General features: G+C 49.0%; 2 protein-coding genes across 2 annotated transcripts; both read right to left on the bottom strand.

The window, feature by feature from the left end:
- Nucleotides 1–358: 358 nt before the first annotated feature.
- FABP3 (fatty acid binding protein 3) lies at nucleotides 359–16029 on the bottom strand. Its single transcript, XM_056845783.1, has 4 exons — nucleotides 15948–16029; nucleotides 5621–5793; nucleotides 643–744; nucleotides 359–428 (listed from the first exon to the last, which is right to left on the bottom strand). The coding sequence occupies exons 1-4, from the start codon at nucleotides 16018–16020 to the stop codon at nucleotides 375–377; spliced, it is 402 nt and encodes a 133-aa protein (XP_056701761.1). The 5' UTR covers nucleotides 16021–16029; the 3' UTR covers nucleotides 359–374.
- A 17968-nt stretch (nucleotides 16030–33997) lies between these two features.
- On the bottom strand, nucleotides 33998–34598 carry LOC130474244 (cAMP-dependent protein kinase inhibitor beta-like). Its single transcript, XM_056845784.1, has 2 exons — nucleotides 34446–34598; nucleotides 33998–34107 (listed from the first exon to the last, which is right to left on the bottom strand). The coding sequence occupies exons 1-2, from the start codon at nucleotides 34588–34590 to the stop codon at nucleotides 34025–34027; spliced, it is 228 nt and encodes a 75-aa protein (XP_056701762.1). The 5' UTR covers nucleotides 34591–34598; the 3' UTR covers nucleotides 33998–34024.
- Nucleotides 34599–56499: the final 21901 nt, after the last annotated feature.

Below are 56499 nucleotides of genomic sequence, written 5' to 3'. Positions count from 1 at the left end.
GCTGGGAGATTATACAAATCAGGTAGATAAACCCCCGCGATCCACCCCATCATCCCGTCCACGGTCCCAAAAGCGACACCCATGAAAAGGACGCAAACAACGGATGCCGTCACGTAACAACTTCAATTTATTGTTTTCCACACTGTTTGTTTCTCCCCCCACCGCCCCGTATTAATTATTTTTTAAAAAGCAAGGAAAACCTCCAGATCCGTTTGATGGGTAGTCGTGAGGAGAGTCAGATACTGAATGGGTTCAAAAGTCCAATAACTATACAAAACACTGGACAAAAAAAAATGAGAGAGAAACAATCCACAGGCAATTTTGGCAATGAGGTTGGCGTCGAACGACTGGCGGGCGAAAGCAGGCGGAAGCCCTCATTCCGCTTTGTGATAAGTTCGAGTGCAGACTACGTTGCCCATGGTCAGAGTCTGGAAAAGAGGCCGACAGAAAACGATTTCAGAATCCCCATTTCACTCACGTTGCCTGTTTGCCAGGCGTGTTTTTGGTATACCTGAGGTGGCCCGATTAAAAAGGCCTTAACTAAAAACTCCCCCCTCCCCAAGCAGTTTTCTTCTCAAATGTTTAACTTTTTTGCTTAGGCCACATGTTTCGGTAAACAGGGATGTACTTTGACCTTCTTACCAAAATTAGTTTTCCATCCTTCAGTTCCCGGACTAGCGATGTCTCTTTTCCATCCCATTTCTGCACATGGATGAGTTTTCCTCCATCTAATGTCACAAGGGACTAGAGAAAGAGAAGAATTGGTTTTTATACCCTGCTTTTTTCTACCTTAAGGAGGCTCAAAGCGGCTTACCATCACAATCCCTTCTCCCCCCCCAACACACAACAAGCACCTTGTGAGGTAGGTGGGGCTGAGGGAGTTCGGAGAGAACTGTGACTGGCCCAAGGTCACGCAGAAGGAGGAGAAGAAAAAGTGGTTTTTATCTGCCAGCTTTCTCCACCACTTAAGGTAGACTCAAACCGGCTTACAATCACCTTCCCCTCCCCACAACAGACACCCTGTGAGGTAAGTGGGGCTGAGAGAGCTCTAAGAGCTGTGACTACCCCTAGGTCACCCAGCTGGCTTCATGTGTAGGAATGGGGAAACAAATCCAGTTCATCAGATTAGCGTCCGCCACTCATGTGAGGAGTGGGGAATCAAACCTAGTTCTCCAGGTCAGAGTCCACCGCTCTTAACCACTACACCACGCTGGCTCTCCACCACACCACTACACCAGTAGGCTTCATGTGGAAGAGCCGGGAATCAAACCTGGTTCTCCAGATGTGAGTCCGCCACTCTTAACCACTACACCACGCTGGCTCTCAATTGACATTCAGTCTATAGTCACAGGGCCAGTGGTTTATAAACAAAGAATCTAAACCAGCCTGGCAGGTAAGCCCACAGTCATTAGCTGTCCTGTCCATCCATCCTTTTTAATTTTTTTGGCCGTCAAGTCACAGCCAACTTATAGCGACACCATAGGGTTTTCAAGGCAAGCAGCGAACAGAGGTGGTTTTCCTTTGCCTGTCTTTGCGTAGCGTTCTTAGACTTCCTTGGCGACCTCCCATCCAAGTATTAATTTAGGGCTCAGCCTGCTCAGCTTCTGGGAACATTGGGGTAGCCGGCTCAGGGCCCATCCCCACTTACCACAGTCATTCAATGGCACTTTGGTGCCTGAAAGAAAAAGAACCAGCTCCCTGTTCCCACCTGGTCCTTGGAAGGCAATTTATACTTGCTCCCAGGCACGTCAACCTGAGTTCAGTTTGTTCTTTGAGGAAGGTGAACAAATACCTCTGACCTGAAGGTCCAGGAAGTGGCTGCTCATGAGAGCAGCGATAAATCCATTCCTTGGAAAATATTTGGATTTCAAGATAGCATGTTGCCCTTTGCAATGCCCAGCATCCATTGTAGATTTTTAGCTTAACGAAAGCATTAAAAGATTAGACTTTGCACTTTTCGTCCTAACATAGGAATGGAGAACCTCCCAAGTGCTTCTCCGGAACCCACTCCATCCTTATGGTCTGCCTTTATTAAAAACCTGAACTGTTTTAAATCTGTAAAGCAAGGTGGCAATTGCACGTTCTTCTTAGCTCACCTGTAGAAATTGTTCCTCTTATTTTGATGCACCACCTGCACACCGCCCCCCCCCCCAACAACCTCTCTTTTCACAGATTTGGAAACAGAGTTCAAGCAAATTGTTGCCAAACTAGGATGAAGCAGAAGCAGATAGCTCTGTCCTTTTTGTGGTCTTTGCGTGCTCTTACAAGTGGGTGTGGCAGCTGCCCTGAGTTTATTCCGGGAATATTCTAAAGCTCTAGCACAAGAAAGGAGCCCCGTGGCGCAGAGTGTTAAGCTGCAGTAGCGCAATCCAAGCTCTGCTCGTGACCTGAGTTCAATCCCGACGGAAGTTGGTTTCAGGTAGCCGGCTCAAGGCTGACTCTGCCTTCCATCCTTCTGAGGTCGGTAAAATGAGTACCCAGTTTGCTGGGGGTAAAGTGTAGACAGCTGGGGAAGGCAATGGCAAACCACCCCGTAAACCTAGTCTGCCCAATAAATGTCGTGATGTGATGTCACCCTATGGGTCAGTAATGACCCGGTGCGTGCATAGGCAACTACCTTTACCAGTTCCCATGAACTGATGCCCCTTGAGAGGATGCATCATTTCACAGAGTCACTGTAATTGGATGCTTTAGTCTAGAACTGGATGAAGTGGGAGCCATTCTTGAAACGGAGCGGGCTCTGGTAGATGCCAGGCAAGGTAATCTTATGCAAGAGGGACAGCCAGAAGTTGAAGAAGAAGAGGAGTTGGTTTTTACATGCCGACTTTCTCTACCACTTAAGGAAGAATCAAACCAGTTTACAATCCCCTTCCCCTCCCCACAACAGACACCCTGTGAATTAGGTGGGGCTGAGAGAGTGTGACTAGCCCAAGGTCACCCAGCAGGCTTCATGTAGAGGAGTGGGGAAACCAACCCGATTTGCCAGATTAACCTCCGCCGCTCATGTGGAGGAGTGGGGAATCAAACCCGGTTCTCCAGAGCAGAGTCCACCGCTCGAAACCACCACGCTTAACCACTACACTGTGGTGGCTCCCTAGAGCCAGCTAGAGGACCATAACTGAGGGGACATACTGGGCAGGAAGAAGCGGGTGGGTGATAAACTTGAACCACAACCCAGACTGCTTAGCGAGCTGGACTTTTTTACCGCGGCTCTCTTGCCTCTGGATTGGCAACGGGTCTCTGTAGCTGGTACCCCTGGGAGCTGAACTGAACCACGAGGGTGACCTTTATTGGCTAGGCCCAGCGGACGGGGAATGCTCTGCCATTCCTTGGCAGCTTTGCAACCAGACCCACTCTAGGCAGCAGGTCATGTTGCTCGTGCGGTTGTTTACCCTCTGGCCGGCCGCCAGGCAAATGATATCCTTCTGAAGGGCAATTGCCCAGCTCGTCCTTAGCACGCCGCTGCAATTCATGCAGAAACACCCATCCTCCCTGCGGAAAGTGGACGAGGTGCTTCCCTTTGCTCCCGAGCCTTTGATAGGACCGGCAGAGGTGTTTTAAATAGGTTTTTAATCGCTGGGCTTCGGACCAATCTAAATAAATGTATGTGTTGGTGAACAAAAGGTACGTCTGTGAGAATAAGGCGGGAAGTATTGGATAGTTCAGTAAAATGAGATCTGCTAGTGTTATTTTGCCAGACCCAAAATGCCTTCGGAAGATAAACTAACAAGACCTTCTTGAGGGCCTGAATCTGCTCTGTACTAAGTCAGGCTACATTTTCATCTTCCTCTCCATTCTGTCGGGCAGAGAAAGCTCTTTTCCAATGCCCGCCACCCGAACTTTACTTAAGAAATATGGGTGCCCTTCAGCCTCAACCCTGCCATTTGACTGACTGAAGTTTGCAGCTCTTCTTGTAATGTTTTTATGGGCAACATCAAGTTATTCTTGAGAGGCTGAATCCCCATGGATAGTCCTCCTTCCCCAGGGGTCACAGCTATACACTGATTGAAATATGAATTATTCTTATAATCTTTTATCTAATAAATTATCACAGTGTTTCTGTGTAGCATTCTGTCGTTTCGAACCACCCAGTACCATAACTTCCTTCCTGCAAGATCATAAAAAATAGAGCTACCAAAGTGGAATTGGCCTACATTCGGATAACAGTAGAGGCAGGTAATCTTACTTTCAAGAATTCCTATCCTGTGTTTTCCATATTGTAAAAGAGCGCTGCCCCTTGTCCACATGAGGAGCTGGCTGAAATGTTGAGAAATTACCTGGCACTTTGCCATCAATTTCTCTCTCTCCCCCCCCCACACTCCAGGCTGGTGTGGTCTGCTGTTGATTTTTAATATCTTTTTAATGCTTTTATTGTTTGGTCTGATGTCAGTAAACTGATATGCAGCTCTGCATTTAAATCATGGGCTTCCCACATTCCATGTGGGGGGAGGGATATCCCCAAGTGGAAACAGCCTTATTTATATAGGGCAGACCTGTTCCAAATTAAAATCTAATACAGTGAATGAATTCATTCCCATGAGGCAGCCAAAACTGATATCTGTCTGTCTACCTACCTGTCTATCATCTATCTATCAGTTATCATCTACCTACCCTAATCTACCTTAATCTAATCTTATCTATCTCTTAGTTAGAGGAAATGCAGTTAAGGTCTTGTATGTTCCAAAGCAGTGGGTTTATTGTATTTTTTGCATGATCCATAAAAAGTGTTCTCTTGATCGTGTTTCCATGTTAAAGTAGCCAAGCCTTGCAAATGAGAATCCAGCAAATTGTACCCATTCTTTTCTTTGCTCAGCAAAATTTCTTCTCTGTGCTTCTCTGTCATGCTTTCCTCTCTACATTTCACTCTGTCCCCAGCGTTCCTTTCTGTACTCCCCAGAACACATAAAAGAAGCCATCCCTTACCACTATGTTTCAAGAGTGGTTGGAAGAAAGTCCTCAGGATTTATAATATACCTGCCTCCCCCACCCCCAGTCTTTGTCAAGTATCATGGTTAAAGGCAAAGTTTGGTTACCAGAAATGCAGGTGTGAGCCAGGAAGGATTAGGATCCCAATTCACCAGGGGCAGAACTAATTCTGCATGCCTGAATTCGTAAACTACGGGCAACCAGAGGTATTGTTCAACGGCAATTCTTGGCACATGAAGGTGAGTGCGTGGGGAAGCTAAATGCCATGATGAGCCATTTTTTCTAAACCACATGATGTCAGAATATACCCCTGGCGTTCAAGTGTAGAAGAGAACTTGCCTGCTACCATTTTTAATTCACTGCAAGCATCCAAGCCAGCAGCAAATTTCCTGAACGCCATGTTCGTGGGAAGTGCTGTTGACTTACGGTGACCCTGTAGGGTTTCCCAGGAAAGAGATGAATAGGAGCGGCTTGCCAAACGCCGGCCTCTGCGTGCAACCCTGGACTTCCTTGGTGGTCTCCCATCCAAGTACTAACCGGGACCAATCTTGCTTCGCTTCCGAGATCTGACGAGATAGGGCTAGCCTGGGCCATCCAGTTCAGGGCGAGCCTGAACTAGGCACTCGCGTTGCCTTGCCCAACCTGCACCTCCTGATTGGCACACCGAGAGACGCTCGATGGGCCGAGCCTTTACCTTGACGTGCCTGTCGTCTGCAGTGGTCTCATCAAATTCTTCTCCCAGTTTGAAGGAGATCTCGGTGTTCTTGAAAGTGCTCTGGGTCTTGAGAGTTATCTTGTCACCGTCGACTTCGATAATAGTGGTAGGTTTGGTCAGGTTTGCGATCTGTCTTGTGGCGAAGCCCACACCTGCAGGGAGGGTCAAGGGAACCAGAAACCAACCGTTTAAAGACTTAAAACATTTTTTTGTGTGTGTGTGGGGGGGACATCTATTATTAATTCTTCCAAACTTCAGGGAAGTCCCATTTTATACCTGCAGAAGGCTGGTGCCTAGATCAGGGATGTTGAACTCAATTGTTACGAGAGCTAGATATAGGGTTGCCATCCTCCAGGTACTAGCTGAAGATCTCCAGCAGTTACAACTGATCTCCAGCCGACAGAGATCAGTTCACCTGGAGAAAATGGCTGCTTTGGCAATTGGACTCCATGGCATTGAAGTCCCTCCCCTCCTCAAACCCGCCCTCCTCAGGCTTTGCCCCCAAAACCTCTCGCCGGTGGCAAAGAGGGACCTGGCAATCCTAGCTAGATATGACATCAATGTCACTTGGTCGGGCTGGGCCATGCTGACCAGCCCAGATTGAGAGTGGGGTGTTTTTTTTGCCTTGGCTGGCTCGCGGGCCGGATAAGAGCTCTCAAGGGGCCAAGATCCTTTCCCCACCCATCAATAACTGCCTCCTTAAGTGAGTTGCTGCCAATTACAATTGAGTTCATAAAGACAGGCACTGAACATAAAATAAGACCCCCGTCCCAAACTCTTAGGCTTCCAAACTAGAAGAAGAAGACAGGAATGCGAGTGGAGGGTAGATCAGTTTGGCAGTGCCAGGATGGAGGGGAGCGGCTAACAGGCATTAACCTGCAATGGAAGTTAGGCGAATCTTTCCCATGCTGGTGTGCCTGCCGGGTGGGAAGGCATGCTGGTGAGAATATCCTTTGGGTGTCCTTCCAGCCCTTCTGCATTCTCGAGGCAGCAGGAACTTAAAGCCGAGTTTCTAACAGCAGCTCATGGCTGGGGCCCCCCTGCTTTCCTCTTGCCACGGGAGAGGGCTAGAGAAAGAATCCACCCCTCCCCACTGCCCTTTCTCACCTGGAAGCCTTTGAAGACCCACCAGTTCTGCCTGCATTAAAGCAATATAAAGAAATGCGGAAAAGCCCTTAGACTCACATAAACACATGAAGCTGCCTTATACTGAATCAGACCCTCTGTCCATCAAATTCAGTATTGTCTACTCAGACCAGCAGCGGCTCTCCAGGGTCTCCGGCAGAGGTCTTTCACATTACCTCCTTGCCTAGTCCCTTTAACTCAGTGGTTCCCAAAGTAGGCGGTACCACCCCCTGGGTTGTGGGTGGGATTCCCTCGGGGGGGGGCACTAAGAGGCCAGGGGGCAGCAGGGGGGGCGCTAGAGGTGGGCCCCTTCAACTGTGTTGTTCACTAATTTTCAATACATCAAGCTATGGCGCCATTCTGGCAAATTTGGTGGAAACTATCAGAATTTTTTTCCAGACTTCGAAGAGCTGGTACCCCTGGATCAAGTTCTCCAGTTCTGTTGAATAAATTTCAAGTAAAAAAATGTAATTTGATTTTGAATAGATGTGCAATTTACAGTTACTGTTTTGAAATTCTATTATCTTCTTTTGTGAGTCATGCAAACCCCTATTTTGAATAATGTTTTTTATAGGGTAGGGTAGGGGGGCACTGGGGTTGAGTTTGTGGAACCAAGGGGGCGATGGCCTGAAAGGTTTGGGAACCCCTGTTTTCACTGGAGATGCCGGGGATTGAACCTGGGACCTTCTGCATGCCAAGCCGATGCTCTACTACTGAGCCATAGCCCCTGCCCAAACATGAAGCTGCCTTATACTGAATCAGACCCTTGGTCCATCAAAGTCAGTATTGTCTGCTCAGACTGGCAGCGGCTCTCCAGGGTCTCAGGCGGAGGTCTTTCACATCACCTCCTTGCCTAGTCCCTTTAACTGGAGATGCCGGGGACTGAACTTGGGACCTTCTGCATGCCAAACAGATGCTCTACCACTGAGCTGCAGCCCGTGGCTGATCCATTAAAAAAAATAACAGAACAGAAATTTCCCCACTTTCTAAACACAATGTGCCTGATCTCTTGTTGCAGATAGCCACTTCTGCTCCACTCTGCTTCTGCTGATCTCCAGCCACGCAAGCAGTCCAGAAAAGTCTAATCCTGCCCCAATAACAGTAATTCCCAAATGGAAAGCATTGGGCTATCCTTAAAAGCCAATAACGAAGAAATACGTGTTTTAAATACAAAAATGCTGCGGCCATTAAGGTGCCGGTTATTTAGGGGAGCTTCCAGGACAGAACAGGAGAGAAAAAGGGGTGGTAGGAACTGGTGGAGAGGAACGGCTCAGCCGCAAGGAGCCCTAGTAATATAAAACAACAGACACCAATAAATGAATTAAGGCCATTTGGTTATGCTCTGGCCCTTCTGGATTTCCTCTCTGTGAAATTGAAAACAGAACATGGGAGGGAGGGGGGTTTGACTGCTTTGATTAACCAAAGGCTTAATTCGAGAGCTTTAAGCAATAGCACGAACTAATATCTCCAGCTTTCAGGGCGGTTGACCTGATGGTTTAATGCAGACAGTGGGTTCCGGGCCCCAAAGTTGGTCGCGGAGTCTCTGCAAGGGGTGGCAGGCCGACAATCTGTAATGGCCCCCCCTCCTGCCCTTTGCATCCTTCTCTTTCTCTCCTCGTCCTCCGTGCCAATTTCTCGTATTCTCCCTTCCCCCCTTTGTGACAATGTATAGCATCTGCTGACCCTAGAAGCTAAAATGACTAAACTGAGGCTATCGGACTCTGGTCACATTATGAGAAGACAATCATGGGAAAGACCATCATGCTAGGAAAAGTTGAGGGCAGCAGGAAAAGAGGAAGACCCAACAAGAGATGGATTGACTCTAGAAAGGAAGCCACAGCCTCAGTTTGCAAGACCTGAGCAAGGCTGATAAAGACAGGACGTTTTGGAGGACACTGATTCATAGGGTCACCATGAGTCAGAAATGACTTGAGGGCACTTAACACACACATAACATTTGCTGTATGGGTACAGATTCTATATCCAGGTAGTCACATTATGGCTGTCAGAGCAAAAGCAAACAGATTAATCCTCCACTTTCAAGAACTGGATTCAAACCCACAGAAGTGCTTAAGCGAGGTTTTAAGGAAGTGTTTTAACTTGTTTAAGGCACTGTAGGGCTCTTCTTCTTAGTATATGGGTATGAATGAGTGTATTGAGAGCAGAGGAGAAAGAACATGGGTAATTTTGTTAGTCACTCTAGCAATTTTTGAACACGTGAAGCTGCCTTATACTGAATCTGACCCTTGGTCTATCCAAGTCAGGATTGTCTACTCAGTCCAGCAGCGGCTTTCCAGGGTCTCAGGCAGAAGTCTTTCACATTACCTGCTTACCTAGTCCCTTGAACTGGAGATGCCATGGATTGAACCTGGGACCTTCTGTATGCCAAGCAGATGCTCTGCCACTGAGCCACAGCCCCTCCCCTGTGTGTTTTGAGGCGCTCTTGCTAGACACAGACCACTTGGCAAGCCCCGTCCCTTTTGATCTGAAATTTTATTGCAATTTATATATGTAATTTTGTAAAAAAAAAAGGGGGGGGCATAAATTGAGCGAGTGAATATTGAAGCATGGTTGTACAGAAACTGCCTTTTTAGAGAGACGGGGAAGAATTAGGCAGACATCGAACCGAATGTCTGAAAGTTAAACCCTCCATGAAAGGCGGGTGCACAGTTTGACTCTATTATGAGGCTAGCTTTATGGAAAAGTTTAACAGTTGCGTTGGGGGGGGGGGAGTTTCCTGCTATCCGTTGTTCCGGCCAAAACACACTACAACCCCTCCCTGCATCTAGCAGGGGTCAGCAGCGTGTCAGAAAACTTCTCTGAATGGGGCGGATCAACTAAAAATTGCAGTCTGCTTGGTGGGGAAGGGGGGCTCGGTTAAAAAAAAGAGCCATAAGAACATAAAGGCCCTGCTGGACCAGACCAAGGCCCATCAAGTCCAGCAGTCTGTTCACACAGTGGCCAACCAGGTGCCTCTAGGAAGCCACAAACAAGACGATTGCAGCAGCATTTATCCTTCCTGTGTTCCACCGCACCCAATATAATAGGCATGCTCCTCTGATACTAGAGAGAATAGGTATGCAGCATGACTAGTATCCATTCTAACTATTAGCCATGAATACCCCTCTCCTCCATGAATATGTCTACTCCCCTCTTAAAGCCCTCCAAGCTGGCAGCCCAGTCTTCCCCCATCTGAATCAAATCTGGCATGTGGTGTAGTGGTTAGGAGCGGTGGATTCTAACCTGGAGAACCGGGTTCGATTCCCCACTCCTCCGCATGAAGCCTCCTGGGTGACCTTGGGCCAGTCACAGTTCTTTCAAAACTCAGCCCCACCTACCTTCCAAGGTGCCTGTTGTGGGGAAGGGAAGGTGATTGTAAGCCGGGTTGAGTCTCACATGAACACATGAAGCTGCCTTATACTGAATCAGACCCCTGATCCATCCAAGTCAGAATTGTCTGCTCAGACTGGAAGTGGCTCTCCAGGGTCTCAGGCAGAGGTCTTTCACATCACCTACCTGCCTAGTCCCTTTAACTGGAGACGCCGGGGATTGAACTTGGGACCTTCTGCATGCCAAGCAAATGCTCTACCACCGAGCCACAGCCCCTTCCCACAAAGGTCTCCTTAAAAAGGTAGGATGTCCTTAAAATAGAGAAAATCAGGGTATAAAAACCAACTCTTCTTCTACCTTCCTATTTTCACAGCAAGGGTGGAACTTGGGCTGGGTCCCCACTGCTTGAGAAGGTGGAAAAGTCAAGCCTGCTCAGGAAGACTCCGAGAGGGTTTGCAGAGCAGATTTTTTCCAGCCAAGTGGCTCCATACTAAGCATGCTTCTAGAAGGCCTGGATATTTGCACAGGGTGGGCTGCAGATAAGAGTCCTCCAGGCACACGGACGTGGGGCGATTACGGCAGGGGAGTGGGGGAAGGCCTCTCAGCTGCATTCCTTTGGCCTGAGCTTTCCCTAAACTGGTTGTGAGTTCCCTTGTAGCACTTGAAGCAATTATGGGGTGGGGGGGAGCCATCGGTGCCCTCAGACACAGAAACACTGGGGCTGACGCCAGCTTAAAGGTCACCTTGAACACATGAACAAAGGAAGCTGCCTTGTACTGAATAAGACCCTTGGTCCATCAAAATCAGTATTGTCTACTCAGGCCGGCAGCAGCTCTCCAGGGTCTCAGGCTGAGGTCTTTCCCATCACCTACTTGCCTGATTCCTTTAACTGGAGATGCCGGGGATTGAACCTGGGACCTTCTGCATGCCAAGCAGATGCTCTACCACTGAGCCACGGCCCCCTCCCTAATATTAGAAGACATGAAGCAGTCTTATACTGAATCCCTTGGTCCATCAAAGTCAGTATTGTCTACTCAAGCCAGCAGCGGCTCTCCAGGGTCTCAGGCGGAGGTCTTTCACATCACCTACTTGCCTGGTTCCTTTAAATGGAGATGCCGGGGATTGAACCTGGGACCTTCTGCATGCCAAGCAGATGCTCTACAAACAGCCATGGCCCCTCCCTGCGCAAAAAAGTATGGAAAAAAATGTTCAACTTAATTTCATAAATATACAAACTTAGTATTGTCGGAGGCTTTCACGGTCAGAGTTCATTGGTTCTTGTAGGTTATCCGGGCTGTGTGACCGTGGTCTTGGTATTTTCTTTCCTGACGTTTCGCTAAACTTAGATTTGTTTTTATTGAGATTGTGCTTGATTATGGGGATGGAATCTATGCCATCTCCTTTTCCCTTGAACAGAGGGCACTTCCTTAAGAGGAAAATGGTTTCAGAGAGTTCTCCTAACTCCATTGCAGACCCCACACTACATGCCTTGCCTTACCCTCACCCTTAGTAGTCTCTTGGGGATTTGGACAGGAATGGAGAGACAGGAAAGATCTATTCTGCACCTTCCACAACCCTTAAAACCAGTAGCTGGCCTAGAAGAATGTGTGTGTGTGTGTGTGTGTGTTAAGCGCCATCAAGTCACTTCCGACTTACGGCCACCCTATGAATCAATGTCCTCCAAATCGCTCAACGTTAATAGTCTCGCTCAAGTCTCTCGAAGTGAGGGCCGTGGCTTCCTTGATGGAGTCAGTCCACCTCATGTTGGGTCTTCCTCTTTTCCCGCTGCCTTCCAACTTTTCCTAGCATTAGTGTCTTTTCCTGGAAGAACAGTGTGAGAGAAACAGCCTCTGTGAGGACGGGATGGGGAAGGGCGAGCCCAGCCTTCCTGACCCCTCCCCGAAAGGTGGCACGTCCCGTTGCATCTGGGTGGGGCACTAAGAAAGCTGGCCTAGACTTAGCAGGCTGGGTTTGGCCCTTGGGCATCTAGCTGCTGGTGAAAAGCTATAGTTAGGGTAAGCAGGAAATTCAATATTGTGAGAAAGGCTTTAGTTCTTCAGCTGCTGACAAAGTTATATTCTCTGTGGGCTTAGAGGCATCCCTTGCTGTGACTTGTCCTGTGAATTAGATTGCAGCAGATTGTCAAAGAGGTTAGGTTTGCCATCCCCCCCAGGACGTTTGGGCCTTTAGGACAAGTAGGATTCCAAAAGTCTGTTCTGCAGTCTGCTTCTTGCCTAAAGACTGTTCTGTGCATTTGTCTAGGGTGCTCAATAGTTGCTTGGTGCCATTTTTAATGGCTTGTTTTAGCATTGGTAATATAAGTTGTTGTGCTTATTTATTTCTTGGTATGACACTTCTCTGGAGCTGCTAGAGGCAGCTCACAACTAAAATGGAACAAAGCAGTAAATATATATATATATTCAAAACTCCTATCAATAAGAATAAAAGTAACATACATCACAACATACCAATAAAACCAGCCATTAAAAAACAACGAGCCAGAGTATAGAAGGGCTTAACACAGAGAAGAAGAGGAAGAGCTGGTTTTTATATGCCGACTTTCTCTACCACTTAAGGGACACTCAAACCGGCTTACAATCACCTTTCCTTTCCCTCCCCACAACAGACACCCTGTGAGGTAGGTGGGGCTGAGAGAGTTCAGAGAGGACTGTGATTAGCCCAAGTTCACCCATCTGGCTTCATGTGTAGGAGTGGGGAAACAAACCCAGTTCACCAGATTAGCCTCCACTGCTCATATGGAGGTGTGGGGAATCAAACCTGGTTCTCCAGATCAGAGTCCACCGCTCCAAGCCTCCGCTCTTAACCACCACACCACGCTGGCAGTCGAAAACAGTCTAGAGATGGTAGGCTGGTAGCTGACTCCAAGACTGCTAAAAAAGATGGAAGCTTAGTGAAAAGCCTGGGTAAAAATAAATGTTTCTTCCCAGTGCCTGAAGGAGAATAAAGTAGGCAACCAGGTCAGCCTCGAGGGGAAAGGTGTTCCAAAGGCCAGCTGTGTGGTCACCATTGGCCTTGTCTCAGCCGTTGGGCTGGACAATATGAGAGGAAACCCAGTTTTCCTTTATGGGATTAATTTTTTTCTTGTAAGCCACCCTAGCAGGTCTTGGGAGAGGCGGCATATGTGTGTGTGTTATGTGCCGTCAACTCACTTCCGACTTATGGCGACCCTATGAATGACGAAATTGAAATTGTTCAAGACTTTCTATTCCTTGGCTCCACCATCAACCAAAAGGGAGACTGCAGCCAAGAAATCAGAAGGAGATTGAGACTGGGAAGGGTAGCCATGAAAGGGCTAGAAAATATTTTGAAGTGTAAGGATGTGTCAGTGGCCACCAAGACTAGATTAATTCATGCTATCATATTCCCTATTATTATGTATGGGTGTGAAAGCTGGACAGTGAAGAAAGCTGATAGGAAGAAAATAGATTCCTTTGAAATGTGGTGTTGGAGGAGAGTGTTACGGATTCCATGGACTGCCAAAAAAACAAATCAATGGGTTATAGATCAAATCAAGCCTGAACTGACCCTAGAAGCTAAAATGACTAAACTGAGGCTGTCGTATTTTGGTCTCGTCATGAGACGACAAGAGTCACTGGAAAAGACAGTCATGCTAGGAAATGTTGAGGGCAGCAGGAAAAGAGGAAGACCCAACAAGAGATGGATTGACTCTATAAAGGAAGCCACAGCCTTCAATGTGCAAGATCTGAGCAAGGCTGTCAAGAATAGGATATTTTGGAGGACTTTCATTCATAGGGTCGCCATGAGTCGGAAGCGACTTGACAGCACTTAACACACACACACACACGAATCAACGTCCTCCAAAACATCCTACCCTTAACAGCCTTGCTCAGGTCTTGCAAACTGAGGGCTGTGGCTTCCTTTATAGAGTCAATCCATCCCTTGTTGGGTCTTCCTCTTTCCCTGCTGCCTTCAGCGTTTCCTAGCACCATTGTCTTTTCCAGTGACTCTTGTCGCTGACACACCCAAACCCCCTCACCACGTTAAGGTGAGGGGCAGCATATAAAATACCCTAAACAAATGGTATGTAACCAGTGAATCCATAACACGCGATACAACCGCGATACAATTAATTAGCAATTGAAGAAGCCGAGGGGCCAGAATCTAAAATCCATCCATGAGGAGGCTAATAGTAATTATTATTAATAAGAATAATAATCTCATCTGTGAAAGGGGAGAGAGAGAGAGGCGCCAGCGTGCTTCCACCCAGAGCAGCGGCAAACCTCGGGCGTTTCCTCTCCAGCACTTAAGCCAAGGCGCCGCCACAGCCAAAGGGCGGGGAGCCGGCTCTCTTGGCTAAGGGACTCGCCACCATCCAGCCAGCGGTTGCCAGCCTCCAGGCGGGGCCTGGAACTCTCCCGGAACCCCCGCTGATCTTTCCTCCTGGAAAAAAATGGCTGCTTTCGACAACGGACTCTCTGGCATCATACCCCATGGAGGTCCCTCCCCTCCCCTCCCCTCCCGGCTCCACCCCCCAAATCTCCAGGAATTTTCCAACCCAGAGTTGGCGACCCTAAAGAGGCGATTCAGCTGCGCCTTCCCCGAAGGCGGCTCAGGAAAGCTCATCCCCTGCCAGACAATTTTGCTAGCCTTTACGATGCTCTTGGATTCCTTGCTCCTTTCTACTGCTGCAGACAGACTAACGTGGCCACCCAGGGCGATCCACCTTCCCTGGGTCATCCCTCAATGGCCCTGGCTGGATACAATGCGGCTGCAGAGGACATGGCGCCGGCTGGCAGGGAGAGGCGTTTACCACCCCCACCCCCCAAATCACGGATGCCAGCTTCGCCCACGGCAGGCAGGTTCCTCATGGCATCTCCCGAGAATCCAACAGCCCCCCTTCCCCCTCGGTCCCATTTTTGGGCTGCGCAAAAGGCCCCCCTCTCCTCCACGTGGCTGGCAGCCGAGAAGCCTCCCTGATGGTCCCCTGGGCCACCAGGAAAACGCCCCGGGCTCGGCCCAGGCCAGCGTCACCCAGGCAGGCAGGCTTAGGCCGGGATGTCCCGAGGGCGTTTAGACCGCCCTTGGTGGAAGCCATGGCCGAGAAAGGTCGGCCATTGACATTGCAATGTCAATTGCCTCGCAGGCTCGACCTTCCTCAGCCACCAAGCAAAGCGAGATCTATCTTTAGGCCATTTATTGCCTGGGAGGCGTCGCCTGGGATCCGCCGCTCTCTGGATGCACATTTCCCCCATCCAGATTCTCAGAACTCAACAGCTAACGCCATTTATGCACGGGGAGATTTTGCCTGGGATCCGCCGCTCTCTGGATGCACGTTGTCCCATCCGGATTCTCAAAACTCAACAAGAAGCCCCCCCCCTTGCAGGGTTTTGAGGATTAGGATGGGAAAAACGTGCATCCAGAGAGCGGCGAATCCAAGGCAAAACCTCCCAGGCATCAATGGCCTGTGCCAATCGCCTTGCAAACTCGACCTTCCTCGGGGATCGCCAAGCAAAGCGAGGTCTACCTCTCTGTCAATTTCCTTGCCAGCTCGACCCTTCCCTGCGATCGCCAAGCCAAGCAAAGGGAAGCAAGATCAGTCTGTCTGTCTGTCTGTCTGTCTGTCGGGCCATTTATGCCTGGGAGGTTTTGCCTGGGATTCGCCGCTCTCTAGGTGCACATTTCCCCCATCCGAATTCCCAAAACTCTGCATGGGGGCTTATTGTTGAGTTTTGAGGATTGGGGTGGGGGAAAATGTGCATCTAGAGAGGGGCCAATCCAAGGCAAAACTTCCCAGGCATAAATGGCATCTATCCATCCATCCATCCATCCATCCATCCTCCCCCCTTCTCCGCATGGGTCTCCGCCTTACCGACGGCCTTCATGTAGTCATCGAAATTGGAGCTGTCCATCAGGTTCCAGACGCCAGCGAAAGCTTCGGCCATGGCGAGTCCGGGGAAACGTGCGAGCAGCAGCAGCAGCAAAGGCAAGGAAAGGCAAGGGGGAAAAAAGGTCTCTGTTCCCTGCCTCCCGCTTCAGTGCGCGCTGGCTGGCTGGCTGGCTGGCTGGCTGGCTCTCCGGCTCTCCTCCTCCCGGCAGGGCGGCCCCTTTTCAAGCGCTCCCTCGGATCACATGGGCAGCGGCGGGGATCCGGGCCAGGCGCTCGGCAGGTGGAGCCGGCGGGGGCAGCCCGGACGGGAGAGACCGCCTGCGGGCGTTTCTGCCGAGCGGACCCGCCTTTATGTCCCCCCCCCTCCTCCCCTCCCTCCGCAGGGCTGCAAAGCTACCAGACAGGCTAGGTGGTAAGAGAGCACTAAGCAGTACGGGGGGATTATTATTCCCATTGTGCTGATGGGGGATTATTATCCCCATTTTACAGTTGGGGGGATTATTATCCCCATTTTGCAGGTGGGGGATTATTATCCCCATTTTGCAGGTGGGGGATTATTATTCCCATTTTTGCAAACGGGGGGATTATTATTCCCATTTTGCAGGCAGGGGGATTATTATTCCCATTGTGCTGATGGGGGATTATTATCCCCATTTTACAGTTGGGGGGATTATTATCCCCATTTTGCAGGTGGGGGATTATTATCCCCATTTTGCAGGTGGGGGATTATTATTCCCATTTTTGCAAACGGGGGGATTATTATTCCCATTTTGCAGGCAGGGGGATTATTATTCCCATTGTGTTGATGGGGGATTATTATTCCCATTTTACAGATGGGGGGACTATTATTCTCATTTTGCAGATGGGGGATTATTATTCCCATTTTTCAGATGGGATTATTCCATTTTGCAGGTGGGGGGATTCTTATTCCCATTTTGCAAACGGGATTATTATTCCCATTTTGCAGATGGGGGATTATTATTCCAATTTTGCAGATGGGGGATTATTGTTCCCATTTTACAGATGGAGGATTATTATTCCGGTTTTGCAGCTGGGGGGATTATTATTCCCATTTTACAGATGGAGGGATTATTACTCCCATTTTGCAGACAGGGGATTATTATTCCAGTTTTGCAAACGGGGGATTATTATTCCCATTTTACATACGGGGGATTATTATTCCGGTTTTGCAGATAGGGGGATTATTATTCCAATTTTGCAAAAGGGGGGATTATTATTCCCATTTTACAGATGGGCCAGCTGAGGCCAAGAGAGAAAGGGCTGACAGGTTTGCTCAGAGTCGGGGTGGGATTCGAACCGGGGACCTCCCAGATCGCAGGTGTCCCAGAGCAGAGGTGGTTGTGCCATCCCTGCCACGCCTCTTTTCACCAAGGGCCAAGAGAGATGTAGGTCGCGAAGGCGAGACTGTATTTCCCACAGTGCAAACAAGGGAGATATGGCCATCTGCAAAAGGATCCCGCCCATGCAGTTCAAATGCCTGCCTTCCTCAAATGCCAGTTTGAACCCCTGGGCATCCATCTCCCGTACCTTCTGCCCTAGGCAGGTTCTTCCTGTGCGGCAGAACGAGTTGAGAATGAAGCGACAGAATGAACTGCAGGAAGCGGAGCTTGTATTGACGCCGGAAAGCTCCCAATCACATTTGGGCGTTTCCACACAAGGTGGTACTCAATCTGTGGGGCCCCTTCCTTTTCTCCCCATGAGCTGGATTAAGGGTGTGTGTTGGGGGAGGGGAGACACTTCTTTAATCTGATTTGCCAGGGAACCCACAGGGTGGCTGTGGGCAGAGCATCTGTGTGGATGCCAGCCTCCAGGTGGGACCTAGAGATCTCCCAGAATTACAACTGATCTGCAGGTGGCAGTGATCAACTCCCCTGGAAAAACGGACTGCTTTAGGAGGTGGACTCCATAGCATTATACCTCGCTGGGGTCTCTCCCCTGTCCGAAGCCTGCCCTCCCCAGACTCCATCCCCCCCCCCCAAATCTCCAGGAGTTTCCCAACCCAGATTTGGCAATCATAAGTACACAAGAAAGGCCCTGCTGGATCAGACCGAGGTCCATCAAGTCCAGCAGTTCGTTCACACACTGGTCAACCAGGTGCCTCTAGGAAGCCCACAAACATGATGACTGCAGCAGCAGCATCCTGCCTGTGTTCCAAAGCACCTAATATAATAGGGACGCTCCTCTGATCCTGGAGAGAACAGGTATGCATCAACCCTACTCTGTTCCCCAGGGAAGGAAACTGGCAACAATATACTCCACCTACAGCCAATTGGGGACGGGTTCCTTTCTAAGGTCCATTCTCAGGATGGTACAGGGTAGCTCACTGGCACATCCCCCCTTCTGCCAGTCCTTTAAAGGGCTTTGGAAATGTCCCAACAGGAGTCATACTGCATCATAGCCCAGTTGTGAAAGGGGGAAGGTTTTGGGCTGCGCAGGGCTTCAAAGTGTGTCAAATCTGTGCTTCTATGCACACGTGATGCCAAATAGGAGAGTGGGCATAGGGGCGGTCATGGCAGCAAGCACAGTGGGGATGTGGATCCGGGCATTTAACCATTGGCTGAAACTCATATTCAACCCTATTGGCCTGACCCCTCTGATTCTAACCGATAACTACTGCCCAACCTGGCAGAATGCAATAGAGAAGATGCTTTAGAAGCATTGTCTTTCCCCTCAAGCCATACTGCCTCTGAGATACCAAAAAGCCAAGGAAATGATCAAGCTGTCAAAGACTCTGGGACCACGCCCTTCAATCAGACAGGGCTCAGATTCATCAGTACTCACCCACCCTGCGATACATTAAACCTTTCCACTCTGCAGATTACCCTAGATTCCTGGAAGTATTCAAATAGCAAAGGGCCTTTACTCTTGCGTGTTTTAACGCCTTACCTTCAGCCCTCATGGAAGGCAGGTATCACTGTACTCCTTTTTACCAATGATTATGCCCATGCAAAACTGAGGAAGAGGAAACCATAGAACATGTTCTGCTCTAATGCCCTTTTTACAACGATGTAAGATCGCAGTACATTCTCCCCATATTGTCAACCTTCCCTGCGAGATCTGAAGAAGCTAAAGTCTCCCTTCTCTTAGCAGACTCCTCCCGGGGAGATAACCACACAAGTAGCCAAATTTTGCCTTCGGTCTTCTGGGATCCGCAAACAGCTGGCAGAAAATCAAACCCCACAGATGATCTTTCTTCCTCCTATTCAAATCATCTTTCCCAGAACCATTAATAGTCTTACTATTTTAACCTAACTTTTAATTTTTTTAAATCCAGAGCTGATCTTGCATCGAAATAAATTTGATTTGATTTGATCTGGCTGCACGCAAAAGCTGTTCTCACCCCGCTTGCTGCTCCTACATAACCTTGGGGGTGCATTTGCACACCCTCGTGTTGAAGCAGTCTTCGTTCTTCAAACGTTCCTTTGCTTTAAAACAATCCCTGCAAGCAGACAACTAGCCCACCAGGGAGAGAAGGACCACCTGCCCTCTATGCTGGCTGTGCCAGTTTTCTATTGGCAGGGAGCTTTGCCTGTGGGCAAACACGGTGCAAGGGGATTGCCCACCTGCAGCCTGAAGCAGCATAGTCTGTACCACCAGCTCAGCATTTGACCCCCACGTTCTCCTGCATGTGTGAACCGAGGATCAGTTTGTGTTCCTCGGCCCCGTCTAGGCTGGGATCCAAGCTGACTTAGCGCTCAGTCACCTGAGCCCCGCCCTGCCCAGGATGGCCCAGGCTAGCCTGATCTCATCTGATCTTGGAAGCTAAGCAAGGAGTGGCCACAGTTAGTACTTGGATAGGAGATCCCCAAGGAAGTCCCGGGTCGCTACCAGAAGCAGGCAATGGCCAACCACCTCTGTTCATCTCTTGCCATGAAAAGCCAGTGGGGTCACTTGCAACTTGACTGCACTTTCCACCACCACCACCACCACCACCTAAGTCCAAGGACCAATCTGGTTCCCCCATGCGTTATAAAACTGCAGCCTCAGAGCACAAATTTCCACTGGATCATACTGGAGAGGACACATGAACACATGAAGCTGCCTTCTACTGAATCAGACCCTCCTTGGTCCATCAAAGTCAGTATTGTCTACTCAGACTAGCAGCAGCTCTCCAAGGTCTCAGGTGGAGGTCTTTCACATCACCTACTTGCCTGGTCCCTTTAACTGGAGATGCAGGGGATTGAACCTGGGACCTTCTGCGTGCCAAGCAGAGGCTCTACCATTGAGCCACGGCCCCTCCCCTACCTTACCTGGCCAAGTGCCAGCATGGTGTTGTGGTTAAGAGCGGTGGTTTGGAGCGATGGAGGCTACTCTGGTGAACCGGGTTGGTTTCCCCACTCCTGCACATGAAGCCAGCTGGGTGACCTTGGGCTAATCACAGCTCTCTCAGCCCTGCCTACCTCACAGGGTGTCTGTTGTGGGGAGGGGAAGGGAAGGCGATTGTAAGCTGGTTTGATTCTTCCTTAAGTGGTAGGGAAAGTTTGGCATATGAAAAACCAGCTCTTCTCTCTTTCTCTCTCTCCCTCTCTCCTACTTCTTCCTGTCTTCTTCCTGCCACCTTAGGAATTTGACCTCCTGCTCACCCTGGATTGCTCATACTTCTCCCTGGCTTGTCTACACTTCAGCTCAGCTGTTTCTGGCCCTTAATTTCCTGCAGCTTTGGATGGCACTACCGTCCTTCTGTCCCTGTTTGGCTGATCGCTTGGGCCTGATCTTTACCATGATGCTCTGGCACCCACTGAAAGCGGAGGAAGAATGGGGGGGGGGATTGCAAAATAGATTTCAGTGTGATCTCCAAAGCAAGTGTGCCCTTGCTACTATACAACTGTTAAGCGCTGTTTTTACCCAGACATGGAGGTGGGGGAACGAGCGCCCTGGGCAGGGGGGGACGGAGGGGATGTGCCACATGTGTGCGCATGCACACGCTGGAACCAGGTGCTGGTGGCCCCAGGGGCCAGGCATGGAGCTGGAGGAAGGAGCGGAGAGAAACGCACTGGGTGAGGCGCGTGGCGGCTGCCCCTGCAGAAAAAAGAGAGAGGGAGCAGTGGCCAATACGAGCCATGGGCAGTGCCCGCACCAGCCAGGCTGCGGGCGGGCAGTGCCAGTGCCACGGCATGGCAGCATTCCTTCTCCCCATGCCTGCACTCCCCCATGCCCACGCTGGTGCCCTGCCTCTCCTTGCACTCGGGGCAAGTCCCCCCGTAGATCCCTCTTAGATCCGGCCCTGTTTTTATCTAAAATGAAGATGAGCTTGAATTTAAGGTGATCCCTGTTTTAAAATCCCTGTCATTCTAGCTGTATCTGAAGAAGCGAGCTGTGACCCTGAAAGTTCGTATACCCTGCCAGAAATGTTGTTAGTCTTTACAGGTGCTGCTGGACTCTGGCTCTTTTCTCCTGTTTAAAAAGTTATAGGCCAGAAGTATTGAAAGATACTGTATATACTTGTACCTTATATGGAAATGTCAGATAGCCCCCTCTTTTTCTTGGTGGCACACCTGGGGGAGGAATTTAGTCATCCTTTTGGGGTAATACAGTAAGGGCTAGTGATGCCCCTCACACTCACTGTGAAAACACCATCCAAGCCAACCTCCTTGCAGTGAATTTTGTGGAAGATCAGCGTAATGTTTTAATTTTTAATTTACAACTAATAATGAAGCTCAAGACTATGCATTCTCCGGGACATATGGTAATAGAGATCTGGGATTCCTGTCTCATTACCAATGCTGATTTCTCCACGCCTAAGACCCTTCTGCATATCACACCTAATCCAATCATGCCTGCTAATGTCATTTACTTGCTTTTGACATTTACATTGCCATTGTGGGTCGAATTTTGCTAGTCTTTAAGGTGCTACTGAACTTCTACTTTTTCTACTACTTATGCTCTTATGTTCTAACAGCAGAATTATCCCAAATTATATTCTTCTAGCCGGTCCTCCAGTCTTCATTGCTTAACAACAGCCAGTCACCCAAGCAACTCCCACAAGCCTACGTCTGGAAGATGCTCAGATGACCCATTTTCTTATCAACATCCAACCTGTTTCATTATTAAACACAAGCAACCAAAACCAACTTCTTAAACATCTGAACGTTTAAAACTGGCAGCTCCCTGATGCGGAGATTACTTGTGCATGGGTGAGCCTTGTAGATCCCATTTGTAGATTCCCATGAGGCTCGGGATCAGGCTGCCAATGAAAACGGTGAATCTCCCAACAAAAACATCTGGGCGTGAACCTCTTTGATTGATCAGCGACAGGGGCAATGTTGTTTATTCAAACGGTTCCCGCAAGGACACCGGTCTGGCCGCCAGGATGTTTGTGAAGGAACGATTCCCAGGGTATGTTCCCTTTCTCGACAGGGTTGCTCTGTGTTGACCAACCAAGTCCACCCAAAGCTGCTGGCTGTTGGCCACTGGTGGACGGAGCAGCCAAATGGACTCGGTCCAGACCGATTGATCCCTGCAGAGCCCATGGTCTCCGTTTCCTCCACAGCGCTGGAATGCACTGCCGGGGGTAGTCTTCAAAGTGCTGCAAGAATACGATTTCTGCGAGGGAAGAAGCTGAAATCTCCCACTGGTTTTTAGAACTTTGCCCGGTGCCTTGCCTCTCACATCTGCTGTTCCTGGAAGACAGTCATATTAGCAACCCTCTGCCCTATGGTTGCCAACCTCCAGGTACTAGCTGGAGTTCTCCTGCTATTCCAACTGATCTCCAGCCGATAGAGATCAGTTCGCCTAGAGAAAATGGCCACTTTGGCAATTGGACTCTGTGGCGTTGAAGTCCCTCCCCTCCCCAAACCCTGCCCTCCTCAGGCTCCGCCCCAAAACCCTCCTGCTGGAGGTGAAAAGGGACCTGGCAACCATACAGGAGGGGCCTGGAGATCTCCCGGAATTACAGCTGATCTCCTGACAACAGAGATCGGAGGTCCCTTCCCTCCTTAAATCCTGCCATCTCCAGTAGGGTTGCCAGCTCTGGGTTGGGAAATACCTGGAGATTTTGGGGGTGGAGCTTGAGGAGGGCGGAGTTTGGGGAGGGGAGGGACTTCAATGCCCTAGAGTCCAATTGCCAAAGCGGCCATTTTTTCCGGCTGAACTGATCTCTTATCGGCTAGAGATCAGTTGTAATAGCAGGAGATCTCCAGCTAGTACCTGGAGGTTGGCAACCCTACTCTCCAGGCTCCCCCCCCCAAAAAAAAATCTTTAGGAATTTCCCAACTCAAATTGGCAACACTATTCTGTACCCCAAGGCAGGGACGGCTTTCGTGATCCAATGAGGGAGGCTGGAATCTCAATGACCATCCTTCCTCCAAGGAGCTCAGCATAGGACCAAGTCCTATGAGGAAAGGTTGAAGGAGCTGGGTATGTTTAGCCTGAAGAGGAGAAGACTGAGAGGGGATATGATAACCATCTTCAAGTACTTGAAGGGCTGTCATAGAGAGGAGGGTGCCGAGTTGTTTTCTGTTGCCCCAGAAGGTCGGACCAGAACCAACGGGTTAAAATTAAATCAGAAGAGTTTCCATCTAGACATTAGGAAGAATTTTCTAACAGTTAGAGCAGTTCCTCAGTGGAACAGGCTTCCTCGGGAGGTGGTGAGTGCTCCTTCCCTGGAGGTTTTTAAGCAGAGGCTAGATGGCCATCTGTCAGCTCTGCTGTTTCTATGACCTTAGGCAGCTCATGAGAGGGAGGGCATGGAGAATGGGTCACTGTGTGTGTGTGTGTGTGGGGGGGGGAATTAGTTTGGAATTTCCTGCATTGCGCAGTGGGTTGGACTGGATGACTCTGGTGGTCCTTTCCAACTCTATGATTCTATACATCTGTCTCCCCTCCTCTGTTTTACCTTCACTACTAAGGCTGAGAGACATAGAACGTGACTGGCTCAAGCAAGCATCATGGCGCAGTGGGGGTTTGAACCCAGGTCTCCCAGATCCCAGTCCGACACCCTAACCGCTACGCCAGTTCCAAGGCAGTCGTGATTAAGACACGTGACTGGAAACAGACAACTTTGTATAATCCTGCTGCTTCATAGGCCATGGGGTGACCAGGGAAGTATGTTCAAAGTGATTTTTATTCCATCATCTGGAAAATATTTTTCCTTAGTGGATTTTAAGCAGCTAATAATCCCTTTAACCTTTGACTAGAACGTCTCTGCTCAATTGACTGCGGTTTTTGCTCGGAAAGGCAGTGGTTACGAGCCACAGTGACTAAACGGAACCTCCACATTCAGAGGCAGTAAACTTCTTCATACCAGTACCAGGAGGTAATGGTGAAGGCCTCGGCCTCTGTGCCCTTTTGTTGGCCTTCCAGAGGAACTGGTTGGCCACTGTGTGAGACAGGATGCTGGACTAGATGGACCCCAGGTCTGATCCAGCGGGGCTCTTCTTATGTTCTTATATTATTGTGTTTGGAGAGAGCTGCGTGAAGAGCCATCACCGTTTGGAAGCAACCTAACGAAGGTTTCAATGATTGTCTGAATGTGGGTCACTCCACTAGCTAAACAGTTTAGAGTCTGTCTAGCCAGGATCTAAAACAATAGTTTGAAAATTACTAACCACAGTCTGAATAATGATTTCTCATAATGTATGCTTTGAGCTGGATAGCCCAGGCTAGCCCGATCTCATCAGATCTCAGAAGCTAAGTAGGGTTGGCCCTGGTTAGTACTTAGATGGAAGAAGAAGAAGAGTTGGTTTTTATATGCTGACTTTCTCTACCACTTAAGGGAGACTTAAACCTTCCTTTCCCCTCCCCACAACAGACACCCTGTGAGGTAGGTGGGTCTGAGAGAGCTGTGACTAGCCCAAGGTCATCCAGCTGGCTTCATGTGGAGGAGTGGGGAAACCAACCCGGTTCTCTAGTTCATGCCACCTTTGGATAGTCCCCTTCCATTTTTTCCCATGGATTGTATGGTGCTCCTGTTTCTGGACTAGCTATTTGGCAAGGCGCTGTGGCTCAGCAGCAGAGCATCTGCTTGACAGACAGAAAGGTCCCAGGTTCAATACCCGCCATTTCCCATTGAAAGGATCAGGAAGTAGATGAAATGAAAGACTTCCAGCTCGGACCCTGGAGAGCTGCTGCCAGCCAGAGTAGGCAATACTGATCTTGAGAGATCAAGGGTCTGACCCAGAAGAAGGCAGTTTCATGTGTTCCTGAGAACAGGTTAAATGAATAACATTATAATAAGAACATAACATAAGATAATAAGAAAAGCCATGGTGGATCAGGCCAAGGCCCATCAAGTCCAGCAGTCTGTTCACACAGTGGCCAACCAGGTGCCTCCAGGAAGCCCCCAAACAAGACGACTGCAGCACCATCCTGGAGAGAATAGGAAGACATCATGGCCAGTATCCATTTTGACTAGTAGCCATGGACAGCCCTCTCCTCCATGAACATGTCCACTCTCCTCTTAAAGCCTTCCAAGTTGGCAGCCATCGCCACATCCTGGGGCAGGAAGTTTCACAATTTAACTCTGTGTTGTGTGAAGAAATACTTGCTTTTATCTGTTTTGAATCTCTCACTCTCCAGCTTCAGCAGATGACCCCGCGTTCTGGTATTATGAGAGAGGGAGAAAAGCTTCTCCCTCTCCACTCTCTCCATACCACGCACAATTTTATAGACTATTATATCTCCCCTTAACTGCCTTCTTTCTGAGCTAAGCAGCCCTAAGCATTTTAACCGCTCCTCATAGGGCAGTCGCTCTAGCCCCCTGATCATTTTGGTTGCTCTTTTCTGCACCTTCTCAAGCTCTGCAATATGCTTTCTTAATAGAGGGACCAAAACCCTAGGCGCCCTCCCCCCTAAAAAAAAAAAAAGGTAAAGGTAAAGGTCCCCTGTGCAAGCACCGGGTCATTCCTGACCCATGGGGTAATGTCACATCGCGAAGTTTCCTAGGCAGACTTTGTTTACGGGGTGGTTTGCCAGTGCCTTCCCCAGTCATCTTCCCTTTACCCCCAGCAAGCTGGGTCCTCATTTGACCGACCTCAGAAGGATGGAAGGCTGAGCCAACCTTGAGCCGGCTACTTGCAACCGACTTCCGTCGGGATCAAACTCAGGTCGTGAGCAGAGCTTGGACTGCAGTACTGCAGCTTACCACTCTGCGCCACGGGGCTCTTAACCCCCCTAAAAAACCTGCAGGAAATATTGCTGAGAACTTTTAGCCCAAGCATTGTAAGGCTGTTTGCTACCTAAATCCACTTAGCGCAAGCCGTTCCCAGCGTCCGCGACAAAACAATACCAGAACGAGCCTCGCCTGATGGCTTATTAATACTCGGCGAAGGCAAGAAGGCATCTATTACTGGACGATAAACAGCCACCCACTATTGGATTACTGTTCTGGGAGCATATTGCTTTCCCCAGACTGACACCGCAAACGCCTTGACTGCAACGGCGGGCCTCTGCTCGCTCCGGCTCGAAAGTCTCCTCGGCTATTAAAGGCCTGGGTTATCTCATCACGACCGCCAGGGACGTGTGGGGCGGTTATTGTATTGTCACAGATTGAATTAATCGCCTTCCCTCCCTTCCTCGCAGCCCGTACAGTCCTCTTCAGCTCTGCCATACTAATAAATCCTAATTCTGGATGTTATTGCTCGTTGTGCCCCGTAATGGGCACGGTGAGGTCAGGGAGAGGAAGCCGTCCCGTCCCGCTTACTGATGACCCCCCTCCCCAGCTCATTTTTAGCGTGATGTAGTGGTTAAGAGCAGTGGTTTGGAGCGGTGAACTCTGGTCTGGAGAACCGGGTTTGATTCCCCCACTCCTCCGCAGGAGCGGCAGAGGCTAATCTGGTGAACCGGGTTGGTTTCCCCACTCATACACGTGAAGCCAGCTGGGTGACCTTGGGCTAGTAACAGCTCTCTTAGAGCTCTCTCAGCCCCACCTACCTCACAAGGTGTATGTTGTGGGGAGGGGAAGGGAAGGGGATTGTAAGCCGGTTTGAGTCTCCCTTAAGTGGTAGAGAAAGTTGGCATATAAAAACCAACTCTTCTTCTTCTTCGTCTAAGATCTTTGGTTGCCATCTTAATGTTGATACTCACGTACAACAGTGGGCTGAGGAATAGTTAAAAATAGTGGTTTCTGTGACTTGGGCAACGTGGTTTTCCTGGTCTTCTGATAGTGCCATGCTTCTGCTGAGGACCCAAGCTCGTGCTTCTGGCCCTGTTGCTGGATATGCAAGTCCTGTGCAGAAGGGTCCTAAATAGGGTTGCCAGGTCCCGTCCCCCCCCCCGGGCACCGGTGGGGGATGGGGCTAGGGTTGCCAGATCCAGGTTGGGCGACTCCTGGAAATTTGAGGGAGAAGCCTGAGGAGAAGGGGCCTCAATGGGGCACAATGCCATAGAGTCCAGCCTCCCAAGCATCCATCAGAGGGGAACTGATCTCTGTAGTCTGGAGATGAGCTGTAATTCCCGGGGGTCCCCAGGTCCCACCTGGAGGCTGGGATCCCTAGGGCTGTGGCTCATAGATAGGGTTGCCAGCTTGCCAACCTCCAGATGGTGGCTGAAAATCTCCCACTTTTACAACGGTAAGTAAGCAAGTAAGTTTATTGATACGGTCTGTTTGACCAGCCAAAGGTTATGCATAAAATTAACTGACTTTAATAAAATTGCAAAATTACTATAAATTGCAAAATTAGATAAAAGTCTAATGCTATTTAAAATCTAAGATTTTAACCCAAATCACAAGAATTAACTTAGCATCTTAATATTTCAAAAAATATAGCAAAGTTAAGTAATTTTTTCCATTCTATTTTTCCGAGTTTTGATTGCGATGGCACAGAATTTGGCACTTTTACAACTGATCTCCAGGCGTTAGTTCCCCTGGAGAAAATGGCCTCTTTGGCAATTGGACTCTATGGCATTGGAGTCCCTCTCCAAACCCCGCACTCCTCAGACTCCACCCCCCAAATCTCCAGGTATTTCCCAACCCGGAGCTGGCAACCCTACTCACAGAACGTCTGCTTTGCGTGCAGGAAGTCCCAGATCTTGTGTTTGTTGTTTTCTTTGGATCAGCGCGATTACTTAGGAATTACTTTCTGCATCTAGTCAATGCCCTTTTTGTAGCAAACGTATAAATATTTTGCTGGCCGTCCTGACTCGAGTCGGACCGGCTCGAATTCTGTATTCATGCTAGATCTCGGCTTCCCGTCGCAGCCTCGTGCCTTTCTTTCAGAAGGGACCTGCTGGGCTCCTTGGAGGAGAAGTTACTTTTTAACGTGCTTGTTGATGCAAACAAGTCGATTACACCATGTGGCAACTCTGGAGGGGCAGTTAAAAGGCGCCGGTCACCTGCTCTCCCGAGCGTTTCCTCGCTCAGAACAATGACTTCTGGAATATTACTTGACCCCTGCGAGGACTGCGAGGTCTGGAACGTGTCCTAAACACGGCTGGGGTTGGAAGGTGGAGGGGGACTAGGGTTGCCAACTCCAGGCTGGGAAATTCCTGGAGATTTTGGAGGTGGAGCCTGAGGAGGGTGGGGTTTTGAGAGGGTTATAATGTGGGTTATAATGCCAGTGGATCCACCCTCCAAAGTAGCCATTTTCTACAGGGGAACTGATCTGTGTCATTGGGGGTACAGTTGTTGGAGATCTCCAGGCTCCACCTAGATGATGGCAATCCTAGGAGGGAGAGAATTTTGAGCAATAAAGGGGAGGCCCATTTCTAGAATAACAGTCTTCCACTGTGATCCTATGCACAGTAATTCCTGTCGAATCCCTAGGGTTGCCAGCCTCCAGGCACTAGCTGGAGGTCTCCTGCTATTGCAACTGATCTCCAGCCGATGGAGATCAGTTCCCCTGGAGAAAATGGCCGCTTTGGCAATTGGACTCTATGGCATTGAAGTCCCTCCCCTCCCCAAACCCCGCCCTCCTCAGGCTCCGCCCCAAAAACCTCCCGCTGGTGGCGAAGAGGGATCTGGCAACCCTACGAATCCCATTGATTTCAGTGCGTTTAGATTGGAGTGACTTGGCTAGGATTGAGCTGTTCACATTGGCTAGACCAGGCGACACCAGTTTGTGAGACTCCTGAGTTATGAAACAAATATCCCTCAGTGATTCTTTCTTCCTGCCCAGTTTTTTAGAAGAGAAGAAGAAGAGCTGGTTTTGATACCCCGCTTTTCTCTCCCATAAGGAGGTTGGCCACCCTAGGGGGGTGATCTACTGTAACCCAGTTCCATAGTGGCGACTGGTTTATTCGAATGCCATCTTGCTGTATAGTTATCATGATGTTCTGTTTTTAACTGTGATGTTTTATGGTTGTATGTGATTTTAGAGAGTGTGACCCGCCCTGAGCCCGGCTTGGCTGGGAATTGAGGGCGGACTATAAATTTGAATAAATAAATTAAATTAAATTATTGACATGCATGCAGTCCTCACGTAATTGCTGCTGTAGGGATAGGACTTAGATTACAGGGTCTGGTACTGTCAGCTATATTCCCTTCAGTTTATTTGCTTGTCGATCCTCCAGCATGACAGATGGCATCAGGGTGTCCACAGTGCCTTTCTGTTCTCTCCATGGGACAAACAAGTCATGTCCCTACACCCCCCCTCCCAAAAAAATAAATGGGAACATATAGGACGTTAAAAATGACAATATTAATGAAGTAGGAGATTTCACTCTCCCATGACCCATTCTCCTTCCCAAGAACTTCAAAGGGAGACTCCTACGTGAACTGCTGAATCAGAATTTGTCGAGGAGTCTGATAGCATCTCTGGAGAGCTTAACCAAGCCTTGGAGTGCTTCAGACATTAACTGGCTTAGCAAAACCAGGGAGCTTGCCAATTACCGCCCCTGTGAATGGTCTCTGTACTTGTCTCGATCATGTTTAAATTTTATGCAATTACAACTCACCCTGCCTTCCATGGGTCGTCGACATTGCTTTTTTTTTTTTTTGCAACTTTCCCCACTCACAGGTCTGCCTAGTGAGAATAGAATTGCCAACTTCCAGCTGAGGCCTGGGGCTCTCCCATTAGGGTTGCTGGCTCCGGGTTGCGAATAGGGTTGCCAACCTCCAGGTACTAGCTGGAGATGTCCTGCTATTACAACTGATCTCTAGCCGATAGAGCTTGGTTCACCTGGAGAAAATGGCTGCCTCGGCAATTGGACTCTATGGCATTGAAGTCCCTCCCCTCCTCAGGCCCCGCCCCAAAAACCTCCCACCGGTGGTGAAGAGGGACCTGGCGACCCTAGTTGGGAAATACCTGGAGATTTTTGGGGAGGAGCCTGAGGAGGGCAGGGTTTGGGGAGGGACTTCAATGCCATAGAGTCCCATTGCCAAAGTGGCCATTTTCTCCAGGGGAACTGATCTCTGTCAGCTGAAGATCAGTTGTTACAGCAGGACATTTCCAACTAGTACCTGGAGGTTGGTAAGCCGATTTCCCACTATTATACCTGATCTCCAGCCAACAGAGATCAGTTCACCTGGAGAAAATGGTGCGCTTTGGAAGGTGGACTCTATGGCCTTATACCCCACTGAAGCCCCTCCCCTGTCCAAAGCCTCCCCTCCTCAGGCTCCACCCCTAAAATCGCCAGGTAATTCCAACCTGAAGACCCACTTAGGGTTACCAGGTCCCTCTTTGCTACTGGCGGGAGGTTTTTTGGGCGGAACCTGAGGAGGGCAAGGTTTGGGGAGGTGAGGGAATTCAATGCCATAGAGTCCAATTGCCAAAGCGGCCATTTTCTCCAGGTGAACTGATCTCTGTCGCCTGGAGATCAGTTGTAATAGCAGGAGATCAACAGCTAATACCTGGAGGTTAAGTTACTAAGGTAAATTTAAGAACCTGTGCTGAAGTAGGTAGACTGAGATAAAAGGCAGCATGTGGGCTCAAGTAGGAACTATAATTAAATTGGCTGGAAATTGTATGTATCCATTGATAGCAATTTATTATGTATCAAACTCAAACGTATGCAAAGCATCAATATGGAAAATAAAAGAAATCTGTCCGACAATAGATACAATTGAGCAATGTCACAAACAGACCAAGCTTTAAGCCAATGTAAAAACTGATCAGTGCTCAGTAATACACATGACAGTACAGCATTGCAACATTGCTATTAAGAAACTGATTACAAAATACAAAATGAAGGGTACAAAACAGAAATTATGAAACAAAAATTATAACTGTTAATTCACAGGAATAACTTGCACAAAGTGCTGTCAGCGAAGTCACCGAAACGTGTCCTGACCGGTTACACGTCCCCATGCTTGACCCCCCTTCAGACCCGACCCCGCTTGAGATGGCTCTCTTGCCTCCGCAAGAACCACCTGTCAAACACCGGGTCTTTTCCCTGCTCATCTGAGGCAGCGCGTCACGTTCTCCACGCCTCAAGCAGGGATTGGGGTCGAAATTGTTGTGCGGGTTTATGCTGCATTCCCACCTAAGAATCGCTGATAGCATTTTGTGCAAGTTATTCCTGTGGATTAACAGTTATAATTTTTGCTTCATAATTTCTGTTTTGTACCGTTCATTTTGTATTTTGTAATCAGCTTCTTAATAGCAATGTTGCAATGCTGTACTGTCATGTGTATTACTGAGCCCTGATCAGTTTTTACATTGGCTTAAAGCTTGGTCTGTTTGTGACATTGCTCAATTGTATCTATTGTCGGACAGATTTCTTTTATTTTCCATATTGATGCTTTGCATACGTTTGAGTTTGATACATAATAAATTGCTATCAATGGATACGTCATACCTGGAGGTTGGCAACCCTAGACCCACTTCATGCGTCTGACCAAACAGACTCTGGTCCTCCAGAGTTGATACCAGGATAAAAGGTATGTTCCTCTCTAAGGTGCCAGAAGAGCCCTGCTTAATTCTGCCGCAACAGAATTAAACACAACTGCTCCTCTGGTATTGGCACCTACAGCTGTACAACGTTCCTTAGGCAATCTCCTGCTCAAGGGACAGTGCCACCCATTTGTGAAACCATATCATCACACCGCTCAGCTATTTGGAAATCAGTGTGGCCCGGGCTTAGGCTAGCCCGATCTTGTCAGATCTGGGAAGCTAAGCAGGGTTAGTACTTGTTACAGAGATCTCCAAAGAAGTCCAGGGTCGCTACACGGAGGCAGGCAGTGACAAACCACCTCTGAACGTCTCTTGCCTTGAAAACCCTACAGGGCAGCCATACGTTGGCTGCAACTTGACGGCATTTTCCTCCGAGGGAAAAAAAGGTAAAAGTCCCCTGTGCAAGCACCGGGTCATTCCTGACCCATGGGTTGACGTCACATCCCGACGTTAGCCTGAAGAGGAGAAGACTAAGGATATATGATAACCATCTTCAAGTACTTGAAGGCTGCCATATAGAGGAGGGTGCCGAGTTGTTTTCTGTTGGTCCAGGTCGAATCAGAACCAACGGGTTGAAATTAAATCAAAATAATTTCCTTCTAGACATTAGGAAGAATTTTCTAACCATCAGAGCGATTCCTCAATGGAACAGGCTTCCTCGGGAGGTGGTGAACTCTCCTTCCCTGGAGGTTTTTAAGCAGAGGCTAGATGGCCATCTGTCAGCAATGCTGATTCTATGACCTTAGGCAGATTATGAGGGGGAGGGCATCTTGGCCACCTTCTGGGCATGGAATAGGGGTCACTGGGGTTATGTGTGGGAAAGGGAGTTGTGAATTTCCTGCATTGTGCAGTGGGTGGACTAGATGACCCTGGTGGTCCCAACTCTACGATTCTATGATTCTATGAAAACCAAAGTGAGCTAGAACTCAAAATGAAACAGCCAGACAGTCATCGACACGGGAGAAGTTTAATGAGCAGCGTTAGCACGAACAGAACCTCACTAGACACTGGTGCTTTAGAAGTCTGGAAAACTGGAGCAACCCTCTCTTCAAGGGGCATTTAAAAAAACACATGTCCAACTCCTCCTCTGAACATTTAAACGGTGGTTGCGTACAAGGAAATCAGTACAATGTCTTTCAAAGAGGCATGCCAGTATGAAAAGCTCACCAATGTGCTGGATTGGGGAGGGGGGTAATCTAGCCTTGATGTCCCTGTTTTTAGGCGCGCGTACTTTTCTTTGTGCTCCAGCTGTCGTCGGTGCGGTTTGAACACCTTCACCGCCGGTGTTGGGATCAATGCTTGCAATCTCTAAAGAGGGCTGCTGGAATATAATCAGGATCGCGAGTAACCGAAAAACTGCCACTTGACCACAGGAAGTTCAAGGAACTCTGACTACAGCGGTTTGATCAGAGGATATATTTCCCAGGTCGATCTTCACTCATAAGGACTAGAAACGTATCCCCCTCCCTGTGAGCCTCAGAACGCCGAACTGCTCAGACCACATTCTACACTTGTGCAAAAGCCGCATCCTCCGTTACCTGGCGCCACAATAGGTGAAGTGCTTCCTAAAACGCTACAGGGTTTTCATTTGAGCTTCCGATTTCATCCTTTGACTCCCGGGTAGACGAGAAAACTTCGGCAATACTTCCCACATTTTCTTTCCCTTTCAGGAGAACGGTGTGTGTGTTCCCCCCACATGCACACACAGGCTGCGGCGGGCTCCCAGATACACAGGAAATACTTTCAGAAAGACATTTCCTTATTGGCAGGGATCAGCCATCTTTGGGATGCAGAGCAGGGGCCCGGCTGAACTCTTAGTTCGATACTTTGCAGATTTGCCCTTCGTGGCAAAGAAGACCCGGTCTGTTAACGAAACAAACAACCCCGGACGTCACAGTGAACAATGCACTCTGTTAAGAAAAAGAAGTGAATCCCTTTAATAACCTTTTCTGTGGTTCTGTAAAGCAGTAACTTGGTGTTCCTCAACAGCGTCGGCGCGGAAACAAGAAAACCCTCCTCCCGATCCCTCCGTCCCTTCTTTCGAACCCCCGCAAAAGAAAGAGACCCTCAAAGTTTGGTATATTTAAAAAAACATGGCTGCTTGTTCTCTCCTTCCTCCTCCGTTGCTCCGTCGTGTCGAAGGATGTAAGACGGTCTCGCCAGGTCTTGACTAGGAAATCCCAGAAATCTCTGGGCCAACTTCGGCTGACATTTAAGAAGTTCCTGTTTCCCCTTTCTCTTTTGGCTTCATCGGCCTCCCCGCGGAGAGGGTTAGGAGGTATCTTTCAGCTCTGGACTTTGAGGTGCCTGGGGAGGCGCCTCTGTGGCCGGTGACTGCATTTCTTGAGACCTGTCTGCTGGGGGGGGGGGAGGGGGGGGAGAGAGACAGACAGATGCATAGGCAAGGTCAGTGAATGAAGTTTGGGAAACGGCGGTGGGCTTACTCAAGAGTGGACTGGAAAATGTCAATGGGCCTGGAGTAAGTGAAACCGAGCTAGGGTTGCCAGGTCCCTCTTTGCCACGGACAATGGAAGAGTCCCTGTCACACACTTTATCACACTGCAAATTTTATTTAGAATTGAGAAGATCCATAATCGAACCCAGCACATTATGGGGGATCCAGAAAAAGTGTGTTAGTTGGAGAACAGGACATCACTGGCACGGGGAGGTAAAGGACTAGGCTGGGAGATACCTGCATCCAGAGACATTTCGGCCAGTTTCAGTGGCAAGTCAGTAGGGGTGACCCCAGCGGGCGAGCCCAGGATGTCGGGCAAGGCGTTCCTTCGGCCGGTGCGGCCAGACGATGCAAAGTCCAGGACGGGCTCCACCTCAGTCATGCTTCCCCTGAAATGAAACAGGCACCTCTGAGTTAGGAAACAAGTGTGCTTGTTAATGGCTGCAGGGGTGAAATAAGGGCTTGATCCGATCATAATTTTGAAGAACACAGGTTGCGTCCGGGGTCCTTGTCATCGTCAGACATGAGTTGCATGGGTTTCCCCTATGGGCCAAATAGCCCCCCATAAGAACTTAAGAAAGGCCATGCTGGATCAGGCCAAGGCCCATAGAGTCCAGCAGTCTGTTCCCACAGTGGCCAACCAGGTGCCTCTAGGAAGCCCACAAACAAGACAACTGCAGCAGCATCGTCCTGCCTGTGTTCCACAGCACCTAATATATATGCATGCTTCTCTGATCCTGGAGAGAATAGGTATGCATCATGACTAGTAGCCATTTATACTAATATCCATTTATACCCCCAAGAGGATTTCAGCTCAGGAGAATGGTGCAGAAGGATGACTGAAGCCCCCTTCCATCACAGTCATAATCTGAATCGGGCACTAAGGACACAAAAATTGGAGAGGAACAGAGTGGGGACCCAGACCCAACTTTTATAGATCTGAAAGGGTATCAACAGCTTTTCCTTTCACCGGAGATCAGCATTTGCTAATAGGAAAAAGTGTCGGTTCCAGAAAAAGGTCTGCGTGGACAAGACAAACCCAGCACATGAACGATTACTCTAGAACAACAATAACTCAATATCTAATGACTCGTCGTATTATTGTTGGCCGGACTGCTCCAGCTGCCTGGGGTGCCATGAGTGCATATAGGACCAAGGCTGGCACAAGAGCAGAACATTGCTCCACATAGATGAGCTACTATTCCAGGGGACCCTGGAATCCATCTTTGTGTTTGTGTTGTAACTTTGGAGTTGGAAGAGGAGTTGACCACTTTGCATTTCCCCCAAGGCCCTGGGTGTGGACGACTGAAACAATGGGAATGGCTAAGCTTCCCCTCTTGCATATTAAATTAAGTGATCTTGGCAGACACCTGGCCAACACTGAGGACTTTTAATCCCATCAACTATGGGCGATCCAGGGTATTCAGGAGAGTCGCACAGCTATTCTCCTGCACATCTGATTCCCATCAAGACAGTAGAAAAGAGCAAGAGCCCAGTAGCACCTTAAAGACAAAAAAAATTCTGATAGGGTATACCCTACCAGAAATTTTGTTAGTCTTTAAGGTATTACTGGACTCTTGCTCTTTTCTGCTGCTACGGATAGACTAACACGGCTACCCATCATGATCTATCCCATCAAGATAGTCATCAAGCATTCAAGGGAGATTGTACAAACTTCTCCTGCCTGCAACCATCCTGAGAAACCCATCAGACATCCACTCACATTCTAATATCTATAGCAATCACCAGCAATTAATCAAGCAATCACACACACATTCTCTTGCTTGCTGACACGCATCAAACTTCTCACTCTCTTTCGTCCGGACCCTGGAGGAGCAATCAAGTTCTTCGTTCCTGGTAAAGTTTCCTTTACCAGTTACCTCATACTGCCTCAGGACCCATTTTGGGGTATAAATATCACTCCCTGTGGCATTTGTGCAGTGTGTGTGTCTTTGGATCTGAACATGTAGGGTTATTCTCTTTGCTCCCAGAAATGCTGGCCCGTTTCTGCCCCTACAGCGCTGCTTTAATCAGACGTCGCTCTCCTAGATTGGTAAATATCGCCTGAACTCTAATTCTGTCTCCTACCCATCCAACCTTTATTTTCCTTAGCTCCTGTACAAATTATGTGTGTGTGTAAAAATATTGTCGAAGGCTTTCACGGTCAGAGTTCATTGGTTCTTGTAGGTTATCCGGGTTGTGTAACCGTGGTCTTTCCTGACGTTTCGCCAGCAACTGTGGCAGGCATCTTCAGAGTGTGTGTGTGTTTATATTGTGTGCTTGAAATTATTTATAATAAAACCCCATTTTTATTGGAACAAATCGCTTCTTTATTGGAAGTTTTCCAAAGGGACTTATCTTTTTATACAAAGATTCAAAGATCCTGGCTACCCAACCTCTTGCAAGGTTTGGTCTCCCATGCTAATTCCCCCAACTAAAGGGGAGACTATCTGATTCGGGTAACAATGGATACAATCTTCAACTGCAGGTGTGTAATTTGGCCTTTTTTAAAAAAAAACCATTGCAGACAACCTGGCATGAGGCTTCAGCACTGGAGTGGGGTGATAACCCTTCCCCTTCTGCCAATTCCTCAATCAGAAGCATCCCTCCTTCCAGCCTGTTTCAAACCCTAGTAGGGAGAAAAAGACAGCTATGTCTGGTGTCTGTCTTTTTACTCCCTCAGTGAGGAGAAAACAGCTTCAGGGGACCATTTTGTTAGTGGAAATGGCACCGTAGCACAGGCCCTGACGCAGATTTTGCCCCCCACGCCGCTTTTGAGAACCAAATTGCACATCTGGCGTTCCGATCGCAGAATTTCAGCATCGTAGATAATTTGGCCCTTAGTCTATCTTCCAAAGATGGAAAGTTCTAAAAAAACACCACCACGTGGTCAGCCGCATAAGCGAGGGTCCCTGTTTGCTCCAAGGAGAAATCAGGGCACCCACGGGCCAGAGAATCCTACTCCGATAGATTTCTAACGCTCGCACAGCTGTTAAAGGTCTGGATCAGGGATGAAGCCCCAAAGACAGACTCGTGGGCTGCAGATAATTGGTGGGCTGAAGAGCAAAATTAGAGAGTGTTATCTGCGCTGGGTCAAGCCGCCTTTGAGCAAAGAATGCGCCACCGCCATTCCTTTCTGTTAATCTCGACTCTCATAATTGGGGGGTAGTAAATGTAACAGGCTTTCCAGAAAATGAGCTCCGCCAGCTGTCTCTGCCACCCACCACTTCAGTGAATGAATATCCCTCTTCAGGCTTATTTTCCCCTGACGGTGCTGCCAACGCTTCCTCGCCCCCACTTTCTGCTCGTCTCCCTGCGTTTTTCCCATCTGCCTCTAGAGATGGTGCCAGCCACTGCAGCCCGCAGGTCTACGGCAAGTCCAGGGTCGCCACGCAGACAGGCAACGGCAAACCACCTCCGAAGGTCTCTTGCCTTGAAAACCCTACAGGGGCACCCTAAGTCAGATGCAACTAGGGCTGCCAGCTTCCAGGTGGGACCTGGGGATCCCCTGAAATTACAGCTCATCTCCAGACCACAGAAATCAGTTCCCCTGGAGAAAATGGTTGCTTCAGAGGGTGGACTCTGCGGCATCGTACCCCACTGAGGTCCCTGACCTCCCCCAGGCTCAATCTCCAAATCTCTAGGACTTTTTTCAGCCTGGATCTGGAAACCTTACCCTCGCTGCCACTTGATGGCACCTTCCCACCACCATGAGGCTAAAAGACTGGATCAGACGTTGCTAGCAGCTGAGTGAGTTTAACAGCCCATTCCTGACCTTCAAGGATGAAAGTCCTTTGGAGGCCCAAAAGGGGCCATGCTGGCATAAGTGGCATGGCTGGCGGTGGCCGTCCCACTTATGCTGTCGAGGTGGGCTCGGACGCTGGCAGGGGGACCTGGACGCCGGGCTCCCAGCACTGCCGTGGCTGTGCAGCCCAGGGAGAGAGCACGACCAGCCCAAGGTTTCCATAGCAGAAATGAGTATTTGAACCAGAGCCCTGATTGAACACTCTAGCCGTTACGCCACACTGTCTCTCAGTTTAGCTTCTACTGACCAATGGAGTAAACTTCCTGAAGCAAAGGGTAGAAGATATCGAACGTCAAGTAGACCTGGGGAAATCTCCTCTCTTTTTATCACCAGAAAAATCCAGACACCTAGCTACACCTGCGGCTTATCTCTCCCACTTGGAACTCATTAGCTATAGGAAGGCCTACACTTTAGCCCGATGCCAAGCCCTGCCATCGGTAGTTTGAGATAGAAAATATAAGAAGATCCCAAGATCTGAATGGCTGTGCCCTTGTGGGACAGGTGATATAGAAACCATTGAACATGTATTGTTCAGCTGTCCATTTTATCATGGGGCTCTTATTAGACTTATCGATCCCCTGATCAGTGGATTCTCAGATAGGTCGGCTGAGTTCCTGTCTAAGAAGCTTCTGATGGGGGACGATTCCTCATCTTTTGCTCCCCACGGCTAAATTCTGCGCCATTGCAATTAAAATGCGCAAAAATAGGGTGGAAAAAAACTGTTAAACTCTTTCATACTTTTATATTTTTAGTAATCTTAAATTGGCAAGCCATTTTTGAGTCATGCACTAATTTTGTATATCTTATTAATACCAGATTTTTTAAAATCAATTTTTGTAATTTGTAACAGTTTTTACAGTTTTATCAAATTGGACAATATGATAAACTAACTGTTCAAATAGACCGTATTAATAAACTTGATCTTGACTTGACCGATGGAGATCTGTGGTCTTCTTACCTAGTTTGACGCCCAATTTATCCATTAATCTTTTGGAGCCATGTTTTCTTCCTTTGTTCTTTCAGGCCAGTTAGGGTTACCAGCTGCAGGTTGGGAAATACCTGGAGATCTTGGGGGTGGAGCCTGAGGAGGGTGGAGTCTGGGGAGGGGAGGGACCTCTATGGGGTATTATGCCATAGAGTCCACCTTCCAAAGCGGCCATTTCCTCCAGGTGCACTGATCTCCTTCGCCTGGAGATCATTTGCAACCCCAGGAGATCACCAGCCGCGACCTGGAGGTTGGCAACCCTATGGCCAGTTGAAATTTTCTATCAAATCTAGGAAGCGCAATCTACTATCAGAAGCAAGCCAGAGATCCTTTCAAGCCGAGATGAGCAAATTTTACTAAAACGAGTAACCTTTTACAAGAGTTTAGCCATCAATGGAACAGGGGACTCCAATCTGGAGAACTGGGTTTGATTCCCCACTCCTCCACATGAACAGCAGAGGCTAATCTGGTGAACTGGATTTGTTTCCCCATTCCTACACATGAAGCCAGCTGGGTGACCTTGGGCTAGTCACAGCTCTCTCAGCTCCACCTACCTCACTGGGTGTCTGTTGTGGGGAGGGGGAGGGAAGGTGATTCTTCCTTAAGAGGTAAAGAAAGTCGGCGTATAAAAACCAACTCTTCTCGTCCAAAGGAAACCAAACCTCATTGCTCCGCCCCAGCAACTTCCTATCTATTTGGGAAAGCTTTCCTGTTCCACACCTGCTAACCCCAATGAGATTACTTCACTAGAAATCTGCACGATTTGTCTTCTGACTTTTCCCCAGAGACTGAAAGTTAATGAAACAACTCTACAGCCAAAGCGCTGGTAGAAGAGACCTTGTTCCCCAAGAAGCCCTGTGGCCAGAATGTTTTCTGATTTTTAAAAAATTGGCTGCCTTGTTTTGATTGACCTGTTTTCATGGGTAAGTTTCGTTTTCTTATTTTGTTGTCTTGAACTTGTTTTATGTGATTTTTCTGTTGTTATTTTCTTGCTGTCAAGTTGACTTATGGCGACCTTGTAGGGTTTTCAAGGCAAGAGACATTCAGAGGTGTTGATTTTTACATGGATGTATTAAATGAAGGAAAATAATAAAAAAATTATTTAAAAAAAGAGACATTCAGAGGTGGTTTGCCATTGCTTGCCTCCAGGTCACGACCCGGGTATTCCTTGGAGGTCTCCCATCCAAGTACTTGCCAGGGTCGAGGTTGAGAGTGTGTGACCGGCCCAAGGTCACCCAGCAAGTTTCCATGGCAGAATGGGGATTCGAACCTGGGTTTCTCAGATCCTAGTCCAACACTATAACCACTGCACCACGCAGGCCCTTTATTTCTTCTTTTTGGTTGGTTCTGTTTTATTGTTTTACTTGTGAGCTGCCGTTAAGAGGTTTGGAGCAGTGGTATACAAATTTTCTGCCTAAACAAAAAAACCCAAATACATAAAGCTGACCTCCATGATACAGCAGCTTTCTTTCTTTCTTTCTTTCTTTCTTTCTTTCTTTCTTTCTTTCTTTCTTTCTTTCTTTCTTTCTTTCTTTCTTTCTTTCTTTCTTTCTTTCTTTCTTTCTTTCTTTCCAAAGCTTTTGTACATCCCTTGCTATGGCAGCGCCATCTAGTGGTGGTGAGGGTAATAAGTATAGTGGAGCAAATCCTCTTATTATCTGACACCCTGCAGGCTGGTTTGCACACCCATTTACTCCAAGATCACTTGGAGAGGACCCTACCTTTGTGTGTTATTACGTTGTGTATTATTACAACAAACAGCAGGACCTTTTTGGTGGCAGCCCCAGTATTCTGGAATACCCTCTACCACAAAACATAACTGGCCCTCCCAAGCAGCCTATGGAAGGCTGCTAAAACGTATTTGTTCAGCCAAGCTTTTGGCTTAACCCAAGATTGACTCTCTTGCTGTTGTATACCTGCTAGCATCCCCCCCTTTTTGTAGATCGTAACTGTTTTAATATGTCGATTTGGCTCCTGCAGAGGAGTTCCATGGAAGGAAGGGATTTCTGTTCGTGGAGCACAGCTGTCTCCCCTCTCCCCTCCTGCTGCAGCCCCAAATCCCCCCAAATTGGTACTCCTGGAGGGTCAAGGGTAGGACCAGGATCATCACTGGGGTTGTCAGACATCTTCAGAACTGGTGAAAATAGCTCCCCCATCTGATGGCCCAGTCTAGCCTGATCTCATCAGATCTCAGAAGCTAAGCAAGGTCAGCGCTGGTTAGTATTTGGGTGGGAGACCACTAAGGGCCACTGTGCAGAGGAAGGCAATGGCAAACCACCTGTGTTAGTCTCTTGCCTTGAAAACCCAATAAGGGGTCGCCATAAGTCGGCTGCAACTTGACTGCACTTTACATACACACATCTGCAGAAATCTTCTAGAAGATCCAACCTATCTGTTATTGTAAACAACTTTTTTTGGGGGGGCACTGCATGCCAAAAGGTGGGAGAGCCAGCATGGTGTAGTGGTTAAAAGGGGTGGTTTGGAGTGGTGGAGTCTGATCTGGAGAACTGGGTTTGATTCCCCACTCCTCCACATGAGCGGTGGAGGCTAATCTGGTGAACTGGATTTGTTTCCCCACTCTTACACACAAAGCCAGCTGGGTGACCTTGGGCCAGTCACAGTTCTCTTAGAGCTCTCTCAGCCTCACCTACCTCACAGGGTGTCTGTTGTGGGGAGGGGGAGGGAAGGTGATTGACAGCCGGTTTGAGTCTCCCTTAAGTGGTAGAGAAAGTCGGCATATAAAAACCTCTTTTTCTTATATAAACTTTTAAAGAAATAAAATGTATGGTACCTCTTCAACAACCCATTAGCTCTGTTCCTACACTACGTTTACATCCTGCATGTCAAGGAACCCAAGGGCTGTCCATGGAGGTCCCAGGAGATCTCCTGTCCAAGCACAGACCAGCCCCAGCTCTGTTTAAGCTTCAGCAAGGTGGCTGCATCCTCTGCTTTCAGATCATAGCCTAGGACCCTGAAGATGGAATGGATGAGTCATCGTCCATTAATTACCACTTACAGAACTCCCATCTCATCCAACATTAATTCAAACCCATAAGAACCTAAGAACATAAATGCCATGCTGGATCAGACCAAGGCCCATCAAGTCCTGCAGTCTGTTCACATAGCGGCCAACCAGGTGCCTCTGGGAAGCCCACAAGGAAGGAAACTGCAGCAGCATCCTGCCTGTGTTCTACAGTACCTCATATAATAGGCATGCTCCTCTGCTACTGGAGATAATAGGTATGCATCATGACTGGTATCCATTTTGACTAGTAGCCATGGGTAGCCCTGTCTTCCATGAACATGACCCCTCCCCTCTTAAAGACTTCCAAGTTGGCAGCCATCACCACATCCTGGGGCAGGGAGTTCCACAAGGACTGTCCCAAGTCTTTTCATACCGTAAACCGAGAATTATCAACCTTTCAGTAATGAAGGGAGGAGATCAGGTGACGTCCGGTCACCCATGAATCAACCCCAATGGCCCATTTAAACCTTCAAAAGGCTACGTGGCAGAAGGAGGAGGAGGGTTGGTTTTTATATGCCACCTTTCTCTGCCACTTAAGAATCAAACCGGCTTACAATCACCTTCCCTTCCCCTCCCCACAACAGACACCCTGGGAGGTAGGTGGGGCTGAGAGAGTGTGACTTGCCCAAGGTCCCCCAGCTGGCTTCATGTGTAGGAGTGGGGAAACCAGCCCGGTTCACCAGATTAGCCTCCGCTGCTCATGTGGAGGAGTGGGGAATCAAACCCGGTTCTCCAGATCAGAGACCACCACTCCAAATCACCGCTCTTAACCACTACACCACACTGGCTCTATGGTCAGTACATGGATGGGAGACCACCAAAGAAGACCAAGGCTGCTCAGCTCTTGACCTGCAAACCCCAAGGGGAGTTTCCTAGAGGTCAGCTACAACTTGACAGTACTCGATTATTATTTGTGTAAAAATCTCCCTGAATGAGGGGCGAGAACGTGCTGAGGGGGGCAATCCCACCTGTAGCGGTATAATGACCATAACTTTGCAGGAGCTTTAAATTATCTGTCTCCATCTGAGGACAAGAAGGAGGGGATAGCTGAAAGATTTTTTGAGAACCAGCAATCCAGGGCTGCTGCCAAACAGTTCCATATGTTGAAAAGCAGAGAAATCTAGGCCAGAATAGCGGGAGAGCAAATATTTATAACATTTCTGTTCTGCTCTTCCTTTACGGGAGGGAGAAAGTTCCACGAATCAGCGATTGGCCTGTAGAAGGTCCCGGGTTCAACCCCCAGCATCTCCAGTTAAAAAGATTAAGGAGCGAGCAGTGTCGCCAGGTCCCTCTTTACCACTGGCAGGTTTTTGGGGCAGAGCCTGAGGAGGGCGGGGTTTGGGGGAGGGGAGGGACTTCAATGCCATAGAGTCCAATGGCCAAAGTGGCCATTTTCTCCAGGTGAACTGATCTCTATCGGCTGGAGATCAGTTGTAATCCCAGGAGATCTCCAGCTACTACCTGGAGGTTAATTGAAGATAAAGACCTGTGCTGACGATGGGGCTAACTCGATAGAACTGGCAGCACGGGGGCTCCTAATCAAATCTACTGCTCCATGAACCTAGTTGAAAATAAGCACATGATATAAATAAATCCCAAAGGAAGTCCATATTATTTACTACTACAAAACGAATAAACGCATTGATAGCATGCCAGATTACAACGCATGGTCGATCCTGAAGCATGTTTCGTCACTACCTGGAGGTTGGCAACCCTAGTAGCAGGTGATGTGCCTGAGACCCTGGAGAGCTGCTGCCAGCCTGAGTGGACAATACACTGACCTTGACAGGCCTAGGGTCTATAAGGCAGCTTCATGGGCTCAGATCATTAAGGGGCCCAGGGCAATACTGATGGCGTCCCCTCTCGCCACTTTATCCCTGTAACAATGCAGTGAAATCGTTTTGATGAAGCTAGATCCAAGTCCAGTGGACCCTCGGAGCCCAACAAGATTTGGGGGGTATACGCTTTAGAGCAGGGGTGTCGAACTCAATTGGTATGAGGGCCGGATATGACATAAATGTCACTGGGTCGGACTGGGGCATGCCTCGTAGGGTTGCCAACTGCCAGGTAGTAGCAGGAGATCTCCTGCTAATAGGACTGATCTCCAGCCGATAGAGATCAGATCACCTGGAGGAAAATGGCCGCTTTGGCAACTGGATTCTGTGGCATTGGTCCCTCCCTCCCCAAACCCCGCCCTCCTCAGGCTCCGCCCCAAAAATCTCACGCCGGTGGTGAAGAGGGACCAGGCAATCCTAATGCCTCGCCAGCCCAGATAAAGAGTAGAGGGGTGGCGCCTCAACCAGCTCACAGGCCAGAGAAGAGCTCTCAAGGGGCCAGATTTGGCCCACGGGCCTTATGTCTGACGCCCCTACTTTAGAGAGTCAGAGCTTTGACTCTGGTACATTTTCTTTTTTTGCTGTCAAGTCACAGCTGACTTATGGCGACCCCATCGGGCAGGGATGTCAAATTCAATTGTTACAGGGGCCGGATGTGATATAAATGTCACTTGGTGGGGCCGTGCCATGCCTTGCTGGCCCAGATTGAGAGTGGGGTGGTGGCTGCCTCGGCTGGCTCGTGGGCCACCGGATAAGAGCTCTCAAGGGGCCAGATCCGGCCTCGGGGCCTTATGTTTGACACCGCCGCCGTAGGGTTTTCCAGGCAAGAGACCTTGGGAGGTGGTTGGCCATTGCCTGCCTCTGCATCATGACCCTTGTATTCCTTGGAGGTCTCCCATCCAAATACTAGCCGGGGTCAGGGCTGAGTGTGTGACTGGCCCAAGGTCACCCAGTAAGCTTCCATAGGACGAGTGGGGATTAGAACCTGGATTTTCCAGGTCCTACTCCGACACATTAACCACAACACCACACTGGCTTTCCTATACCTAGAAAATGTTGTTGGTCTGCAAGGTGCTACTGGGCTCAAATCTAGCTCTTCTATGGCAGACCAACACTGCTACCTTCCTTAAACTATCTTCATGGAAATTTTAATTGAGAGGAGAGAGAAAATGGTGTGTACTCTACTGCTGCTTTGTCCTGGACCTCTCTGCTCCTACTGTAACTCTTGAGCCCTAGACTGTCTCTCATTTATATGCTCACGAGATTCAGTGATTTAGGGAGAGGGGCCGTGGCTCGGTGGGAGAGTGTCGCCGTCCGCTTGGTGTGCAGAATGTCCCAGGTTCAATCCCCGGCATCTCCAGTTAAAGGGACTAGGCAAGTAGGTGGTGTGAAAGACCTCTGCCTGAGACCCTGGAGAGCCGCTGCCAGTCTGAGTAGACAATACTGATTTTGATGGCCCAAGGGTCTGATTCAGTATAAGTCAGCTTTGTGTGTTCATGGCATGCAGAAGGTCCCAGGTTCAATCCCTGACATTTCCAGTTAAAGGGACTAGGCAAGTAGGTGGTGTGAAAGACCTCAGCCAGAGACCCTGGAGAGCAGCTGCCGGTCTGAGTAGACAATACTGACTTTGATGGACCAAGGGTCTGATTCCATATAAGGCAGCTTTGTGTGTTCATGTGTACCCAGATCCAGGGGCCATGGGATAGAGCTAGACCATCTGCTTTTCACGCAGAAGGTTCAAGGTTCAGCCCCTGGGATCTCCCGTCAAAACGATCAGGTAGCAGGTGATGTGAAAGACGTCTGCCTGAGATCCTGGAAAGCCACTGCCAGTCAGCATGGATGACATTGACCTTGATAGACCAAGGATGTGACTCAGTAACTTCATTAATTCATGACTGATGTTGGTTTCATTTTGGCAGAAGGGTCTGTGAGATATACGGGTCTAGTTTAAGCCAGAGATTGGATTTACATTTTGGTCACGTGAGCATATAAATGAGATGAGCAACTGGATCTTGGTGTGCTAGTGAGAATCACAGGCAGCTGCCTGATACTGAGAGTGATCCTTGGGTCGATTCTACTTCACTGCCAGCTGTCCAGGGACTCAGGGTGGGGTTCTTTACATCACCTCCTCCCTGATCCTTTTTGCTGGAGATGCTGGGGATTGAACCTGGGATCTTCTGCATGCCAAGCAGATGCTCTACCATGGTGCCACAGCCACTTCCCTAGGAAAAATATAGGATGGGATGAAAATGAAAAGGTCACAACACTGGTCCATCTGCACACATTCAGAAGGCCAAAGGCTTGGGTAGCAAAAATCTGCCTGCCTGTCCAGCCTCACCTCTGTTACCCCATCCCGTTCCCACCCTAACCTCAATGTCCTTATCTGCCATTCCAAAGAAGCCAAAGTCCCCCTGCTCCCTCCTAGAACCAGCTTCCAAACTCCATGCAATCCAAGCCCTTTCTCATAATACCAGAACGCGGGGTCATCTGCTGAAGCTGGAGGGTGAGAGATTCAAAACTGATAAAAGGAAGTATTTCTTCACACAACACATAGTTAAATTGTGGAACTCCCTGCTGCAGGATGTGGCAATGGCTGCCAACTTGGAAGGCTTTAAGAAGGGAGTGGACAAGAAGAAGAAGAGTTGGTTTTTATATGCCGACTTTCTCTACCACTTAAGGCAGAATCAAACTGCCTTACAATCGCCTTCCCTTCCCCTCCCCACAACAGACACCCTGTGAGGTGGGTGAGGCTGAGAGAGCATGACTTGCCCAAGGTCACCCAGCTGGCTTCATGCGCAGGAGTGGGGAAACCAACCAGGTTCACCAGATTAGCGTCCGCCCACTCATGTGGAGGAGTGGGGAGTCAAACCTGGTTCTCCAGATCAGACTCCGAACCACCGCTCTTAACCACTACATCACGCTGGCTCTCATGGAGGAGAGGGCAATTCATGGCTACTAGCTAAAATGGATACTAGTCATAATGCATACCTATTCTCTCCAGGATCAGAGGAGCATGCCTATTATCTTAGGTGCTGTGGAACACAGGCAGGACAATGCTGCTGCAGTTGTCTTGTTTGTGGGCTTCCTAGAGGCACCTGGTTGGCTGCTGTGTGAACGGACTGCTGGACTTGATGGACCTTGGTCTGATCCAGCATGGCTTTTCTTACGTTCTTATGTTCAAGCCACTAGAAGGACATCTTTCCACACCAAAGTGGCCGCCATCTGCCAGACACACCCCTGAAGCACCCAGACATGTCCCTCACAACCCGCGCTGCGAGTTCTGGTTTGTAAAAACAGAAGCGACGATCAAGAGACACGTGCTGGGAGGGGCTGTGCCTCAATGCAAGAGCCTCTGCTCGGCATGTGGAAGGTTCCAGGTTCAATCTCCAGCACCTCCAGGTGAAAGGATGGGGTAGTAGGTGCCAGGAAAGACCTCCACCTGAGACCGCGGAGAGCCCCTGCCAGTCTGAGTAGACAATACCGATCTTGGTGGACCGGGGGTCCGACTCAGTAGAAGCCAGCTTCGTGCGACCGTGAGCCCTTGTGAAGGTTCCTCTGGGCATCCTCCTTCGTTGCCATTGCTCAGGAGCATCCATGCTCCAGCCAGGCGCTACCTGTGAGGTCCTCACATGAGGCACATACGATTCCCCCTGCCCCCCAATGGAAGCCCACCCCCTTGCTTCCTGGAAAGTTTGACGCCTTGCATTTTAAAACCATGCTCCGTTCCCCCCACCCCCCAACAATGGGAAACCAGCCCTCCCTCCCTCTCTGGGTCACCTTCTATTCTCCAACACACACACACACACACCCAGGACCCTATTCTTAGACCCCCGGCAAGGCTCCTTGTGAAGCCTGGGGATGCATCCAGACCGCCCCTGGTTCCGCTCTGCCTCCGGGAGACAGTGGTACCCAGAACGGCCACCTGTAAGGACGCCGTCCCCGCATCCTCTCTCTCCATCCTTCCTCTCTCCGCTCACATCCGAGAATCTCCCTCCTCTCCGAAAGGAAGGCGACGTGACACACTTACCCACCGGAGCGCGTCGAAACGGAGGGGCTGCTTCGGCGGGGGACCCCCTTAAAGGGAAGGGAAGGAGCCCGGGCTCGGCCTGAGGGAAGGGGGCTTCACCATGCCTGGGCAGGCGGTCCCCTCGGCCGAAGCAGACGCCTCCTCCCCTCCTCGGCGCTCGGGAGGCAGCGGGCATCAGCAGGCTGCTACGCTGGCCGGATCTACCAAGCGCTTCGGAGAGGGAGGGGAGCCCTGCCCACGTTGAGCCTCTCTCAGCCCAGCCCCAGCCTGCCCCGGAGCATCCCCTTTCCCTGCCAGGCTCCGGCTCAGCAGAGAAGCGGGGTCCTGGGGGCGTGGGGAGGGCGAGCCCCCTGCCCCGTCTGCCTTCCCTGAGCCCTGCCTCCCGACGGGCACCCCACTTGGTGCCTGCCTTTGCCACACGTGGCTGTTCCAGGGCTGCCAGGGCTTTTGCCTTGGCTTTCCTGGCAAAGCCCTTCGCTCCCTGGCAGCCAGCCTCCCTGCTCTCTGAGCACCCTCGGCTTCTGGGTTTTGGGAGCCAGCGTGGTGGTGTGGTTTGGAGTGGTGGACTCTGATCTGGAGAACCTGGTTTGATCCCCCGCTCCTCCACACGAGCGGCAGAGGCTAATCTGGTGAACCTGGTTGGTTTCCCCACTCCTACACGTGAAGCCAGCTGGGTGACCTTGGGCTAGTCACTGCTCTCTTAGAGCTCTCTCTGCCTCACCTACCTCACAGGGTGTCTGTTGTGGAGAGGGGAAGGGAAGGAGATTGTAAACCGGTTTGATTCTTCCTTAAGTGGTAGAGAAAGTCGGCATATAAAACTACTACTACTACTACTACTTCTTCCTCTTCCTCCCCCTTCCTCCCCCCTTTCCTGGGCAACAGTTCGCTGGATGTCCAAGCCCTGGGTCTTGACAGGGAGGAAAAAGAGGGACGCCTCTGCTCTTGTCCCCCCCACCCTTGGCTCTTTCCCCCTCAATGCAGACTGCTCAAAAAGGAAGAGAAGATGAATTCCATTTCCCCATCCGCAGGCATCCAGAATTCCCTGCAAGCAAAGAGCTGTGACAACAAAGCATGTTTGAGATGGGAGGGTAGGAAGCCGCGATTTGAAGGGTCTTCTTTTTATAAATATATATTTTTTAAATCACACATTTTGAAAAAGAGTCCCCGTTCAGTGTACTGCCAAGAACTCACTAGGTGGCCTTAGGCAAACTCTTTCTTACAATGCAATCTTAAGCAACTTTCCTTAGCAACAAGTCCCATGTTAGTCAATGGGGCTTACTCCCAGGAAAGTGCCCTCAGGACTGCAAGCCCCAGTATGGAGAAAACACCAGCCAACCTGACAGGGTAGGGAAAGCAACCCGTGAACGGATGGGAAGAGAGTTATTTGTTTTATTTACTTCATTTATACCCCGCCTTTCTCTCCAGTGGGAGACTGAAAGCGGCTTACGTCATTCTTCTCCATTTCACAACAACCCTGTCCTTCAGTGTTACTCCTCTGAAGATGCCTGCCACAGCTGCTGGCGAAACGTCAGGAAAGAAAATACCAAGACCACTGTTATACAGCCTGGATAACCTACAAGAACCAATGAACTCTGACCGTGAAAGCCTTTGACAATATCCTGTAGGGTAGGTTTGGCTGAACATGTGTGACCGGCCCAAGGTCACCCAGCAAGCTTCCACAGCAGAGTGGGGATTCGAACCTGGGCCTCCCAGATAGCCTAGTCCGACACTCTAACCACTACAACCCACTGGCTGTCTTTGAATGCTTGAAAGCAGCAACCACAATGATTCAAGCCTTTATTTTATTTAGGCTGCGCAAGAAGCATCTGTCAAACATTTCCACAGGTGCCGGGAAGCAGTGTGGCGTAGCAGTCCGTCAGACATGTATCTGGGAGGCCCAGATTCAAATCCTCACTCTCCCAGGAATCTCGCTGGATGATATTGGCCAGCCGTTACCTTACAGCGAAACGTACCACACAGAATTGTTGTGAGCTTAGAACAATAGGGAGCCTCGGGAAGGCACTACGCAATCTACCTCGAACTCTGTGAGAAGAACAGGGAGATGTTTATTAAACGCATTTGTAAATCAGCCGCAGGGAACAGGGACGGTTTTGAGCTTCTCCCCATCCAGCTCACGATGTTGTGGTCCAGAGTGTCAGACTAGGATCTGGGAGACCCAGGTTCAAATCCCCATTTGAGGGTAAACGTAAAGGTCCCCTGTGCAAGCACCGGGTCATTCCTGACCCATGGGGTGACATCACATCCCGACATTTTCTAGGCAGACTTTGGTTATGGGGTGGTTTGCCAATGCCTTCCCCAGTCATCTTCCGAGGGTACCAGCATCTTATTTCCAGCTGGTGTGCTGTGGGCTGTGTGGACCACAGTCCTTGTGACCAGCGTGGTGGAGTGGTTTGGAGCGGTGGACTCTGATCTGGAGAACCGGGTTTGAGTCCTCACTCCTCCATGTGAGTGCCGGACTCTAATCTGGTGAACCGGGCTGGTTTCCCCACACATGAAGCCAGCTGGGTGACCTTGGGCCAGTCACAGTTCTATTAAGAGCTCTCTCAGCCTCACCCTCCTCACAGGGTGTCTGTTGTGGGGAGGGGAAGGGAAGGTGACTGTAAGCCGGTTTGATTCTTCCTTAAGTGGAAGAGAAAGTTGGCATATAAAAACCAACTCTTCTTCCTGTGCAGACCACAGTCCTTGGCGTTGTGATTGCAAAACCACATCCTTGCCAAGGGAAGGGAGTGGCCCGGGCCATGTGATTTCGATCAGACTTTGCTTAGCGCCGCTGCTGTGGTGGACCTGTGAACGTATAAAGCTGCCTTAGACTGAATTAGAACTCGGGCCCCGTCAGGGTCAACACTGTCCAGGCTACTCAGATTGGCAGGGCCTCTCCAGGGTCTCAGGCAAAGGTCTTGTCACATCACTTGGAAATGCCGAGGATTGAACCTGGGCCCTTCTGCATGCAAAGCAGACACTCTACCACTGAGCCACGGCCTGCTCCCAGCCTGCCGATGTTCACAGCTCTCCTCATATGCCCGTGTCTGACCTGTGCATGACTAGTGAAGCTATCCAGGGAAAAACAACTATGGCACTAACCTGGAAGGCAAAATGCTGTGCTTTGTCTTATGGTGCCCAGCTTTGTGGGTTTAAATATGGCAAATCGACAGTCACCTACAACGACGTCCTTTTGCGGGTGTCACAGAAGGCTGTGGCCTATACGACTTCCCTATCAGGAGCGGTTAAAACGCTTAGGGCTGTTTAGCTTGGAAAGAAGGCGGTTAAGGGGAGACATGACAGAGGTCTATAAAATGCTGCATGGTATGGAGAGAATGGACAGGGAGAAGGTTTTCTCCCTCTCTCATAACATCAGAATGTGGGGTCATCTGCTGAAGCTGGAGGGTGAGAGATTAAAAACAGATGAAAGGACGTTTTTCCTCACACGTCACCTAATTAAATTGTGGAACTCCCTCCCCCAGGATTTGGTGATGGCAGTCTGTCAGCAGTGCTGATTCTATGACCTTAGGCAGATCATGAGAGGGAGGGCACCTTGGTCATTTTCTGGCCATGGAATAGGGGTCACTGGGTGTGTGTGGGGGGAGGTAGTTTGTAATTTCCTGCATTGTACAGGGGGTTGGACTAGATGACCCTGGTGGGCCCTTCCAACTCTATGATTCTAACTTGGAAGGTTTTAAGAGGGGAGTGGACATGTTAATGGAGGAGAGGGCTATCCATGGCTACTAGTCAAAATGGATACTAGTCATGATGCATACCTATTCAGGATCAGAGGAGCATGCCTGTTATCTTAACCTCTAAGAGCAGTCAAAATGGATACTAGTCATGATGCATACCTATTCAGGATCAGAGGAGCATGCCTGTTATCCTAGGTGCTGTGGAACACAGGCAGGATAATGCTGCTGCAGTCGTCCTGTTTGGGGGCTTCCTAGAGGCCCCTGGCTGGCCACTGTGTGAGCAGACTGCTGGACTTGATGGGCCTTGGTCTGATCCACCATGGCCTTTCTTATGTTCTTATACAGCTGTAGTTCTGCCTATCATTGTAAGTATGCTCAGACTATGTAGCTTCCACACCATTTTATGTGCCACATTTAAATGCTTCTGGTTTGTTTCCAATTTCTGTTTGTTTTCAGATTCCCGCAGTCCAAATCCTATCGCCCTGTTCACTGGGTGTCCCGTCCTGTTGATTGCGTCTGACTTACACTGCGTAGTACGCCTTGAGTCTCAATGAGAAAGGTGGACTGTAAGTAATGCAAATGAAATAAATAGAAGTCACCTTATGGGCAGAAGACCGAGCAACACAAACCAAAAATGAAACATGGCAACGCCCTGAAACGAGTGGCAGAAAGTTTCCACCCCCTAGGATGCTCTGGCGCTACTCTGACAGTGCAATCCTAAGGAGAGTTACTCCAGTCTTAGCCCATTCATGTCAATTGGCTTAGAGTGGAGTAACTTTGCGTAGGATTCCACTGTGGAACTCACTGTAACTCAGCCAAATAACCTCTAAGGGAAACTCCAGCGGGAAATCCTTGAAAGCTTGATTCAGTCCATTTAGGATTCAATCTAGGCTTTCTCTCCCACAAGTGTGAAATTGGCTAGGAAGATTGTGCTATTGCCAAAGGCTGCTGTTGTGAACGGTCACTGTGCTTACCTGTACCATTTGTACCTCATGGCTTTAGGATCCACCTTTAGGATCTACCTTTTACAATTCTCTTCTCCGTGCATGCATCTATCTGCCGTCTAAGGGTGCCCCTTCGCTCATCTGATGACGTACATGAAAGTTTGTGTAACAGTTGTGTTCAAGTTGTCGCAAGAATTTTTTAAAAAACATTTTATTAAAAGTTTCACTTAACAATTACATACATACACATACATACAGTACAGTCACACTTCTGGGGATTTCGGTAAGTAATTGCCTTCAGAGAAGAACTCTTTTTAAGCCTTACAATGAATTTATCTTATCAATGCCCTCTTCTAGAACCAATGCAGATAATTCCGTTTTGATTGTAAATACATTGTGTATTCGTCTATTTATCAATTCCGAACTTATAATTAATATCTCCAAATTAAAAATATATATAAACAATACATATTTACTTAACTATGCTTCTCATCCCTAATTTAACTTTACTATAATTATTTTCTCCACTTTCTACTGCATACAAACCCTGTTTTGTAACCACTTCGTCTAATACCATCTAATACCTACATACTACTATACTGCTAAATACAAATGTCTTCCACCTCCTACTTAATTACACTTCCAATTTTGCATATTCATAATAAGGCGTCCATTTCTTCTGAAATTCATTGAGCTAGCTTCCTTTCAGCAGATTAGATAGTAGCAAGACTCTTTGTTTTTTAATGCCAAATAAAGGTGATTTGATTGATTTGATCGATTCTTTGTTTTATTTTGTTTCCATACTGTTACCATGAGAGGAAAGGATGTTTTCTTTCATAGGTAAAGATTTTCATTTTTTTTAAAAAAAGATACAAAGTATCCGTGTCTGTGGGCAGGCCAATGAGAAAAAAAAAATGTGTTGCCTTATAATGTGGGTTGATTTATTTGCAAACATGTGCTAGACTATTTCTGCTCCAGTTACCGGACAATGTGTTAATCACAGCAAATTGTTCATTGCCTAAAAGTGGAAATCTGCAAATGCTCTTTGGAGAAGAGAACAGCCGAAGCGGTTGTGGCCCACCGCAAAGCCAGTGAAATTGACCAAATGAAGCAGACGCCCTTTCCAAAAAGAGCACATTTACTCACAAGGAGACCACTTTTTAAAGCCCTCCTGGATGAGTCAACGCAGCTGGAGCAATCTTCAGAGTTACTTTTGTAGACTTCAGTTATTCGATTGTTAACGATCTGTAGTTCTGGCAGCTGAACTGTTCTTCGGGTTTTTTAAATTTAATATTCTTGGTCTCTCTATCCTTGTGTTTTAACATGTTAGTTCACACTGGCTATATATAGTATAGTACAAAATGTACTTATTATTCTAAAACTGTTAACTTGACAATTAACAAGGCCCTCGGATGCCTCTTCACTGACCTATTTTCTCCTGTGAGATTTAATCCTCCTCCTTCTATGGAGTTATTAACATTGAACCGTCCCCATATAACACATGGCCTTCTACCATGTATGAGAAGAACGGTCCAACCCTGCCCCGAGGAGCGAACCATTCAAAAACTGATGTACAAAGAAGAAGAGTTGGTTTTTATATGCCAACTTTCTCTACCACTTAAGGAAGAATCAAACCGGCTTACAATCACCTTCCCTTCCCCTTCACACAACAGACACCCTGGGAGGTAGGTGGGGCTGAGAGAGCTCTAAGAGAGCTGTGACTAGCCCAAGGTCACCTAGCTGGCTGGCTTCATGTGTAGGAGTGGGGAAACCAACCCGGTTCACCAGATTAGCCTCCGCCGCTCATGTGGAGGAGTGGGGAATCAAACCCGGTTCTCCAGATCAGGGTCCACCGCTCCAAAACTCTGTTCTTAACCACTACACCACACTGGCTCTCAGGAGGTAGAGACCCAGATAACCAGGGAGAAGGATATGCATTTTTTTAAAGCCCTTGTCAGATGTTGTAAGAGCCCCGTGGTGCAGAGAGGTAAACTCCAGTACTGCAGTCCAAGCTTTGCTCACGACCTGAGTTCGATCCCGACAGAAGTCGGTTTCAGGTTGACTCAGCCTTCCACCCTTCTGAGCTTGGTAAAATGAGAACCCAGTTTGCTAGGGGTAAAGGGAAGATGACTGGGGAAGGCAATGGCAAACCACCCCATAAACACACGTCTGCCTAGTAAAACGTCGGGATGAGGCATCTCCCCATGGGCCAGTAATGACCCGGTGCTTACACAAGCTTTACATTTCATATGTCATGTCTTCCTGTATTGGGTGGCTGGTATCATGGTTGCCCCTGAGTAGAAGACTCCACAGCAGATGCTGCGCTCCCCACTATACTTGGGACTTAGGGTTGCTAGGTCCCTATTTGCCACTGGCGGGAGATTTTTGGGGTGGAGCCTAAGGTGGGCGGGGTTTGGGGAGGGGAGGGACTTCAATGCCATAGAATCCAATTTCCAAAGTGCCATTTTCTCCAGGTGAACTGATCTCTATTGACTGGAGATCAGTTGTAATAGCAGGAGATCTCCAGCTAGTGCCTGGAGGTGCAACCAAAATTCACACAGAAACCATATGCTCAAGCAATCTCAATTATATTCTAATAATTCTATCCTCAACAAAACATTAGGTACAAAAAGCATAATTCAGGATCCAATAGTATCATATCAAAATGATTGTCGTATAATACAAGTTCACAAGATGTAGATTCACAGGTAAATATATAAATACAGGTAAGTAGGTAAATATCTGCTTCAGGTATCTATCTAATAATATTTCTTTCTTTCACAGCATAATCATCATTCATCAGATGTCAGACAGGCGAGGAAAACGTCCGTTTCGTTCTTCATCAGTTCCTCGACCTTAATTTCTTCAGGTGGTATATATTCCCTTTTCAGCAAATTCCTGAAAAGTTGGCGTGCGGAGTTGGCGGGGAAGAGGCGCAGTAGCGCCTCTTCCTAAGCCGATTCTTGCACGCTGCGGGAACAAAAAAAGCCTTTTCGTGGCTTTTTTTGTTTTCAACGGGGCCAAAACCGCTGTTCCCGGTGCAGGTGTATCTGGCCGCCCCAGAACACCCCCCCTGCACCAGTGCGGCCTCTCTACACTGTGGCCGGTGCCACGGAGAGGCCGTACCCGCAAAGGGGGGAGGCGTGGTCCCACAGCGCTCTGCCGCCGGCGGACCTGGCCTCGCCGCCAGCGTAAGTGTGTGTAATCACACAATTACACGCACTTACGCTGGCGGCAAGGTCACGCCGCCGCCTATGGACGTTCAGCCCATTTTTCAAGAATGGGCTGTTAGTCTTACAAGTTACACATCTAAACTCCCCACTGGTCCTTCTGCCTAACCAGGCTAGTATAAAGGTAAAGGTCCCCTGTGCGAGCACCGGGTCATTCCTGACCCATGGGGTGACGTCACATCCCGACGTTTTCTAGGCAGACTTTGTTTGCGGGGTGGTTTGCCAGTGCCTTCCCCAGTCGTCTTCCCTTTACCCCCAGCAAGCTGGCTACTCATTTTACCGACCTCGGGAGGATGGAAGGCTGAGTAGACCTTGACCCGGCTACCTGAAACCGACTTCCGTCGGGATCGAACTCAGGTCGTGAGCAGAGTTTGGACTGCAGTAGTGCAGCTTACCACTCTGTGCCACGGGGCTCCTAACCAGGCTCGTATAGTCAGTCAAAATTCAGAGGTTCCCTGTTAGGATACCAGTGCCTGGACGTTGGCAACCCTATATGGCCATGAGAGACTTTTTCTACCACCGGCCCCAGCTCATCATAAAAGTCAACTGAGCCAGGTATGGCAACACCAGATGATATTCATAAAGGAATTCCAGGATGGAAGGCAGGAGGAAAGGGAAGGGGGGTGTTATGGGAAGTGAGGCCCTTCTCCGTGTCCTGCAAAGTGTCATTTTCCCCACCTGCCTTCGTGTCCCCCCACCTCCCCACAATGGCATCCGTTCCAGGGATTCTCCACCGCCAGGCTGC

The sequence above is a fragment of the Euleptes europaea genome, chromosome 3 (assembly GCF_029931775.1).
Source record: "Euleptes europaea isolate rEulEur1 chromosome 3, rEulEur1.hap1, whole genome shotgun sequence".
NCBI classification, from domain to species: domain Eukaryota; kingdom Metazoa; phylum Chordata; class Lepidosauria; order Squamata; family Sphaerodactylidae; genus Euleptes; species Euleptes europaea.
The sequence above is the reverse complement of the archived record's forward strand: the minus strand, read 5'-3'. Positions and strand labels throughout refer to the sequence as shown.

What these genes read in the sequence shown, in the direction of transcription:
- FABP3 (XM_056845783.1), bottom strand. Translation starts at nt 16,020, where the DNA reads ATGGCCGAAGCTTTCGCTGGCGTCTGGAACCTGATGGACAGCTCCAAT. An exon ending in CAGACGACAGGCACGTCAAG is followed by an intron (nt 745 to 5,620) that starts GTAAAGGCTCGG and finishes CTCTTTCTCTAG; the next exon opens with TCCCTTGTGACATTAGATGG. An exon ending in AGGATGGAAAACTAATTTTG is followed by an intron (nt 429 to 642) that starts GTAAGAAGGTCA and finishes CCTCTTTTCCAG; the next exon opens with ACTCTGACCATGGGCAACGT.
- LOC130474244 (XM_056845784.1), bottom strand. Translation starts at nt 34,590, where the DNA reads ATGACTGAGGTGGAGCCCGTCCTGGACTTTGCATCGTCTGGCCGCACC. An exon ending in CGAAATGTCTCTGGATGCAG is followed by an intron (nt 34,108 to 34,445) that starts GTATCTCCCAGC and finishes CCCCCCCAGCAG; the next exon opens with ACAGGTCTCAAGAAATGCAG.